General features: G+C 41.1%; 1 protein-coding gene across 1 annotated transcript; it reads left to right on the top strand.

The window, feature by feature from the left end:
• The first annotated feature begins 19,508 nt into the window (after positions 1-19,508).
• COG2 (component of oligomeric golgi complex 2) lies at positions 19,509-71,410 on the top strand. Its single transcript, XM_002808263.4, has 18 exons — positions 19,509-19,706; positions 36,663-36,824; positions 37,951-38,016; positions 40,287-40,367; positions 41,611-41,714; positions 45,760-45,868; positions 46,439-46,618; positions 48,633-48,757; positions 52,089-52,215; positions 56,049-56,188; positions 61,047-61,108; positions 62,569-62,720; positions 64,416-64,613; positions 65,547-65,619; positions 65,906-66,048; positions 67,525-67,664; positions 68,817-68,997; positions 70,715-71,410. The coding sequence occupies exons 1-18, from the start codon at positions 19,635-19,637 to the stop codon at positions 70,814-70,816; spliced, it is 2,217 nt and encodes a 738-aa protein (XP_002808309.1). The 5' UTR covers positions 19,509-19,634; the 3' UTR covers positions 70,817-71,410.
• Positions 71,411-72,089: the final 679 nt, after the last annotated feature.

Here is a 72,089-nt window from a genome sequence, read left to right as displayed (position 1 = left end):
GGACGGCTTACTGACCCGTAAGGAATTTGTCCCTTTCTTTGGCTGTCATTCTATCATTTACTTGACTAAGATACCAGGTATCTCCAAACTCTCGGGCTGTAGCCAAAGCAGCATTTTTTTCATTAAAGGCTAGGGTTTGATCTAACAATAGCATGACATCTCTCCAAGTGAGATTGAAGGTTTGCCTTAGACCTTGTAGGACATCTATGTACCTATCAGGATCATCTGAAAACTTCTCCAGGTCTGTCTTGATCGACTTTAAATCAGAGAGGGAGAAGGGGACATGTACCTGGATTGCGCCAAATTCCCCTCCCCCTACAGCTTGAAGGGGACACAACTGATAGCTCGGGGGTCTTTGTGGTCCTTTGCAGATTTCTTTGCTTATTTCCTTCTGGGCAAGGGAGATTAGAGGAGGCTTATCATTAATAGGAAGGGGAGCTATAGGGAGGCTAGGATATGGAGGTAAGCTGAAGGTCCTCCTGTGGGATGTAAACTACAAGCTTTGCATAGTTGTGTATGCAAAATCGAAAAATTGTTTTCAATGAAAATAAAGCTTGGACATAAGGTATTTCATTCCATTTGCCTTCTTGCTTACAGAAAAGGTCAAGCTGCAGGATAGTATTGTAATTTGTACTTCCCTCAGATGGTGATTTTTCCCCATCAGAGAGGGAATATTGGGGCCAGGCTGTAGTGCAGAAAAAAATGAGCCACCTCTTTTTCAAGGTTTGTGGGTCAAATTGGTCCTAATGGCTTAGGATGCATTTCAAGGGTGAGCCTGTTGATGCCTGAGTGTTTCCCATCTGAAAGACAAAACCACCCACGGTTTTGATTTGTTTATCCCCTGCCCAAGAACCAGCAAAGGTCCCTGGACCCTGCTGATCAGAATAGTTGCGCTCACCACGCAGCAGCAGAAACACCTCTTGCCCAAGAACCCACAACAGTCCCTGGACCCTGCTGATTGGAATAGTTGCGCTCACCACGCAGCAGCAGAAACACTAGTTTTCCTCCTAGACCACAAGGAGGACTGAGAAAAATTGGATTTAGTGGCCCTTACCGACGTATTCTTGAAAAACTGTTAGAGTCCTAACCATTCTCCTGTTAGTATTGGGACCTTACCTGTGTCCTATAAAGATGTTATGCCCCAAAAATGAAGTGGAAGGCCATACCCTGAGGGAGGGAAGGGATCTCCAGGGTTGGAAGAGTGACACGTTTTGTCCTCACTTATATGAACAGGAAGGATACAATTTCTGAGGCTCTCCATATCCTAGCTTCAGGAATAGCTGTTGTTAGGCCTGCTTGGCTGAGGAGGGAATCCTAAAATTCCAGGTACTCCCCGCTATGACGGGGCTTTGGGCAAAAATTATGTCTTTCAGATTGGTGAGCCTGGGTGCCTAAAGAAGGGAATAAAGTCCTGGAGTTTATAGTAGAAATCATTCTTATAGGAGAAACTAGAAAAGTACCAGAGACAAGGAGTAGTTTTTAGAAGCGGGACTAGCCTCGGAGAAGAGAGGTGGGAGGAAGTTTGTCTGACAGGCATTAGGATCCAGGGGCAATGGTCAGGATAGATGGGCAAGTCTCACTTGGGTGACGTGCCTTTGAGAGTTCTGCTCATGGCCACAGGGTAAACCAATTTGTTGTCGCGACCCCGGAGCTGAATGGCTTTCCTCTCTGTTGACCCTCAGCTTAGCCTAGAAGTACAGGAAAAGTGGAAGCTGGTTCCAGGCAAACCAAAGCTCCCAACTTTGAAGAGTCTGGGGTTGTTAGAGAGCCCCTTCCCAGAAAGCCTGACACCCATGTCTTTAGTCCTGCGGCCTTGCTAGTTGCTTTTAACTAGCCGACAGGTGCTCGGTATTTAGCCCCCAAATTCTAAGGAAAAATAGGACAGAATAGCAAGCGAAAGGGGTCTGATTGTACTCACCACTTGGCAATAGGCGATGGTCCCTTTGTAGTTGCCAAAATATGTCCCAAATTGGTGGGTTCTTGGTCTTGCTGACTTCAAGAACGAAGCTGCGGATGCTTGTGGTGAGTGTTACAGTTCTTAAAGACGATGTGTCTGGAGTTTGTTCCTTCTGATGTTCAGATGTGTCCAGCGTTTCTTCTTTCCAGTGGGTTCGTGGTCTCGCTGACTTCAAGAGTGAAGCTGCAGACCTTCACAGTGAGTGTTACATCTCATAAAGGTGGCATGAACCCAAAGAGTGAGGAACAGCAAGATTTATTGTGAAGGGCAAAAGAACAAAGCTTCCACAGCATGGAAGGGGACCCAAGCAGGTTGCCACTGCTGACTCCGGTGGTCTGCTTTTATTCCTTTATTTGGCCCCACCCACATCCTGCTGATTGGTCCATTTTACAGAGAGCTGATTGGTCCATTTTACAGAGTGCTGATTAGTCCGTTTTACAGAGTGCTGATTGGTCCGTTTTGACAGAGTGCTGATTGGTGCGTTTACAAACCTTTAGCTAGACACAGAGCACTGATTGGTGCATTTATAATCCTTTAACTAGACAGAAAAGTTCTCCAAGTCCCCACCCGACCCAGAAGCCCAGCCAGTTTCACCTCTCATTATGGTTTGAATATCCTTTCCAAAACTTATGTTGAAACTTATCCTCAAAGTGGAGTATTGAGGTGAGCCCTTTAAGAAATGATTGGATCATGAGGCCTCTGCCCTGGATTAATCCATTCACAGATTAATGGATTAACATGTTATCGTACAATGCCCAGTGCCACCTGAGGATACCACAGAGAGTTCTCACCTGCAATAAGGCTGCCCTGACCCCTGACAACCATCATTCTACTTTCTGTCGCTATGCATTTGACTACTCTGGGTACTTTATATAAGTGGAATCACACAGTCTTTGTCTTTGTGTGACTGGCTTACTTCACTTAATATAACTTCCTTAAAGTTAATCTATGTTGTAGCATATGTCGGAATTTCCCTCCATTTTAAGGCTGGATAATCAATATGCCATTGCATGGATAGACTACATTTTGTTTTATCCATTTGTCCATCTGATACGGGAGTTAAGGGGAAATCACTTAGGCAGATAGTAAGGGTATAGAAGTCCTCGGTAAGGCTTTTCTTTTTAATGAAAAGCAGCCCAAATCATTTTCTAACAAAGAGCAGCCTTTAAAGTTGAGCTGCAGACATAGACAAGCAAGCTGGGGGCTTGCACAGGTGAAAGCCAGCAGGAATTAGGGACTAGACATGCTCAAGATGGCGGTTCCACCATCCCTTCTCTGCCAGCCACATGTATAGTAAGGAGCAAACAAGATGATAATTTATTTGCATAATAAGATTAGGGTGGGGCGACCAGCCTTCCTCAAGCTGTGACGTGCAATATGACGCACGGTATGATGCCACACCTGATTGAACCAGTCTGTGAGCCCTAGGTAAATAAGATACTGCCTCCTCAAGCTGGACTATAAAATCCCCTGCATTTGCCACCAGCTGTCTTTTCCGCTGGGAGATCCCTTTCTCTCTAGAGAGAGCTGTTTCTCTTTCTCTTCTATTAAACCTCTGTTCCTAAACTCCTCCCATGTGTCCGTGTCCCACATTTTCCTGGCGCGAGACGAGGAACCCCAGGGTATATGCCCCAGACATCGTAGCCGCGTCACATCAATGGACATTTGGGTTGCTTCCACCTGGCAATTGTGAATAGTGCTGCTTCGAACACTGGTGTACCCTCTCTTCTTTTGAAGGGAGTTTAGTGGCCCCCAGGTGTCACTTAAGCAAGTCCCTGACAAGCCCCAAAGCTGCTCGTCAGAGTAGCCCTTCCAGCTGCACAGGCTGATCTCATCTCATGACATTTCCAGGGTTGTTTTAGTGCCTCCCTGTCGACCACCTGGGTAGCCCACCCCTGAGTCTGGCTTTGGGGCCAAAGTTTCTGCTCTTTCTGACAAGAACCTTTCAATTCATGCACACACACCCCTTCCCTGGGACATGAGCCCGCGTTATTATAGAATGGCCGACAGAGCTCTTCTATGTCAGCTGCCACCAGCCCAGAATGAAACTCGCCTTGTGCAAGTCTCCTTGGGCCCCCGTGGGGATTCTCTCTCAGAGCCTCAATGCTCTTCTGTGGTTGAGGCCTTAATAATCACAGTCACTCTTTCACATTCTTATATTTTTTGCTAATTTTATGGGGGGAGAAAATACACTGCCATCATATGGGAAAAGGAAATGTGGCTTCTCCATTTCTCTTGTCTGTTCTTCCTCATAGACCCCCACCTTGTAGGGAAAGCAAAGGGTGGGGGAGTTTAAAGATCTTCGTCTCTTCTAGTTTAAAGATCTCAGTCTCTTCTAGTTTAAAGAGAGGCCTGCAAACAACTGAAATGCAGCTCCTTCTCAAGGCCGAGTTAAGCCCTCTCATTTGTGTAAACCAGTCCTTCCAGGTAAAGGCACCCTTTTCCCATTTGCCCTCCCCATCTCTACCCCACAGTGGTGTGGGCTGGGTGGAGACCCCAGGGCAGGGGGGCAGAAGGGCCCTAGATCTGTGCTGCATCCTCTGGCACTGTAGGTCTTTGTTGGCTTGTGAGTTGTCATGGACATGTCTAGTGGGCTCCGCTGCTGAAGTCTGGATCCCGTTGTGAAGTCCCATTGTCCTGTGGCTTTATCACACTCCCATTCCTCTTACTCTTACTTTCAGTCTCCACCAGGAGTGGGGGCCTCCTATGTCCTCTGCACACCACAGGCAGCCGTGGGGAGCCAGGAGCTCTGCTGCAAGCTCAGCCAGCCAACTCTTCACCTCCACCTCCCAAAGCTTCCTGTACTCAAAGACACGAAGCTTCTTGGCTCAACTTGAGAGGTAGAAAGAAGATTCTCTGTATGTCAAAGAAACTCTATCCTAGAGTCTATCAGGCCTGACTCTTAAAAGTTTAAAAGAAAGAAACTTTGTCTAGCTGTAGATTTTAAAAAACCCAACTGTGAGACTCAAAGATGATCGATGACTATTTTGCTTTTGGTGGTACCTGCTGTCTTTCCTGAGACTGATGGTTTGACAGTAGGAATGGAAGCCCACATGGGAATGTAATTTCATGCCAAATTGAAAATGTATTGACTTCATTTTTATAAAAGATAATCTTCATTACCCACAGTCAATCTTAAAGAGAACAAGAGGGGTTTCTGCTCTCTTCCCTTTGGGGGACCCAATTCTGGTTCTGCAGATTTTCTCACTCACTCCCAGCAAACCTCACCTGACCACAGAGTGGACCCAGGCCCATTCATGGAAAAAGGAGGAGGGGGAGCTCAAGTTAAATGGAAATGTGTTATAGTCTCACTACCAAATAATGGGTGGACTCTTGCTTAACTTTTTAGTTTCTTTTTAAGAAATTAAAATGTAAATTGATGTTTCCGTCTTCAGAAACCAAAACTTGCCAGTATCCCACAAATGGCCGATTCCAAATATGGGAAACTTACTAACTCCCTCTTTCGACTCTCTGCTACGTGAACAATGTTTACAACTTTGACTCTGCATCCTGTGTCACAGATGAAGCGTGAGCCATGTCATGTGCTCCTGCTATTGACCTTTTTATTTTTATTTATTTATTTATTTTTGAGACAAGGTCTTGCTCTGTTGCCCAGGCTGGAGTGCGGTCCTGCAATCACAGCTCACTGCTACCTCTACCTCCTGGGCTCAAGTGATCCTCTCACCTCAACCCTTGAGTAGCTGGGACTACAGCCACTCAAAAAAAAAGAAAAAAGAAAAGAAATAGCCCTGCTAATTTTTGTATTCTTCTTATTAATTGTTTTTGGTAGAGATGGGGTTTCACCATGTTGCCCAGGCTGGTCTCGAACTCCCGGGCTTGAGCAATCCACCCGCCTCAGCCTCCCAAAGTGCTGAGATGTGAGCCACCATGCGCAGCCTGACCTTTTTAAAACCTGGGAGGCACAGCAAGAACTCTGGAAACCAGAGTCCTTGAGTGAATGAATTCCTTCTAGAATACCTGAAACTATCCCCAGAGTCTTTTTTTTTTTTTTTCTAAGATGGAGTCTCATTCTGTCACCCAGCTTGAAGTGCAGTGGCGCAATTTTGGCTCACTGCAACCTCCGCCTCCTGGGTTCAAGCAATTCTGCTGCCTCAGCCTCCCAAGTAGCTGGAACTACAGGCACACGCCACCACGCCCGGCTGCTTTTTTGTATTTTAGTAGAGACAGGGTTTCACCGTGTTGCCCAGGCTGGTTGCGAACTCCTGACCCCAGGTCACCTGCCTGCCTTGGCCTCCCAAAGTGCTGGGATTACAGGTGTGAGCCACCGGGCCCGGCCAAAGTCTTATTTATACCTGCTTTCCCTCAAGTGCCAATGTAGGTTCATGAATTGTAACAAATGTACCCTCAGGTTGGAGATGTTGACCGTGGGGGAGGTTGTGCATGGTGGGGAAGTGGGGAAGGGTATATGGGAAGTGTCTGTTTCTTCCACTCAATTTCGCTGTGAACCTAAAACTGCTCTAAAAAATAAATTCTAATTTTTAAAATGGGGAAAAAAATCCAAGATCCATCACATGTAAAATTGATAAAAGTATATTTCATTACCATAAATTTGTAACTGAAAATGTATAATATTTACTTAATTTTTAGTCAATGAATAGGAATCATAAGGTGATACAAAGAAACATGGAATGAGGAGTTATATTTGACAATTAGAGAGTCAGCATCCAAATTATATCTATGTTTTATGTTGTATTCATTTGTATTTTGTTCCTTGAGAAAATTTTGTTTGCAAAGGTAAATAATTACAAATAAAAACTGACTCATAATATTTTGCCTTGAAATCTCAGGGTATTCTTTAATTTAAATTGAAGAAAAGGTGACAGAAAATCTTTGCTTCAAAGTTGAATCACTAAGAACGTCTAATACATGCTTACATTCCTAAATGCAAACATAAACATTTTATAAGGAGGACACAAATTTACACCATGATGTATAATTTTACACCATAGTGTGCTGTTACATGGCTGGCTATCCTGTCCTGTGGATAGCATGAGGATCTCAGGGAGGAAGATGAGTTGAGACTTGCCCATTTGAGCAAAGCTAGTGTGCATTTAACACCTTTGTCTAAGGTCTTGCAGGTGAGTACAGATCAAGGCATTATTGACCCCGCAGCAAGGAGAGCCAAAAGCCATCCCATGCTCTGCCCCCAAGTCATGAACCCAACACAGAGCTGCATCTGCCCAGAAGAAGGAGTTTCGTTTCCTAATTCACATGCAGGTGACTTATAAAGACAATAAGGCACTACATAGTCAGCAGTGAGAGGAATAGTGGTGTATTCATGCATTTCAGTTGTATATGCATGAATATGCACAGGCATGAATATCTTAAAAGAGCAGTTAAGAGTTTCAATTTTTCTAACTAATTACTTATTTGGAAGATCAACCATGTGCACAATAAAGATGAGAAACATTTTATTCAATAGTCTGCGCAGAGATAAATTAATCATGGCTACATACGTTAATGTGGTGGCATTCTTTAAAGTGTCAAAATTCAGTATATATAATACACCTAAGAGTATTGTATTGCATCATTTTAGTAGAAAGAAAATGAATATTTTAAAGGCATTTAAATGAAAACTAAATTGTAGTCTCAAAAACTATGAGAATAAAAATTAGGTCACATATCCATTAAATTGAAATTAAATGGCTTAAAAATTTTGTTCATTGTTGTTGTTTTTACTAGAGACAGGGTCTGTCTCACAGGCTGGAGTACAGGGTGCAGGATTGTGATTATGGCTCACTGTAATCTCGACCTCCTGGGCTCAAACAATCCTCCCATCTCAGCCTCTCAAGTATCTGGGTCTACAGGCACATGCCGCCATGCCTGGCTAAGTTTTTAAAAATTTTTGTAGAGACAAGTCTCAGTCTGTTGCCCAAGCTGGTCTCAAACTCATGAGCTGAAGCAATCCTCCTGCCTCAGCCTCCCAAAGTGTTCAGGTTACATGGGTGAGTGAACCCCCACTCCAAGCAAAATTATTTCAAAATTCTTACCCACTTCCCTAGATGTAGTTTGAAGGTCAAAGATCGCTGGGCTGTTGGTTAAGATATCCTTGCTGGTACTGCTGCCATTGCAACCACAGAAGTGTGCAAGGGGTATTATGGAATCATAAAAAAGAGATGCCTAAACCTGATTTAGGAGAAGATGCTGAAAAAAACACTAGGAAAGATTGTATTAACCCTGCCACTTACTTTCTGTATTCTGATGCTTTTATATATGAGGCCTTGCTGACGCTGGAGGGACTGCCCCTCCAGGAGTGTTTAATTCCTAGAGATATTAAATGACTTGCCACAGAGTGTGCCTTTCATATGAAAACCAACCAATCCAGAGCCCACACCCCACAACCTCCTTTCTTATTGGGCTCTCATACGTAGGGCCACTATTCTCCTATCCTAATTGCCTCATGGCCAGGTGCGAGACAACTACAGATGACCTCTGTGCCCCAGAGCCTGTTGAAATTATTCAAACTAGACCATCCTAGAGTTGCTTCCCTGTCTCACCCATTCCTTCCCACAAAACCACCACAAAAGCTCTCTCCCTGGGTCTCCTGACCAACCTGGTGCTTCCCATGTGGCCCTTTGTGATGTGGTATGCTCCCTCCTCTTGGGAACTGTGAGTAATAAATGATCTTTTCAAGGATAATTATCTCCTGATTTGCTGGCCTCATTACACTTGAATAATAATAAAATCCACATGTTAAAACAAAGACTTCCTGAAGGAGGTAATGTATGAGATAAGGTCTGAAGAATGTGGAAGTATCATCTTTGTATAATGAGGCAGCAAATGGTGTTTTAGGTACAGAGAGCGGTGTGTGCTGGAGATAAAAGAAGGCAAAAGCCACCCAAGAATTCCAGCAGCTGACTGTGGCTGGATCACAGAACATGAGGAAGATGTGGGTTAAGGTGGAGTTGAAGAGGTTGGCAGGCACCAGATCTGGAAGGTCTTTATGTACCATGTTTAATAAACTGCAGAAACCATCGGCTACTGAGTTGTGCCTGACCACTATGTTTTCTCATCTTCCTTCTTCTGCAGACAGCCTGCTAATGTCTGTGGGAAATTTCTCCCACACTTTATGCTGTCTGGTTGGGGACATTTGATTGGTCCACCTGACCAAATTTGACCAATCAGAATCTTCCCTGGGACTGATATAGAAATGGTGGGAAAGATGCTGTCTTTCCTCAGAAGCCAGTGGCTTTGGTGGATGTGATTACAGAGTTGGCAGTGGCAGTCTTCCCTGACACTTGAAAAGATGCTGACTAAAGAAGAAAGCAGTCCAACGGAGACAAGTAGACATGAGACACAGACAGTGAGAAAAAAAAAAAAAATTCCACTGATTTTATCTCCCGATTTCTTGATCCTGAAATTATATTTTTTCTGCTCTTCTTTGAATACTATGAACTACCACAGAATCTTTTTCTATGTGAACATGAAAATTCCTTTTTTAAAGTTTTGCTTTGTATTTTTTTCCCTTTTGTTCAATCCGGTTTGCTTTGGATTGCTGCCACTTGCAACTAATGGGTCTTAAAAAAATCCTTCACTAAGGAAATTTAGAGATCTTGAGTAATTTTAAGTAGAAGAAGGATGTAAGGGGATATATATTTTAGAATGATCATTTTGGAGTTAATGTGGAGAATGAATTGGTGTGGAGAGAGAAGGGAAGGAGACATCTGGCCGGAGGTGGGAAGACAAATTGGAAAGTTTTTGTAGTAATTTTGGCAGAGTATGGTGAAGGCCCGAAACAGAAGGGAAAACCGGGCAGTTGGAAAAGATTAGATAGATACAGAGGCGGGATGATTAATGAGATTTTGGTAAAAACTGAAATTGTTAGGCTTCTAATACACTTATTTTAGGATTTAACATTATCATGTTTAGAAAATTGTCTCTAGTGGTGATGATACTATCATCTTTTCAGTGATTAAAGACTAAAATCTTAATCTGGCCTGGTTTGTAAATAATCAAATGGAGTTTAAGAGCAATAAGCAGGGCACAGTGGCTCACACCTGTAATCTCAGCATTTTGGGAGGCTGAAGCGGGAGGATCACTTGAGGTCAGGAGTTCGAACCCAGCCTGGCCAATGTGGTGAAATCCTGTCTCTACTAAAAATACAAAAGTTAGCCAGGTCTGGTGGTGTGCACCTGTAATCCCAGCTACTCAGAGGGGCTGAGGCAAGGGAATTGCCTGAACTCAGGAGGAGGAGGTTGCAGTGAGCCGAAATTGCACCACTGCACTTCAGCCCGGGTGACAGAGCAAGACTTCATCTCAAAAAAAAAAAAAAAAAAAAAAAAACAGGAACAATAAAAAGCAATTCAAGGGTTTGGAAGGGTAGGTGAAGGGGAGTGATAGCATTCCTCTCACATTTTAAGAATATCCTTTGACTGCTGTGTGGAGAATGGCTAGAATGAAGGTGAAAGTACAAATGAGGAAACTAGTCATTCTTCAACATTTATGGAACACCTACTATGTGCCAGGTACCATACTAGACCCTAGAGACAGAATAGTTAATAAGAAGGATACAGGTTTTGGCTCCATGGAGCTTCCATTTTAGTGGGGCAGACAATAAGCAGACAAATAATCTATCTATCTATCTATCTATCTATCTATCTATCTATCTATCTATCTGTCTGTCTGTCTGTCTGTCTGTCTGTCTGTCTGTCTGTCTATCTACCTACCTACCTACCTATCATCTCTATCATCTATCTATCCAACCATCTACCAATATCTATCCATCTCTTTCATCTATCCATTTATATCTATCTATCTAACATGTCATCTATCTGCCTACTTACCTATCTCTATCATCTATTTATCTATCTCTACCATCTACCCATCTATGCATCTATTCATCTACCTATTTCTATCATCTGTGTATCCATCCATCTACCCATCTATCATCTATCTAGCTATTCATCTATCTATCTGTTCATCTCTCTGTCCATCAATCTATCTATCTTAGGAGTTGATAAATGTTAGGAAAAAAGGTAAAGCAGGGTATGGGGCATAGCAGGTGGAGGTTTATGGGAGCAGGTTGCTATTTTATTAGGGCTGTGTCAGGGAAGTTTCTCTTATTTGAGCAAAGACCTGAAGGAAATAAAAGTGTGAGCAGCAGTAATATCTGCAGAAGAGCATTCCAAACAAAGTGAACAGCAAACTGAACATGGGAGCGTGCCTGTTGTGTTTGAAGAAAGGCACAGGGATCAATAGGGATGGAGCAAGAGGGGAAGTGGTAGGAGGCAGGGAAGAGAGGTAGTGGGGACCTGATCACGTAAGTCCTCAAAGGCCTTCGTTAGGATTGATCCTTACCTCTGTGACCAGTGAGAATCCATTGTATGGTTTTGAATAGAGAAGAAGCCTGCCTTGGCTTAGATTTGAAAAGAATCCCTCAGACTGCTTTGTGGAGTATAGACTCACAGGAGGATGAGCAAGGGTAAAGGCAAGGAGACAGTTCAGAGGCTATTTGCGTTCATGTAGATTAGGTTTCACAGCCTCTGCACCATTGACATTTGGGGCCAGATAATTCCTTGTTGTGGAGGCTGCCCTGTGTGTCGTATGATGTTTGGCAGCACTCCTGCCCTCTAACCACTAGATGCCAGTAGTGACCCTTCCCCCAGTGGTGCCACCAAAGATGCCTCCAGATATTGCCAAAACCCATGGGGAGAAGAGTGGACAAAACCTTCCCCAGGTGAGAACCACTGATCTAGATGACCAATGACACTGGCATGGACCAAGGCAGTAGATGGGCAGGTGGGGAGAAGTGGTGAGATTCTGTATGTGCTTTGAAGGCAAAACACACAGAATTTTATGCGTGGATTCTGTGAACAAGATAAGGATTGGCAAGATTTTAAGATTTTTGGCCTGAAGCACTGGAACAATAAAGCTACTCTTTACCAGGATGGGAAAGACTATAGGAGGAGCAAGTCTGAGAGGAAATCAGGAGTCTGGTTTGGGATGTGTTGAATCGGAGATGCCTGTTAAATCCATATGGAGATGACAAGTAGGCAGTTGGATATACAAGACAGGAGTTCAGGAATGAGGTCCAGGCTAGAGACAGAAATGTGACGGTCATTAAAATAGGGGTGTTACTTAAAGTCCTGAGGCTGGGAGAGCTTGTCGGTGCAGGGAGTAGAGATAGGGAAGGTGTGCTAGCCAGCATTTTAAGGTGGCCCTCTGATATCTGACCTATGTTATGTCCTTTGAAAGTAGACAAGACCTAGACTTGCTTCTAACTAGCAGAATACGGTGAGATAAGGGGTTGTCCCTACTACAAGTACACCATGTTACATAAGTCTGTTTTTTTGCTGACTGGAGTCAGAGGCTCTCCTGCTGACTTTGAAGAAGTAAAGGGCTTCTTGTCAACCACTGTGGAGAGGTCTTGTGGCAGGGAACTGCAGGAGGCCTCTAGAAGCAGAAGAAAGACTCCAACAGATAGCCAAAAAGAGGCTAGGGCCCTCAGACATATGGGTGCAAGAAAATGAATTCTGCCAAAAACCTAAATGAGTTTGGAAACAGATTCTTCCCCAGTCAAACCTGCAGATGAGAACATAGCCCAGTCAATGCCTTCATCTTTGCCTTGAGGGAGACTCTGAGTTAAGCAAAAACAGGTCTGAGTTCAGGAGCACATTGGTGCTAAAAATTTGAGGTCAGGATAAGCCAGCAAACACTGGCAGAAAACAAAGGAGTCACTAGCCAATCAGAAGCAACCACACCTGGCTAATTTTTGTATTTTTTAGTAGAGACGGGGTGTCACCATGTTGGCCAGGCTGGTCATGAACCCCCAACCTCAGGTGATCCGCCCACCTCAGCCTTCCAAAGTGCTGGGATTACAGGCATGCGCTGCCGTGTCCAGTCCTCTTGTTCTGTTTTGTAGGACGGTGGCTGCCCTGATCCATGAATCCCAAATAAAAGGAAATTAGATCTATCACTAATGATATCCGATGCATTGTTAGGCATATCAGTTTTACTAAAGAGTGTGTATGGAAGGAGAGGATCTGGAAAGGGACTCTCTTAAGATGATCTGTGCACACGATTGTATACAGAGTTTTCAGGTATCCCCAGGGGAATGGTAACCAAGTTGGGCAACCAGGTTATAAAGAAGTATTTTACAAGCTATACTGTGAATGATGGCAGTGCAGGAAACTCAGAAGTTGCTGACAGGAGTGATCCATTAGAAAGAAGGCATTGAGGCCACGTGCAGTGGCTCATGCCTGTAATCCCAGCACTTTGGGAGGCCGAGAAGGGTGGATCACTTGAGGCCAGGAGTTCAAGACCAGCCTGGTCAACATGGTGAAACCCCATCTCTACTAAAAATACAAAAATTAGTTGGGCATGGTGGCATATGCCTGTAATTTCAGCTACTCGGGAAGCTGAGGCAGGAGAATTGCTTGAAAGGGGACCTGGGAGGTGAAGGTTGCATGAGCAGAGATTGCGCCACCGCACTCCAGCCTGGGCTACAGAGTGAGACTCCATCTCAAAAAAAAAAAAAAAAAAGGAAAAGGAAAAAAAAAGAAAGGAGGCATTGAGTTACCTCCCAGCGTGGAATCCTGGAAAGGGCTGGAGAGAATGAGTCCCAAGCCCCCGTGGAGGGACCTGGCTGAATGACAGCGGGGACACTTGCTCCCCTATGACAGTCTCTCACGGCTCTTCCCACTAACTCGGCTTTATCTTTAGTGAACTTTTAGTTTTTATTAGTTTATTGTGCGTCTGTTCAATTACAATGGAAATTCCATGATGAGAGGGACTTTTCTGTGCTGTTCATTACTGAATTACCAATGCTCAGCGTATTGCCTACCATAGAGCAGGTGTTTAATAAATGTGTGTGGAATAAATGATAAAAAATGAAAATACCTGGACACAGATGTACTATAGATTTGATCTGATGCTAAGAACATGTGAGAATTCCTGTGCAATTTGCTTCTGTTTCCCCAACAAAAGGTGACATAAGGGCACGAGCTAAGAGGAAGGGGGCATTGTGGGGAAGAAGTAGGGGAGAAAGTTGAGGCAAGTCTTGAAGGCACGAGCTAGTCATTTTCATTAAAGGGAAAGCAAGCCCGCTGGAGAGACAAAGGAGTTCACGGTCACTGCTAAGTATCCTGCCGGGGCTCAGAAACTGGTGCCCTGACATATGGCACTTTGACACAATGAACTGGAGAAGCAGCCTCAAGATCTCTACCACCCCATCCTCTTCTCTGGCTCCAGTTCTTTGTCTTTCCCAAAGCACAGGATGAGGTTCTTCTCTGAAGTTCCTTATTTACCTGGAAACCAGACTTCCAAAGAGGAACACAATTGCCCTCCACTCATTCCCTGAAATCTCATTTTCTATCACACGAAAGAAGACTGAGGAGTGCAACCACACCGGGATGGACTTTTCCACAAGACACTGTCTGCCTCTAGGGCTCATCTAAATTCCAAAGAGAATCATTTTCAGGTTAATTTCTGTCTTCTGGGTCCATTCATTTCCCCTGTAAATTATTTCACTCCTACACCCCCATCTCCCCTCTTCCCAATGAAGAGCATACTTAAGCATCAACCAGCTGGCTGTCTTTGGGGTTTTCATGTTTTGTATGATTCCAGTGCACATGTGTGCACATAATAAATTTCTGATGCTTTTCTCTGTTAACCTGTCTTTTGTCATAGGAGTGTCAGCTTTGACCCTTTATGATGGGGAGGAAAGGGATCACCCCTTTTCTGCCTCTACACCCATTTGAGGTTTGTGGCTGAATATTTTAAAGTGCAACCAGTTGGCTCAGTTCTGTGATTGATTTCTGGGGTGTTTGGCTTATGCAGCTGGCATTTGGTGGAGCCATTTATCAAGAAACAAAATGAAGGAGGATAAGTGGGCCTTTCAGGAAAGATAATGAATCAATTTCAAACATGCTGAGTTTGAGGCATCAGTGGGACACCAAAGTGAAGTAGTATTATACATGGGTCTAGTGGAGGGGGGAAAGCAGCACATGGTGAAAATGTGATGGGAGAATTGTGAGTATGTGGATCAGGGCTGAAACTCTAAGGGCACAGCTGAGATGACTGTGGGAGAGGGTAGCATGGAAGAGAAAGGTTAGCAGAACCCCGAGGAGCGCTAATGTGGAAGAGTCACATACATTTATCATGCTTGAAGGTCGTGTCTCTCTAAGCAGATTCTGAGCTCTTCAGGGTCAAAGGCTGAGTCTTGAGCTTCATTCATTCTTAGCCGCTGTCATAGTGCTGGCCACACAGAAGACAATTCTAAAATTCACTGATTTTATTTCTCTGCACTTTCATTTATGAGGATCCTATCACAGTTTATGATTTGAAATGCTGCTAAGGGATACTTTTTTAAAATCATAACTTTCATACAAATATAAAAAGGATACTTGTAAAGATTTGAACTCAGTACTTAACAAGAGAACTAGTAAAATGTTACCACCGCTTCAAGAGACAATCTAAAGACCAAATATACAGCCAAGGATGTGCAAATGAAATTCCTTAAGATATGCAAAACTGACTTTTTCCAAAGGAAATTGAGGCAAAAAGGGTCAACTGTACTTTCACAGGATAAAATTCATTTGCATGTTTATAGGCAAATGTTACTATTTTTCCATTGCTATCAGTTATCCACCACAACTTACAGAGTTGTAAAATAGCTTAAAGTCAAGAAAGGCACAGGATACACCATAGAGTCACATCTGGGATGGCATGCTAGGCTGACTCTTTTTCCTTTGAAGACAACTGTAACCCTCTTGGTTCATTTCAAAATCACAATTTCCCCTAGAATGCTAAAAAGAAAAAGATATTATCCCTACCATTTCTATGAGCGGGGTCTATTACAAAACATAGATGAAAGTATATTTGGTTATTCCTATAACATTTACTAGTTGATTAGGGAGATGAGGCCGAATTGGGGACCCCCCCCAACATAATCTCTTCTAATTGGCATGGGAAATGTTCAGGAATCAAACCAAACCACCTCAAACTCACTCTTGAATGAGGCAGAGTTATAAACAAAATATAGGAGATGTTGAAATAGCCCAGTTGGGTTCATTGAGCTTTCCAAGTCAGAGTGCAGGTCCTGAAGGTGGTGACTGTCTCCCTTGTCCCCTCCTGCTCCACCCCTACCCCCATGTCTGCCCTCCTCTAGCAATGCAGGACCGTCCGACTGTATCCTCAGCCTTCAGGTCAAGCACATGATCCATTTAAAAATGGAAACCCTCCTATCCTTCAGTAGTGAACAAGGGCGACTCTGGTTGCTGTTGGGAAATTCAGCTGCTTTAGTCCAACAGTTCAGGAGAGGATCAGCATAAGAACTTGGTGATGATTACTAGAGAAAATGCTCCTATGATTTCCTGAGCATAATATTTCCCTTGCAATTTTTGAGCGTTCTATAGCAAACCTGCCAAAAATGTGGAGCCTATAAATAGGGGAGAGTGGGAAGAAAAAAATGGGACCTGTCACAATGCCACTGAAAATAGGGAACTAAAAATTTTCCAGAGATGCAAAGTCAAAGGGGGATTAATATTTACGTAGAAATGAAGTAGCAGGTGCATGCGTCATAAAGAAATGCCAAGAAAGGATGAAATTAGGGGATATAAAAGAGAGACTTAAAAAGATGGAAAAATGTGTCAGCTAAAGTCTCATTTTGAAGAAAGTTACAGATCAACAAAGGGGGAAAAAAACTCAGGTACAAAGACTCCATATTATGTCTTGCACTGATTAGGTAGGTGCTTTATATGCACTTCTAAATTTACTCTTCCTGCAAATACTATGAAATAAGTATCACTACCAGAGATAACATTCAAATATTTAATAGCAGACAAATATTTAACAGCACAGACATTAGCCAATCAGAAGCTGGCTAGAGGAGCCCTGCTAAGCCAGGCACTAACCCTCTAGTGATTCCTTGGCTGGATCATGAGGCCAAGGTAGGGGTCAGGGCAGCAGCAGATTCTGTACAAAGGCCGTTCACCAACCTTGGAGGTGTTGCAATATTTACCAAGTAGCACAGCTAAATAGTGTGTGCCAGTTGAACATCAGCTCTGAGTGGAAACCCAGGGCCATGTCCTCTGGGTAGTTGTAGGCTTTCTCTCTTGCCTTTGACCTGTGTAGAGTACGATGCCAGCATTGAAGTCTTTCTTGTTGCTCCTGGCTGTGGTGGTCTGCACTACTCTCTGTGTCTCCAAGCGGAATCCCGCTCCATGGGGTCCCGATGGCTCCCTTCTGAATCTTCGGAGGAGAGCAGGCAGCAGGGACCCTCAATCGCCTTTGCCACTTAATCCCTTTAGCATCCTCAAGATAAGTCCACCGGTCTGTACAAATTTAGGTTCATTTTATTTCTGAACAATGTCAGAAGGGAATTACAGTGAAGAAAGAAAGAGTTCGAGTTCCAGCTTACCTAGACTTCCTGCAGAGCCTCAAAAGAGAAGGCAGGGTTGCAGACATCTTTGTTTCATCTATCCAGCATCCTCTCCTGTGTCTTGGTACTGGGCTGTGAAGGCAGGCTGCCTGGGTTTGCAACTTGCCACTTATTAATGGTGTGACCTTGGGATAAAGGCCCACCTTTCAGAGCCAGTATAGATTGGTTATTAGAATTGTTGGTTTTGTTAGGTGTTACAAAATGTCAGGGTTTTTTCTTTTTTCTTCTTCTTTTAATGTGTAAACTGAGGTATTAGGAGATAGGAAATGATGTGGTGCTTGGAATTTGCTTTAAAACATATTCCAACAAAAGGGCCAGACACATTGGCTCATGCCTGTAACCCCAGCAGTTTGGGAGACTGAGATGGGTGGATCACCTGAGGTCAGGAGTTCGAGACCAGCCTGGCCAACATGGTGAAACCCCATCTCTACTAAAACAATACAAAAATTAGCCAGGAGTGGTGGTGCATGCCTGTAATCCCAGCTACTCGGGAGGCTGAGGCAGGAGAATCGCTTGAACCTGGGAGGTGGAGGTTGCAGTGAGCAGAGATCATGCCATTGCACTCCAGCCTGGGCAACAAGAGTAAAACTCCCATCTAAAAAAAAAATTATATATATATATCTCAACAAAAAAAAGAAGGTCTTGATGCAGTGGGTGGGGAGGGGCAGAGGAGACAGGTTGATGACGGTTGAAGAGAGGTGCTAAGTACCTAGGGTGAGGTTCTTGCACTCTCTAAACTTCCGTGTGTTTGAAAATTTTCATAACAAGAGAAAACAAAAAATTAAACAGAAAATGAGGTTGTCATTTCCTCCAGTCAAACAAACATAACAGGACTTAGGATGCACTTTTCCTAATCGCTCCTCTGGCAGAATAGTTTGATCCTCCAGCTAGCTTCCAGCTCTCATCATGTTCATCTGTTCTCTAGACACTGGCAGGAAATAGGCTCTTCAACAGGGCCTGCCAGGTCCAGTGCTAGGGAGTAGAGCGTTTTGGATTCTATGCCCACATTTTTTTTTTTTTTTAATTTGACCAGTTTTCCAGTTGAGATACTTGAAATACAAAGTCTCATGGTGAGGTCTTGTCCTCTGCTGTCCCATTCCTTTTTATGAGCCATCATGGCGTCAATCTTATCTCTAAGGAGAAAAATTGGGAGGAGAGGCCTAGATTCCCCAATAGAAGCAGGAAGGAAAAGTTTGCAGAATGAAGTGTGAAGCGAGGTTTGTGGTTTGAGTCATCAGAATGTCAAGGAGAAAAGAAGAAAAATGAATCATCATCATTTGACCACGGTATTTACAGCTAGCGGAAGGGACAAGAGGAGAAAAAAAGCAAGGGAGGAGAAAAAGGAAGAACATCTCAGAATAAAATTGGGGTGGGTGGGGGGAGGAGGAGGAAGACAGTCTGAGAAATTGGTTTGGTTGCACCGCTACTGGCCACAACACAAAAATGTGTCCATTCCTGGTTAAAATTAAAAATAAATATGCATGCACGTGTATTTGTCTGCTGTGTTTAATCAGATAGCGAGGCACTCCTTTAAGCCCCTTGAAGACCCAAAGTTGCGCTCAGAGACTGCCCACCTGGAACGGAGCCAGAGCTTGAACAGGGAGCGGCTCAGAGGACCCAAAGCTGCCTAGCTGACCACATTCTTCTCTATGAGTTCCCAGTAACGGAGCCCAGTGGAGGAGACGCTACACTTCTCTGTGGGTGCAGAGGCTAAGGGCGGGGGTCTCCATAGAGGCGTCAGCGCCCACCAGCAGCAGTAACCGCGCACAGGGAGGTGAAGAATGAGACCAGTGATACGTCCAACCTGGAAAACGGGCCTGAGAACCAAAGGGCCAACTTCTGGCCATGCATAACGAAGCGGAGCAATCTCAGAGAAAAGCGTTGCAGGTCAATTTTTCCCAGCAGAAACGGTAGGCTGGGAGGGAGACCCGCTCACCCCTTTTGACCCACCCCTGCAGCTCAGCCACGCCTCCTAGGGAGGTGGGCAGCCTCGCAGTAGCCCGCGCGAGGATGCAGTGCCGCCCTCCGCCGCATGAGGGCAGCACGGCCTAGCCGGCGCAGCAGTGGCGGCCCCCGTGGCCCTCTTGGCCAGAGCCAGGCGCAGGCCGGCTTGCGGTGCCGTCGTTCATTGGCCGCGGCGCGGGCGCTGCCATGTTGGCGGAAGCGGACCCCCCTGTGCCGTGGAAACTGGCGGTGGCCGCGGCCGCCGAGTCCGTCTGCGCATCCTCCTGCGTTTTCTCCCTTGGATCTTGGCACTGAGAGGCGGTGGCCGGCGGGATGGAGAAAAGTAGGATGAACCTGCCCAAGGGGCCGGACACGCTCTGCTTCGACAAGGACGAGTTCATGAAGGTGCGCGCGGCCTCCGCTCCCCGAAGCCCGGCCATGGGGGTGCCTCTGCCCTGTGCCCTCTGGGGCCCTCTCTTCGGGCTGCTGCTTCTACCCGCGCACGCTCCGTATCTGGTCCTCCTCCGAGACCTCGCTGCACTTCGCAATGAGTCTTTTGGCCTCAGGTTTGGCAGGTGCAGCCTGGAGAAAGCACTTCTGTAAAATCGTGCATGTTACATGAAAAGGCCTGAAAGTTCTGGGCAAGTGGTTTTGAGCTGAATGTCAAAGCCTCTGTTACCCGTTCCTGTTACCGTGCAGTGCAGTCAGATTGCCAGTCCCCTTGTCGGAAAGAAGCTTGTTGACCGGGGTCTTGGAGCTCATGAAGTGTGTGTTGAATAAATCCCTGAGCCCACGTACTTTCCTAGGGACTCGGGTTGGAAAGAAAAAGAACTTAACCTGAAGTTTTGCTTAACATTCAGCTAAAGCTTCCGGAATGGGATCTTTAGAAGCTTAGAACATTCTTACTGACTTGCAGTACGACAAAGCAAACCATTACTCTTTAAAGAAGTTGCTCTACTTCTTTTTACATGATGCATTTGAAGAAGTTGGTAGTTGTAGGTCGTAAACTTAGAGAAAAGAAATATAAACTGAAAACACTTCACTGATGATAAAGTTCATCAGGCACAACCTTGAAAATGGCCAGGCTTTGAGTGAGAGCTAGGAGGAGCTTTGCCTATCTATTTGGTGTAACCCTCTGGGTCTGCACTTAAACCATTCAAAAAATGTTTATATTTAATTTCCTGAGGACTAGGAGTTTTGACACCACTTAGTAGCTGCTTTCAGTGTTAAAAAGCGAAAAGTTTTAGCTTGTTAGTAGACACCTACAATTTTGAGCAAGTGAGTTGAAATCTCTTACTCTGCCTTTCTTGGTGACTTAAAATGTTTTCTATTTTTCTAGAATAGCCTATCTCTTTTTGATAATATTTGCATTCAGATTACATCTCCAAAGCTCTGTTGTTGTTTTTTTAAGTATATCTGTATCTTCTCCAGTGTGACCATACCATTTTTAATATGTAGGACTTATCTATACCCAGGAATAATGTACCTAATTCTTGTAAGTGATATTCCTATTAGACCACTGTACTAAAAGGTGTAACTTCATTAGGATGTCTGAAAGAATGTACAGAATCAACTCATTGATCTAGAAACCCTTTGTTTCGCCCACTGGGTAAGAGCTACCCTGAAATGAGGGTGGAAAGAAACAGCTAAGGGTACATGCTGGGGAGAGGTGCCCTGGAAGAGGAAAGGCCACACACAGAGATCGGGGGCGTTATTGACGTCAAGAATCTCGGAGTACAGAATAATCTCAGCTTGTCCATCTCTTGATTTCTTAAGGCTCAACACCAGCATCTTCTCTGACTCACTAACCCCACCACCTTTCCCACTCTGAGTTGACAGAATGCCTTTGGTATATGCAGCTTCAGTAAGTGAAATCACAGAAATGTAAGTTCTAAAATAGAACTTAGAGTGCAAACGGGGTGGGGGAGGGTGGCTGGAATGCCAGCAATTGCATATTTCGTGGCTCTATGAATATGCCGTACATTTTATAGTGCTTATAAAAGTGACAACATACATAGAAGAAAATACATAGAACAGCCGTTCTGTGTAAAATGTTGTTGATTTTTTAGGTGGAGCTTGAAGATAAAGGTTATTTGCAATTTGTGTTTCCTTAAACATATGTAACTATATATAAGTTACACTTCCATGGCAGAAAGGATGGTTGGAACATTTATCCAGGATATATTTCTGTGTTTGTGTCTCATTCAACACATTTTGTAATTGGATAGGTTTTGTGCGTGTGAGAAGGTTGGGATATGACATTTGCGTTGGGAGATTTGAGACTGCTTGAAAATCCAGTCAGTTGATGGGAAACTGCGTTTAGGTTGCCATAGATCGTAGCAGTTGTTTAATCAGTGGGCATTCCATGACCACCTGCTATGTGCCAGGCAACAGTCTAGACATGAAGGTATAGGGATAAGTGAGATATGTTTTTTAGCTCTCTAGCATGGTAGATAGGAAGGACATGTGTGCCAAGAAACAGCACTTAGTCCACAGTGGCTAGCATGTGGAAGGATGGCCAGGAAAGAGACTGGGAAAGTAGAAAGTTAGATGAGATGGGATTGATTGCAAGTTGCATTGGGCCTTGTATACTACACTGATGAATTTGCACTTGGTGCAATATTCGTTGTGGAGTTATAGTCAGGTTAAAAGCAGGAAATGGCATGATCATATATGTTGCAATTGGAACTGACTGGTAGCAGGAGGCTACTTAAAAAGTTATTTCAGTGGTTTTTATGAGATCTGAGAAATACAGGAGGGGATAGTTTGTGAAAAATATTACATAAATGATCAAAAAGCAGGAGTGGCAGATGAACAAATCACTTGAGGGGTCAAAGGTGGTGGTGGCATGATGCTGTTGACTTTGTCAGCTTAATAAAAGTATATACGCTGAGCAATATAGAGTGCATTTCTATAAAAAAAAAATTAGCCAGGTGTGGTGGCACATACCTGTAGTCCCAGCTACTTGGGAGGCTGAGGTGGGAGGATTACCTGAGCCTGTGGAGGTCAAGGCTGCAGTGAGCCAGGATTGCAGCATTGCACTTCAGCCTGGGCAACAGAGCGAGACCCCATCAAAAAAGAAAAGAAAAGAAAAAGTACTAACACTCTTAGAGAGGGTTGACAATGGGTAGATGAATTAGGATGTAAGTTACTGGTAGTAGGAGAGAGGTTGTAGGCTAACAGGGATAACTTAAACCCACTTACCTAGGTGTGCTGTGGAAATCACATCCTGTCTCACATATGACTTCATCTGTTTTACAGAAAAAATAGAGGCCATCAAGCGGCAGCTCCTTCATCTTGCTGACAACAACCTCATTCTTGCGTTTGTACCTGTTCTCACTCCCATCGTTAACCTGTTGTGTAGGGCAGCGGTCCCCAACCTTTTTGACACTTTTGGAAGACAATTTTTCCATGAACCAGGGGTGCAGGGGATGGTTTTGGGATGATTCAAGCACATTACATTTATTGTGCACTTTATTTCTATAATTATTACATTGTAATACATAATGAAATAATTATACAACTCACCGTAGTGTAGAATCAGTGGGAGCCCTGAGCTTGTTTTCTTGCAACTAGACAGTCCCATCTGGGGGTGGTGGGAGACAGTGACAGATCATTCAGCATTAGGTTCTCATAAGGAGTGCCTAACCTAGACCCATTGCGTGTGCAGTTCACAGTGGGGTCCACGCTCCTATGAGAATCTAGTGCCGCCACTGATCTGACAGGAGGCGGAGCTCTGATACAGAGTGGCTGTAAATACACGCTGCGCTCCTCCTGCTGTGCCGTCCGGTTCCTGACAGGTAGTTGGGGACCCCAGTAGGGGTCTTTCCTTCCTCCGGAGGTCTGCCTCCCATGCTTGGATCCGGTGCCCTCTCCCTTCTCAGGACCCTGTTATTCCCACCCTCTCCACACCCCTTTCCATTGGCTTTCATACACACTCCTGTTTTGGTTTCTTCTACTGGACCCTCCAACCTCCAGTTAAAGCCCCTCACTCTGTTCCATCTCACAGCCAAATGCTTAAGGGTTGTCTTTACTTTCTCTCCCTTCACTCTTAAATTCACTTCATTCTGGCTTCTGGTCCCATCATTCCACTAAAGACTTCTCACCAAAGTTAACTAGATGGAAGTTGATACGCCAGCCCTTTTCTGCCTCCTTCCCTGACCTCAGTAGACCAAATGCTTCCTTCATTTGCTTTCTGAAACTTGGTGCTTTCTGGTTTTCTTTTGGCTTCTCTGGTCTCCTTGTCTCTTTTGCATAATCATTCTCCTCCTCCTAACCATTAACTGGTGGGTTATGGACTCAGCCACATGTCTGTTCCTTTTCACATGCTGTGCACTTTTCCCCAGGTGACCCACTTCATGCAGCTTCAGTGACCACGTGTAGACAGGTGAAAGGTTCATACTTCTGGCCCAGATATCTTCGATCTGCAGCCTCATGTGCACAGCACCTTGACATCTCTTCTTGGCCATCTCTGTGGCACCTCAAACTCGGCGTATTTAAAACTGAATTTGTGGGGGGAAGATGAAAAAACACAACCTCCTCTCAAACCTAGCTCTCTTCTGGTATTACCTATCTCAGGTAATACTAGACCTGAGGTAATCCATCCATCTGGTTGTGAGTCAGAAAACCAGGAGTTGTCCTTGATAACACCTCTCTCCTTCACATTCTTCAAATCCAATCTGTTACTAAGCCTTAGGATTTCACTTCCCAAATATCTCTGAAATTTGTCTACTTCTCTCCATCTCCTCTTTTCCCACTTTCTGACTCATCGTTATCTTTGGCCATTATAATCTAGTGGCTTCTTACTATAGTCCCCTGGCATCCATTCTTGCCTTTTTCTAGTCCATGTTCTACATCACAGGCAGGGTGCCCTTTTCAAAACGCATCTCGGTGCTTTTATGTAACAGGTGCTTGTATGTAATCAGACTGCCACCTATGTACACCATGAAGACATGAGAAAGCATTTTCCAGAACATTTGGAAGTATTCCAGGGCAGCTTGTTGCATTGATGGACAGTTTCTATTGATTAGTAGCTATCTTGTTTATCAGATTGAAAAAACATAGTGTATGTAGACTTGAGTACTATCTGGTTTCAGGCATTGACCAGGGGTCTTGGAATGTATCTCCCTCAGATAAGGGGACCCCTTACTGTAGTTCTGAGGCTGCTCTGTATTCTAAGTGTGTGAATAGGGAATATTGAAACAGGAGGTGTGTCCAAGAGAATAATGCCTGGCTGATTGAATAGCAGTGACCTGGAGATGTGGGCCCCAGTTTCAGCTCTGCTGACCACTCACGTGTTATTTTGTGCAAATCACTGGCCTCTGTGGGCTTGTGTCCTCATTTGTGTCATGGGGTGATGCTTATCTCAGTACTCTTTGCAGTGTTTCTGGCTCTTGTCATTTTATGTTTCTGCGAATAAAGAAACTTACAGTTGCCCCTCAGTAGCCGCAGAGGATTGATTCCAGGACATCTCCCACCCCTTCACAGATAGCAAAATCCGCAAATGCTCAACACCCTCTTGTAAATGGTGTAGTATTTGCATATAACCTACTTACATGCTCTGGAATACTTTAAATCACCTCTAGATCACGTACACTACCTAATACAGTGTAAATCGTTGTTATACTGTATTTTTATTTGCGTTACTTTTTATTTTTTACTTTTTTTTTTAAAGAGTCTCTTCAGTTCATGGCTGGTTGAATTACACGGTGTGGAATGCCTGGATACAGAGGTATAGTTGTAGTAGATTCTTCCCATTTGCAGATAAAGAAACTGAGGTCCAGAGTTGTTGTGACTTCCCCCAAAGTCACACAACTAACTGGGGCAACTCAGGGCCCTTACCTCCTGACTCCCAGGCTTCAGTACTGGAAAAATAATCGTGTCATGCTTTCCTTTCTAGATGGTAGGAACTTTGGAATGTGTGATTTTGAATACTAAGAACAGCCCCAAAATATTGCATAGTCCCTATGCTAAAGCACACGCATTTTATCAGTAGGGACAAGATTGAGGGTCATCACTTATTTAAAACAAATTGTAACCCATCTAGTGATCTGGACTCTTGGCCTGCAGATGAGATACAGGAGAGCGGATGTGGGTGTGAAAGCCGCACAGTCCAGTGTTGCTGAGTGCCCGGCACAGCGTGTGCCATCATTTCACAGCAACTAAAATGCTGACCTTACAGGTTCATGGTTTCATTTTCAGTCTTCATGAAAAGCTTGAATTATCTTTGGCTTCAGTTTGCAACAGAAATAAAGAATATATTTGAGACTGATTGTTACAAAATTTTCTAATTACCCACATGTGGAGCAATTTCCTAATGTGAAATACTTTTCTTGATGGTATGAGATCAGTACCATTGGACATACACAGTTTATTCAGTTGGCCATTGGTAAAAAGAAGTTCTTTGGTATGCAAAAAAAAAAAAAAGAAAAAAGAAAAAGAAAAAGCTTTCTGAGCAGTTGTGGCTTTCGATTTTGTAAGTCACTTTTTGCAATATTATACAATGTATTTCTTGAATAAAATGTTGAACTCATGGTCCCTTGAGTTTTTATTACTTGGGATAGTTGTACAAAGTTAGATAAGCATGATGTAAATAGATCTTTGTTGTTTAACTAGTCATATAGCATTTAACATCAAATTTCTGTGAAGATTTTACTAAACAAATTAATCACAAACGGAGGCTTGGGCTTCCTCAGGTGTCCCTAAAACACCCACAGCAATGAGCACTTCAGAATGAGATCATTCTGCTTAAGCGCTCAAGAAATTAAGTTGAGAAAGTAAGCTGAAAGGCCACATAGATTATCATTAGTGTTACATTGGGGTAAAAAGGAGAAAGAAAGAGAAGAAATCAGCTGGGACAGAGCACAAATATTTGTTAAAGGGAAGGGACAGGTTATAGGTTTTCTTTGCCTTCTCATAAATACGTCAAACCCAGGTACAGTATTGAACAGAGGATTTAGACATAAAATTGATGAATCCATTGAAACAAAATAAGTTATTTAGCACTTAAGTGCTACTATTTCATACACCTTCTAAGATCATCTGTCCATAGATGCTGGAAAGCACTTTAGCATCCATTTTGAATTTCTCAAGCTTCAGTAATTTGGTAACCAAATAAAGGTTTAGAATGAGCCTTGGGAGACACGAGTTCCAGACTAACTGGGTCGTGTGTCCGTGGGGCCACCCTGCACCGGGGACAGCCCTAGGTTGAGGGCAGGGGCTGGAGGGAAGAGCTCCAGGGACGTTTTTGCCCAGAGCTTGCTGTTGTGAGGAAGGGTTCCCTTCCCACAGTCTCCCGTGGCTGGTGCCTTCATGGCATTCAGATCTCGGCTCAGATACTGCTCTGTAAGGGTCTTCTATCCCCTTTTCACCACTCACTTTCATAGGGTTCCATTTTATTTTCTTTGTAGCAGTTACCACTATTCATAATGTTTGTTTGTTTACATGTTGATTTTCTCGTTTCTCCATTAGAATATATGCTCCTTGAGAACAGGAATGTTGTCTTTGCTTTTCATTGCTGTGCCCCCTGTAATTACAGTAGTGCCTGAGTCACCCTGTGAATCTTTATTTATTTATTGGATTTATTGGGCTTATTTCATTGTGGTTTTATTTTTGTTACTTATTTCTTTTATTTTATTTTAGATTCAGGAAGTGCATGTGCAGGTTTGTTACGTGGTTATGGTGTGTAATGGTGAGGTTTGTGCTTCTAGTGTAGTCATCACCCAGATAGTGAATGTTGTACCCAATAGGTAATTTTTCAGCCCTCATCTTCCTCCAACCCTTCCCCTTTTGAATCCCCAGTGTCTATTAATTCCGTCTTTATGTCCACATGTACCCGTCATTTATGTCCCACTTAGAAGGGAGATGATGTGGTATTTGACTTTCTGAGTTAGTTCATTTAGGATAGTGACCTCCAGCTCTTTCCATGTTGCTGCAAAAGACACGATTTCATCTTTTTATGGCTGCATAGTATTCTATGGTATATATGTACCACATTTTCTTTTTACATTCTCACCAACAGTGTATAAGCATTCCTCTTTCTCACGTCCAGTGTTGTTTTTTGACTTTTTAATAAAAGCTGTTCTGATTGGTGTTAGATGGTATCTCATTGTGATTTTAATTTGCATTTCTCTGATGATTAGTTACATTGGACATTTTTTCATATGTTTGTTGGCTGCTTGTATGTCTTCTTTTGAGAAATGTCTGTTCATGTCCTTTGCCCACTTTTTAGTGGAGTTACTTGTGTTTTTCTTGTTGATTTGTTAAAGTCCCATGTAGACTCTGGATATTAGTCTTTTGTTGCATGTATAATTTCCATATGTTTTCTTCCATTCTGTAGATTGCTTGTTTACTCTGCTGTTTCTTTTGCTCTGCAGAGCTTTTTAGTTTAATGAAGTCTCATGTGTCTATTTTTGTTTTTGTTGCATCTGCTTTGAGGTCTTAGTCATAAATCCTTTGCCTAGGCCAATGTCTAGAAGAATTTTTCTAGGTTTTCTTCTAGAATTTTTATAGTTTCAGGTCTTACATTTAAGTTTTTAATCCATCTTGATTTAATTTTTATATATGGTGAGAAATATGGGTCCAGTTTCATTTTTCTGCACGTAGTGAATATTTAATGTTTATCAAATATGCAGGGGCATTTATTCTTATCTGTTGATCCTTTGTCTTAAAGAATGGTTTGAAACACACAGACATATAGGAGCTCATACTAATCTTTTATGACTTTCCACCTATAGTTTATTTAATCCACAGTTTAGCACATAATATTTTGTGTTGGTATTTATCTCAATGAGACTGAACATGTTTTGAGGGCAGAGATCATGTCTTCAGCTTGGTGTTCCCTCTTAGTGTAGTACCTCCCATCATTATGAATACAGAATGATGTCTGGGGGATTTGGGTTCTGTCACAGCTGCAGTAGCTGATGAGTTGATAGTTTTCTATATTTGGGGAACATTTTACTTTTTGGCATTCAGCATGAGGCAGCTTGGAGAATTTTGGTCTTTCTGTTAAAAGTTCTATGAAATTTTCTCAGTGTTAAGGATATTGATATTTGGGTCTCAGGCAAGCTTTAAATGATTACTTCCCCAGTTCTCTTGTGTTAGTCGTTGTTTGCCATCCTTGTGTGCAAGTAGTTATTAAAACAGCTAAACTTTTAAACTTTATTTGGTTTTAAATTTGATTGTCACTACTATTCTAGTTAATGGTTCTTAAGTTTTCCACAGCTGGTTTGTTTTGCTGTCTTATTATCCTGTATATGATTTGTTAGTCAACTTCTAGCTGTTTGGGGCATTGTACTTTACCTGGGTTTAAGTCAGAAATATCTCTGAGTATAAAGAGAAATGATTTTTCTTTTAATTTCTGGGCTTACAGACCATAATTCTTGACTTCTTCCAGCTTTTTCAGACATAGGCATATATATTTTAACAAGAAAAAAGTCTACTTTTAAAAATATTGCTTTTTAACTAAAATAGCTTATTTTCAAAAAGTGGATACTATTCTATTCAGGTAAAAAAAGTTTATCTACCTTAGTATTTTTTAATTAATAGACTATTTTTTGGAGCAGTTTTAGTTTTATAGAAAAATTGAGCAGAAAGCACAGAGGTCCCATCTATCCCGTCTCGCCTCCCCCTTCACAGTTTCTCCTAGTAACATCTTGCTTTAGTATCTTACCTTTGTTACAATTGATGAACCAATATTGAGGCATTATTTTTAACTGAAGTGCCATAGTTTTTATTAAGAGTTCATTCTTTGTGTTCTACATTGGATGGATTTTAATAAGTGCATAGTGTCATGTATCCACTATTACAGTATCATGCAGAACAGTTTCACTGCTTTACAAATCCCTTGTGCTCTGCCTGTCCATTCTTCCCCTTCTCTCGGCACCCTCCGCACCCCCAGCACCCTCCCATCCCTAACCCCAGGCAACTACTGATCTCTTTAGTCTCCATAGTTTTGCTATTTCCTGAATATCATGTATGTAGTTGGAGTCATACAGTATATATAGCCTTTTCAGATTGGCTTCTTTCACTTAGAAATATACATTTAAGATTCCTCCGTGTCTTTGTGGCTTGATATAGCTCATCTCTTTTTATTGCTGAGTAACGTTCCGTGTATGGATATGCCACAGTTTGTTCATCTGTTTACCTATTAAAAGAAATCATATTTGCTTCCAAGTTTTGGCAGTTAGAATAAGGCTGCTATAAACATTCACATTCAGGTTTTTGTATGGACATACATTTTCAACTCATTTGGCTAAATAAGGAGCACAATTGGTAAGACTCTGTTTAGTTTTGTAAGAAGCTGCCAAGCTGTCTTCCAAAGTGACTTCCATTTTGCATTCTTCCCAGAGTTCCTACTGCTCCATAACCTCAGAAGCATTTGGTACTGTCAATGTTTTGGATTTTAGTCATTCTGTTCATTAGTGTCTTGTTTTAATTTGCAGTTCCCTAATAATAACTCACGTTGAGCATTTTTTCAGATCTTTTGCTCATTTTAAAATTAGGTTTGATTTCATACTGCTTGCCCACCCCAGCTTTATTTAGGTATGATTGTCAAATAAAAATTGTATGACAAATAAAAATTATATACAGTGTGATGATTTGATAATGTGTATACATTGTGAAATAATTACCATAATCAAGGTAGTGTATTCATCATCTCACATAGTTAACCCCCTCTTTTTATAGTGAGAACACTTAAGATCTACTCTCAGCACGTTTCAAGAATACAGTATATTATTAACTATAGTCATCATGCTATACATTAGAACTCCAGAATTTATTTATCTTATAACTGGAAGTTTATATCATTTGACATTACTCCCAACCCCAGTCCCCATTCTCCAGCACCTAGTAACCACAATCCTACTTTTTGTTTCAATGAGTTTGACTTCTTTATTTTTTGTTTTTTGTTTTTGTTTTTGTTTTTTTGGAGACAGAGTCTCGCTCTGTTACCCAGGGAAGAGTGCAGTGGCATCATCTTGGCTCACTGCAACCTCCGCCTCCCAGGCTCAAGTGATTCTCATGCCTCAGCCTCCCAAGTAGCTGGGATTACAGGTGCATGCCACCACGCCGGGCTAATTTTTGTATTTTTAGTGGAGATGGAGTTTCGCCATGTTGGCCAGGCTGGTCTTGAACTCCCAACCTCAGGTGAACCACCCACTTCAGCCTCTCAAAGCGCTGGCATTACAGGCGTGAGCCACTGTGCCCAGCCAGAGTTTGACTTTAGATTCTATGAAGACACTTCATATTAGTGAGTGTCTAATTTTGTGTTGCTAAAACAGAATACTTGGGACTGGATAATTTATAAACTATAGAAGTTTATGTGGCTCATATTTTTGGAGGTTGGGAAGTTCAAGTCAAGAGGCCGAATCTGGTGAAGGCTTTCTTGCTGTGTCGAAATGGGGTGTAGAGCATCATGTGGCAGAGATTGGATAGGAGGAGCATGCAAGAACAAGAGAGGGCTGAACTCACTTTTATAACCCTCTCTCAAAAATGAATCCACTTGCATGGTAACAGCTTGAATACATTCATGAGGACAAAGCCCTCACGACCACTTCTTAAAGGTCTCCTCTCATGAACTCTTGTATTGGAGATTCAATTTTCTTGTATGTTTAAGTTCTTTGTAGACTCTGGATATTAGCCCTTTGTCAGATGGATAGATAGCAAAAATTTTCTCCCATTCTGTAGGTTGCCTGTTCACTCTGATGATAGTTTCTTTTGCTGTGCAGAAGCTCTTTAGTTTAATTAGGTTCCATTTGTCAGTTTTGGCTTTTGCTGCCATTGCTTTTGGTGTTTTGAACATGAAGTCTGCCCATGACTATGTCCTGAATGGTATTGCCTAGGTTTTCTTCTAGGATTTTTATGGTTTTAGGTCTTATGTTTAAGTCTTTAATCCATCTTAAGTTGATTTTTGTATAAGGTGTAAGGAAGGGGTCCAGTTTCAGTTTTCTGCATATGGCTAGCCAGTTTTCCCAACAGCATTTATTAAATAGGGAATCTTTTCTCCATTGCTTGTGTCAGGTTTGTCAAAGATCAGATGATTGTAGATGTGTGGTGTTATTTCTGAGGCCTCTGTTCTGTTCCAGTGGTATATATATATATCTGTTTTGGTACCAATACCGTACTATTTTGGTTACTGTAGCCTTGTAGTATAGTTTGAAGTCAGGTAGTGTGATGCCTCCAGCTTTCTTCTTTTTGCTTAGGGTTGTCTTGGCTATGCGGGCTCTTCTTTGAGATGAGTTTTTTCCAATTCTGTGAAAAAAGTCAATGGTAGCTTGATGGGGATAGCATTGAATCTGTAAATTACTTTGGGCAGTATGGCCATTTTCACGATACTGATTCTTCCTATCCATGAACATGGAATGTTTTTCCATTTGTTTGTGTCCTCTCTTATTTCTTTCAGCAGCAGTTTGTAGTTCTTGAAGAGGTCTTTCACATCCCTTGTAGGTTGTATTCCTAGGTATTTTATTATCTTAGTAGCAGTTGTGAATGGGAGTTCACTCAGGATTTGGCTCTCTGTCTGTTATTGGTGTATTGGAATGTTTGTGATTTTTGCACATTGATTTTGTATCCTGAGACTTTGCTGAAGTTGCTTATCAGCTTAAGGAGATTTTAGGCTGAGACAATGGGGTTTTCTTTTTTTTTTTTCTTTTTTTTTTTTTTTCCATTTTTTTTTTTTTAATTTATTTATTATTATTATACTTTAAGTTGTAGGGTACATGTGCATAACGTGCAGGTTTGTTACATATGTATACTTGTGCCTTGTTGGTGTGCTGCACCCATCAACTCGTCATTTACATCAGGTATAACTCCCAATGCAATCCCTCCCCCCTCCCCCCTCCCCCCTCCCCATGATAGGCCCCGGTGTGAGATGTTCCCCTTCCTGAGTCCAAGTGATCTCAGACAATGGGGTTTTCTAAATATGCAATCATGTCATCTGCAAACAGAGACAATTTGACTTCCTCTCTTCCTATTTGAATACCCTTTATTTCTTTCTCTTGCCTGATTACCCTGGCCAGAACATCCAATACTATGTTGAATAGAAGTGGTGAGAGAGGACTCCTTGTCTTGTGCCAGTTTTCAAAGGGAGTGCTTCCAGTTTTTGCCCATTCAGTATGATATTGGTGGTGGGTTTGTCGTAAATAGCTCTCATTATTTTGAGATACGTTCCATCAATACCTAGTTTATTGAGAGTTTTTAGCACGACGGGGTGTTGAATTTTGACAAAGGCCTTTTCTGCATCTATTGAGATAATGTTTTGGTTTTTGTCATTAGTTCTGTTTATGTGATGGTTTACGTTTATTGATTTGCGTATGTTGAACCAGCCTTGCATCCCAGGGATGAAGCCAACTTGATTGTGGTGGATAAGCTTTTTGATGTGCTGCTGGATTTGGTTTGCCAGCATTTTATTGAGGATTTTTGCATTGATGTTCATCAAAAATATTGGCCTGAAATTTTCTTTTTTGTTGTGTTTCTGCCAGGTTTTGGTATCAGGATGATGCTGGCCTCATAAAATGAGTTAGGGAGGATTCCCTCTTTTTCTGTTGTTTGGAATAGTTTCAGAAGGAATAGTACCAGCTCCTCTTTGTACCTCTGGTGGAATTCAGCTATTAATCCATCTGGTCCTGGACTTTTTTTGGTTGGTATGCTATTAATTGCTGCCTCAATTTCAGAACTTGTTATTGGTCTATTCAGGGATTCGACTTCTTCCTGGTTTAGCCTTGGGAGGTTGTATGTGTCCGGGAATTTATCCATTTCTTCTAGATTTTCTAGTTTATTCGCCTAGAGGTGTTTATAGTGTTCTCTGATGGTAGTCTGTATTTCTGTGGGATTGGGGGTAATATCCCCTTTATCATTTTTTATTGCATCTATTTGAATCTTCTCTCGTTTCTTATTTATTGGTCTGGCTAGAGGTCTATCTATTTTGTTGATCTTTTCAAAAAACCAACTCCTGGTTTCATTGGTTCATTGATTTTTTTTGAAGAATTTTTCGTGTCTCTATCTCCTTCAGTTCTGCTCTGATCTTAGTTATTTCTTGTCTTCTGCTAGCTTTTGAATTTGTTTGCTGTTGCTTCTCCAGTTCTTTTAATTTTGATGTTAGGGTGTCAATTTTAGATCTTTCCTGCTTTCTCTTGTGGGCATTTAGTGCTACAAAGCTCCCTCTACACACTGCTTTAAATGTGTCCCAGAGATTCTGGTATGTTGTGTCTTCATTCTCGTTGGTTTCAAAGAACATCTTTATTTCTGCCTTCATTTCATTATTTACCCAGTAGTCATTCTGGAGCAGGTTGTTCAGTTTCCATGTAGTTGTGCGGTTTTGAGTGAGTTTCTTAATCCTGAGTTCTAATTTGATTGCTCTGTGATCTGAGAGACTGTTATGATTTTTATTCTTTTGCATTTGCTGAGGAGTGTTTCACTTCCAGTTACGTGGCCAATTTTATAATAAGTGCAGTGCACTGCTGAGAAGAATGTATATTCTGTTGATTTGGGGTGGAGAGTTCTGTAGATATCTATTAGGTCCTCTTGATCCAGAACTGAGTTCAAGTCCTGAATATCCTTGTTAATTTTCTGTTTTGTTGATCTGTCTAATGTTGACAGTGGCGTGTTAAAATCTCCCACTATTATTGTGTGGGAGTCTAAGTCTCTTTGTAGGTCTCTGAGAACTTGCTTTATGAGTTCGGGTGCTCCTGTATTGGGTGCCATCTATATTTAGGATAATTAGCTCTTGTTGCATTGATTCCTTTACCATTATGTAACACCCTTCTTTGTCTCTTTTGATCTTTGTTAGTTTAAAGTGTGTTTTGGATTAGGATTGCAACTCCTGCTGCTTTTTGCTTTCCATTTGCTTGGTAAATATTCCTCCATCCCTGTATTTTGAGCCTATGTGTGTCTTTGCACGTGAGATGGGTCTCCTAAATACAGCACACCGATGGGTCTTGACTCTTTATCCAATTTGCCAGTCTGTGTCTTTTAATTGGGGCATTTAGTACGTTTACATTTAAGGTTAATATTGTTATGTGTGAATTTGACCCTGTCATTATTTTGACCATTAGTTAATGCAGTTTCTTCATAGTGTCGATGGTCTTTACAATTTGGTATGTTTTTGCAGTGGCTGGTACCAGTTTTTCCTTTCTATGTTTAGTGCTTCCTTCTAGAGCTCTTGTAAGGCAGGACCTGGTGGTGACAAAATTTCTCAGCATTTGCTTGTCTGTAAAGGACTTTATTTCTCCTTTGCTTATGAAGCTTAGTTTGGTTGGATGTGAAATTCTGGGTTGAAAATTGTTTTCTTTAAGAATGTTGAATATTGACCCCTAGTCTCTTCTGGCTTATAGGGTTTCTGCAGAGAGATCTGCTGTTATTCTGATGGGCTTCCCTTTGTGGGTAACTCAACTTTTCTCTCTGGCTGCCTTTAACATTTTTTCCTTCATTTCGGCGTTGGTGAATCTGATGATAATGTGTCTTGGGGTTACTCTTCTCGAAGAGTATCTTTGTGGTGTTTTCTATATTTCCTGAATTTGAATGTTGGCCTGTCTTGCTAGGTTGGGGAAGTTCTCCTGGGTAATATCCTGCAGAATGTTTTCCAACTTGGTTCCATTTTCCCTATCACTTTCAGGTACACCAGTCGAATGCAGATTTGGTCTTTTCATCTACTCCGTATTTCTTGGAGGCTTTATTCTTTCCTTTTTTTTCTTTTTTCTCTAATCTTGTCTTCTTACTTCATTTCATTAAGTTGGTCTTCAGTCTTTGATATCCTTTCTTCTGCTTGATTGATTCGGCTGTTGATACTTGTGTGTGCTTCACAAAGTTCTCATGGTGTGTTTTTCAGCTCGTCAGGTCATTTATAGTCTTCTCCAAACTGGTTATTCTAATTAGGAATTCGTCTAACCTTTTTTCAAAGTTCTTAGCTTCCTTGCATTGGGGTAGAACATGCTCCTTTAGCTTGGAGGAGTTAGTTATTACCCACCTTCCAAAGCCTGCTTCTGTCCGTTCATCAAACTCATTCTCCATCCAATTTTGTTCCCTTGCTGGCGAGGAGTTGTGATCCTTTGGAGGAGAAGTGGTGTTCTGGTTTTTGGAATTTTCAGGGTTTTTGTACTGGTTTCTCCCCATCTTTGTGGATTCATCTACCTTTGGACTTTGATGTTGGTGACCTTTGGATGGAGTCTTTGAGTGGACGTGCTATTCCTTTGTGTTTGTTAGTTTTCCTTCTGACAGTCAGGCCCCTCTGCTGTAGGTCTGCTGGAATTTGTTGGAGGTCCACTCCAGACCCTGTTTGCCTGGATTTCATCAGTGGAGGCTGCAGAACAGCAAAGATTGCTGCCTGTTCTTTCCTCTGGAAGTTTCATCCCAGAGGGGCACCTGCCAGATGCCAGCCAGAGCTCTCCTGTATGAAGTGTCTGTCGGCCCATACTGGGAGGTGTCTCCCAATCAGGATGCACGGAGGTCAGGGACCCACTTGAGGAGGCAGTCTGACCCTTACCAGAGCTCATACGCTGTGCTGGGAGGTCCACTGCTCTCTTCAGAGCCATCAGGCAGGGACGTTTAAGTCTGCTGAAGCTGTGCCCACAGCCACCCCTTCCCCCAGATGCTCTGTCCCAGGGAGATGTGGGTTTTATCTGTAAGTCCCTGACTGGGGCTGCTGCCTTTCTTTCAGAGATGGCCTGCCCAGAGAGGAGAAATCTGGCAGTCTGGCCACCGCGGCCTTACTGAGCTGCAGTGTGCTTCTCAAGCTCGTGAACATCTTGTTTGGTGGAATACTCAACATCCATATAAAACATGAATGCAAATTTATATGGATTATGAAAAGATATCCAAGTTGTATTGTTATATGGGGAAAAGCAGTTTACATACAGCATGAATATTAAGATTCTGTGTGTGCATGTGACACATAGAGAAACATCTGGAAGGATGTGAATCATAGTGTTAGGTAGAGAAAAAAATAGTGCTTATCTCTACAGCGTGAGAATTTGGGTGATTTTTTTTTTACTCTGATGGAGATTTTTAATGTAATTCTTTGTTGTTTGAAAGTTTTACATTGAACATTTGTTACTTTAAAATTAAGGGGAAACGTTTCTATTTTGAGAAGAACCTGATTGAATTGTGTTGTTTTGAAAAAGAAGTTCACTTTTAGAATTTTAGGCAACAGGAGAGGATGTTGTCTGTCAGGGGCCACCCTGCTTGGCACCTTTATAAAGCGGACAAACACCTTCATACTGTCATGTATGAAGACACTTTCTTCCTGCAGCAGCATGGCCTTGTAAATGAAGGGAATGGGCTTTCTTACTCCTTCTTCCATTTCCTTTGTATATGGCACTGTGATGTCATTGCCATAATTTTTTCTTCTCTGGTTTTATTTTTCAGGAAGATTTCGATGTCGATCATTTTGTGTCTGACTGTAGGAAGCGGGTCCAGCTGGAAGAACTGAGAGATGACCTGGAGCTCTACTATAAACTTCTTAAAACAGCCATGGTCGAACTCATCAACAAGGATTATGCAGATTTTGTCAATCTTTCAACAAACCTGGTAAACTTTAAATCCACAGTCCCATTTACACACATACAATTTCTTTCTCACTCATACTTATTCTTAGAAGTGTCGTGTGTTTTTAGAAACCTTTTAGTTGATGTCCTCACAGAAATTTGAAGAGATCACTAATCTCATCAATAAAATAACCAAAATTTCTTGATATACAATTTTGCTTTTTTACTTATTTAAGACTATTCTAAATTGAATATTTTTTGAATTTGATATTATTAAAAAGCAAAGGCTAGTAATAGCAGAGTGGTTGTTTTTGTTAGCTGCTGATTACTGTGAAATCTCTCTGGTTTAGACCAATTTGCAAGAGCAAATATCAGCTGTTCTTAAGGAAATGTTTAATTTACTTTCAGATACATATGCTAGCCAGAGCTAGATTCAGAGAACATTGGCTAATATTGATCTTCAGGAGGCTTGGTTTTATAAAATGTAAGAATAGTTTGCCATGAGCTATCAGCTGTTTATAAAAGTAGGTTAGAAGTGCTTATGTTTTAATACTCCCAAAGTTTGCCTTTTGGTCATCCTATTCCTATTTTATTTTACTTTTAAAACTCTCTCCAAAGAAGTACAGAAAGTAACCATCTCCATGGAAACTTTAAGAAGCTTTAAAATTAATGAGCCATATTTGCATTTGGGAAATGTACATCTAAGATAAATGTTGTAGTGGGATTAGAAACCTAGAAATTTTTATTTCCATTCTATTTCATTTGGATTTTTCTCAAGGGTTATAATGGTTAGGACAGATGGAGTCCTTGAGACTTTCATATCAGCTGGTTGAATATTGTAAATTACAGACGGATAGCTCTTTATCTCCAGTTAAATTTTCTCAAATTCATTAAAATATTTTATTCAGAGGCAAATTGTGCCTAAGAAAGCTTTTATTTATTATGACTTCTTTTATTTTTATAGTTTTCATGTACATCAAAGGTTTTTTCACATTCTATCAACAATATTTATTGTAAAATAACATGTTAGTTACTTAGCAATATATGGTTGTTCGTTTTGTTGTACAGAAATAATAACATAAGTCTAGCACTGCATTGATCATTAAATAGATACTTAGCTATTACTCTTGATTGTGAAGTGTGTGTGCCAACATGATCTCTGCCTTTAGGTTGGCATGGACAAAGCCCTCAACCAGCTTTCTGTGCCTTTGGGACAATTACGAGAAGAGGTTCTGGTAAGTTTCCCAAATAACATTAAACAGTTTACCATAAAGCATGATATGCTTGTTTGCCCCTCCAAAAAAGAATTCCTTTAATCTGTTAGATTGTTGTTTTTTGTTTTTTGAATGTTTAGTAATTATAATACCCTCGGAAAAGTTGTAAATCATTCTGTATTTTTTGCGTGTGATACTGTAACCAAAAAAATTTATGTTTGATTTGAAGATGACAGATTCTTGGAGTAGATAGCTTTAAAATGTTGGGGGAGGAGAAGGCTGTTTGAAAACTCAACTTGTTACCGTCAGCTCACTCATATGTAGGTAGTCACTAATTTAAGAATAGCTTCTATTTTAAAAATTTATAGTTTTACAAATATTTTCTCAAATAATATTTTATATATTGTTAGGTTCCTAGACTATCTACAGAATCTCTTTAAACCCTAATGTAACTGAAGGATAATATGCAATTAATGTAATAACTAATTGTATTTATTTTAATGTTCCTATGAGATAATGTCTGCTGTGAGTTGGGACTCCCATGTCTAAGCCATTGGAGACAGGGACTCCATCCGGATGAACAGTAGAGAAGGGAATTTTAGCATCATTTTCAACAGAAAAGTGTGCTACCCTGTCCTGTCCCTGCTGGTCCACCCCACAGTCTGTGTCAGGCACCGTGACTTCCATGCTGTCTTAGCCTTGAGGAGCTGTCATAAACTTGGTTCATTGCACCATTATTACCTGTGTATGTCACCACTAGATCACGCGCAGCTTGTGTAGCCTTATGCACTTAGCCTCTAAGACAGTCCCTGGCACATAGTAGGCTCACAGTAGGTGACATATGTAAACATTCAGTGCATGTGTAGTGCTGAAAAAAAAAAGGCAGAATAATAGCAATGTCAGTGTTTAGAAGTCCATAGGAATGGCAGGCAAGAAACAATTCTTAAAAGAGAGGTCTCGAGTTGTGCCTTGAACTAGCAAATATTTTCAGATGTTTGTGTCTTGTTTGATTTTTTCAAAAAGCTTTTAAAGTACTTCTTGTTGGCATGGAAGGAAAATTGTTTTTGTGATCCACTGTTGGATTCCACACTCTGGGTGGCTTTTACATGGCTCTTGGGTGGCTCTCCTGCCTTCTTTTCAGTGTACCTCTTCCTACCCCCAGCCGTGGAGTTAGGGTGTTTTCCGAGCCTCAGTCCTCAGCCTGTCCTGTCCTCTCCAAATTGCCTCCCATGGAGGTGGATTCACTTTCCTGAATTCTGCTCTGTCATTGTTGACTGCTCTCTCACCTGCAGGCTCTAGTCTTTACCTTGCCTCCTGCCAGCACCATATGCTCTCCCTCTTTCCACAGCTGTCTCTATAGCCATCTTTTTCCTGATTGGTTTAGCAATAGACCTGTTCTTCCTTTTTGACCTCCAACTCATGAAGCTACTCTGTGAGATTCTGCAGTCATTGAGAAATGAGACTATTTCTTTTTCACCATTGCATCCTCATTGGCTTGCACAATAGCTGACATTTAATAGGTATTTCATAACATTTGTGGGATGAATGAATTCACTTTTCTATAGAATTTTTGTGATTTCTCTAGTTTATTCTAGTTTTTCCATTACTTTCATTTTGGCCCTAATTTCTGATTAATTCATTAACTTCTGGACATGCTTCTCCACCTATTACCTCTCCCTTTTCCTTGCCTCCTGTTCTTGACTTCTTGATTCTGAATTTTCCCAAAACAACTTTTTCGTGATATATTAGTACTTAAAATATGTAGAATCTAGTCTAAAGGTATTATCTGGTCATAGCCCTCTTGAATTAACCCTTCCTGTTTTATTCCTACTTTTGCCCAAATTGAAGCCTGCAGTTACCCTTGGATGTATTCCTCACTGGTTCTGAAATATGTCATAACTGTTCTATCTTCCTGCCTTGTCTTCTGATAATCTTCTCTCTATGCTTGTCAGCATCCACAAATTTTTAGAATCTACTCAAGTCTCATCTCCTCCACCAGACACCCTTATACTTTGACTCAGGTTATCCTTTCTTTACCCTGACCACCTGTGATGCTCGTTGTATATATATTAATTTTCTTTCGGCAGCCGATCCTGCATGACCTTGGCTTTATATGTCATTTCCCCCCTAAATCTTGAGACACAAACAGCAATTGTGTCTAATATTTTGTAATTTGTCAATATCTGTGTAATACTGGCCTGTAGGTGTTAAGTCCTGTGGAATTGAATTAAATGTGTAAATTTCATAATGTTATGAAACAATCTCTGCAGTATTTTTTTTTTCTTTTAAAGAGCCTTAGATCATCTGTCAGTGAAGGAATTCGGGCAGTTGATGAACGAGTGTCTAAACAAGAGGACATTAGAAAAAAAAAGGTATACTCAAATATTATAATATTAAAGCATTGATTCACTGTAGCACCTTGTAGTAACAAGCACTTTCAGGCATACGGTGTGATTTACTCTTCTTGATACCTTTGCAGAGAGCAGCGTGATGTCTCTCTGTTTATATTAAAGTGTTTTCTAAATGTATTTATTAGATGTATTTGTGTATTTATTTTTCTTTTGATAACTTTAGTACCCAAGCACACTTTTTAAAATCTCAAGGGAGAGAAGCCTATTTTAGAGATCTTCTGTGTAACTCTTCTTTAGATCCCTTCTCAGCTTTTGTCCAAAGATTCAAGAATATAGTGCATTGCTGGAAAAGATTGTCCACTTCATGAGAGAGGGGATTTTTGCTGTTTTATCCACTTACATTCCCAATGTATAGAAGAATGTCTTGGTTCATGATAGATGCTTTGTAACTATGTATTTAATGAATGGCTTTATTTTTGTTATTTTAACAATGAGTTTTTATAATGTTCCCTGATAATAATATCTGCCTTGTGTAATAAATGTCTTTAATAAATTGGCACTTAGGTTTATCGGTATATCATGCACATGTAAAGGAAGAGGACAAATATGATTGGAAACTAAAAACATGAAAAAAGGATCTTAAGAACATAAATGTAGTACCAAAATAAAGGTTTATTTAAGATGGGGAAAAGAGGCCAGGTGTAATGGCTCACACCTGTAATCTCAGCAGTTTGAGAGACTGAGGCAGGCAGATCGCTTGAGCTCAGGACTTTGAGAACAGCCTGGACAACATAGCAAAACCCTGTCTTTACAAATAATACAAAACAGCCAGATGTGGTGGTGTGTGCCTGTAGTCCCAGCTACTTGGGAGGCTGAGGTGGGAGGATCACTTGAGCCTGGGAAGTTGAGGCTGCAGTGAGTCAAGATCACAGCACTGCACTCCAGCCTGGGTGATAGAGCGAGACCCTGTCCTTAAAAAGATGGAGAAAAGAAAGAGGGAATAAGGATATACTATAAGAAACAAAAAAAATAAGTTTTTTTAAATTCTAAAATTGTGATACAATGTTGAAATATGTTTGTTCTAGAAAGCCAAAATATTTGCATTCTTGGGAATTTAGTGTTATGTATAAATGCTAAAAATGTAGAATGCTATAGGTAATTTTACACTGACTTTTGACTTTGTATTTTCTTGCACTTAGGATGACAAAATAAGATAATTAAGATTAAACATGACCATAGCTTTATTCTTAATTTTTATTTATAGATGTGTGTATTGAGGCTTATACAAGTTATTCGATCAGTTGAGAAAATTGAAAAAATCTTAAACTCTCAAAGTTCTAAAGAAACATCTGCACTAGAAGCAAGCAGGTAAGTATTTTTTTACTAAATAACTCATAAATTAATACTTTACATCCAGGGTAAAAATTTTTTTAGTTAGAACTCATTTTTGATAAAGAAAATCCCAGTCTGTGGCTTAGTGTTTTTAAATGTAGCTCAAGCAAAGCAGAGTGCATGAAATGGTAAAGCTTATACATGTTATTATATAGCCTTGATGGTCGTATATAGCCTTGATGGTCGTATATAGCCTTGATGGTCGTATTATATAGCCTTGAAAGGTTCCAACACGGCACCTTTCAGGGAGTCAGAGAACGTGTACTTTCTGTGGAAGGTTTTTATTATTGAAATTGCCTTACCCATGGACTAGTAAAATCCCTAATGACTTGTAAGGTGTGGAATAGCAGTCATCTTAGATTATTTAGACAGGCCCAGAGTATTCCAGTTGATGTATCTTGAGGTTCAAAATGCACGAATGTTATATCATTAAGAAATAGTACAGGACACATTTCACTGAAATTTATAAACAGCAAAGAAAAAGCTGATGAAATAAACAAAAGATGATGGTTTCCTTTGTTATACTGTAGTGTCTTATTATCTTCCCACACTGAATTTAAAATCAGTCAGGTCGCTGAGTGACTCAGAAAATGAATTGAATGGATCATTATGAACACAAATGGGAAGCCCCATGGTGCAGTGGAAAGAGCATGGGCTTATGTTGCTTGTACCAGCTGGGTAGCTTGAGTCAGGTTACTTCACTCTGTGTCTTGGTATTGTCATCTCTCATATAAGGCTAATAGGAACTTCACTTGGAGGATTGGTAGCCATAGAGTAGACCCTCATACATGTCTAGTTCGGGCCTAACGCAAGCATCTCTGAAAGCCATGTTGATAGCCATCGTATTTTTCCTTGACTAATATGGGATAAGCTACAGGAAAACCAACCAGGACCAAATGGAATATACCTGCAGTTCAAAGTCCTGATCATACTATCAAGACAAGTTGGATTTCTTAATTTTAGGATTTAGGATCCTTAAATTCTTAAATTTAGGATTTCAGAATTTTAGATTTGGAGAGACTGTAGAAACAGTATGCTCTGTATCTCTCATTTTATAGATAGGGAGATGAGGCATCTGAAAAGGAAATTATTCTCATGTCCTAGGTCTCTACTTTCTTTCCTGATGGAGATGTGTAAATAAGTGGTCAATCGCTGCCGTCTTTTTTCTTCAGCCTGTAGTACTTGTGCTTCTGTCCCTTCTGTTCCCCTTCATCTGTACTCATCAGAGTCCCTGTCAGTGTCAGTTCTGAGAGAACCAGTGGAGCCCTGTTCGACTAACTGCTCTGCTTCTGTCTTCCACTCAACAGCGTTGACAGCCACTCCCAACTGTGTCCTCACCCGGCATCTGTGATACCTGCTTCCCCGTTTTCTTTTCCTCCTTCCTTATTCCTATTCTGTTCCTTTGATGGACTCCACTGCCCTTTTTCATGCCAGCTTTCTCCAGGGCACTGTTCTTGGCCCTGTGCTCTTGATCAGCACTTTCTGGGTAACCTCGTCCAACCCCATAGTTTTAGTGGCCTCCTGGATGCTGATCTCTTTATCTGCAGACGAACTTCTGTAGTCCTCAGACTCATCAGTCTAATGACTGCAGGGAGTCTAGTGGACGTTCTACAGGCACTTCACATTCATCATGTTGAAAACTGAGCTCTCATCTTCTTTCCCTGCCTCCGCCAGCAAAAACATTTTACTCCTCCCTTTGATTCCTTGTCTTAGGAAACAGTGCCTTTATTTCCTTCACTAACCAGGCTAGACATCTTGGGGGAGTCAATGTCTCCTTTTTTTCCCTTCATCTCCTTCTTTCGTTCACTAGGCAAGCCCTGGAGAGTCTGCTGCTCTAGCATCTCTGAGATTGAGAGATGTCTGCCTCTCCTTCTCGGTTCTCCCATTGCCTCGTTTCAGGCAGTGGCCTCCTGACTGACCTCTCATTTTCTCTAGGACAACTAACTCTGTAGCTGTCAAATGGATCTTTCAGATTTGTCTAATCACATCTTACTATGTGATTGGGAAACAATGGTTGCCTAGTGTTTTTAGGGTAAATCTTAAACTCCTAAGCTGCTCCTTGCCACTTCTGTATTCTTCACTAAAGCTATTCGGAACTACTTGTGGTTCCCTGACTGCCCTGAACATTGCTGACTTATGCTTCCTTAATTTTACTATGTATGGCCATTTATTGTACTAAAAGCCCTTCCTTTAACTTCCACCTCCCTTTCACGTGCCTGATTTCTCTTTATTCCATCCAAATCTAGCCCAAAACATGCTTAAAGTATGGAAAGGTTCAAAATACTATGCTAAGTGGAAAAAAAGCAGGTTATAAAACGATACAGATTTGTTATGTAAAAATTTATTCTTGTCTCTTGTATGGGATACTGTTGATCCCTTCTGCTTTCTTTAAACCTGTCTCACTCAGTTCTGTGAGAGAAAGTATAAACAAGACACTGCAAGAGTTCCCTTCCATAAAGCTCACTTACAAGACCACCTCTTTTAGGAAGTCGTCCCTGACCTTTCAGATTTAGATGCTCCATCTCCATGCATTCATCAGGCCTCCGGGTCATCCACCAGACAACTTACGGTTGAGACTGGAACTGTTGATTGACTTGCATGCCTTCTCCATCAGTCTGTAAGGTCCCTGACATCTTTATACCCACAGTGTCTGGAACTAGTAGGTACCTAAGAAAAGATACCAAATGTCCCCCACTAGTGGAGAGTAGGCTTCTAATTACCTCAGTGATGTCTGTTTCTGGGCATACTCTTATATTATTGTATTATATTCGGTATGTTATATTCAGTATAATAGACACTGCACTCTTCCTTGCTCTGAATCATCTTTGAGGAGCTTTTCTTAAATTCAGATCTGCAAATCCGAGCTGTAGAGAAGGTAAAACCAGGGCAATATTACTGAATAGTAGATATACCATGCTTGTTAAGCCAAGAAACATTCAGATAATTTATAAATAATCAATTCACATGAGATTATTCAGGAAAGAGTTAGGGATATTCAAGAAAGAGTTAACCTTTTTGGTTGGTCACGCTGGGTAGCTCCTGTTCCTCTAAACTAGTTTGGATGCTACAAATACAGAACTGGGTAGACCACTGACACTCTCAGTGCAGCATTTTCTGTGTCCTTATGATGTGGGCATTTTTCCTCACTCACTGATGAGCCATCAGTGTACACAGGATGCCTCAGTATACACAGCGGGTGATTAAACCTTTATACTTCTCCTCTGCTATTTTACTTCTTTTTGAGTGATATTGACACTTGATAATATGTTTGGGGGGGAAAAGTACATTTATTATATTTTGTGCCAGATATGTAAAGAATGCCCTGTCACTAGGACCCAGAACATACAGGTTGACAGCTGTTGCTGTTTGGTAAATGTAATTTTAAAGTAAGTCATTACTATTTAAATTTAAAATAAGATATTTTGAGATATTTATTCCTGCTGGAGGGTCAGTGTCATTTATTGAGGAGACAAATGTATTTGGTATTTTAAAATATTTAGAGGTATTTTAGCAAGGGGAGTGAGGCAAGCGGAGAAGTAGAAAGGATCCAGCTATAAGAAATGGGATGGAAAGAGAAAGAAACGATAAGGAGGGAGAGGGGAAAGGTGGGGGGGTTGGGGGGGAAGAGGGAAGAAGAAGGGAGGTTGAAGCTGAAGAAGAAGGTTATGAATGGGAGGGCTTGGAGTCAGTGGCAGAAACATGTAATTGCATGCACACAGGCCTGGCCAGCCCTGCTGCTGTCTGGTCCCTGTGGGTCAAGGCCAGGCAGCAGCAGCAGCTTGTACTCAACAGATTCCCCAGTGCACTTAGAACATGCTGTGCATATGGCTCCTGGGGAACATTGACTGATGGCACAAAAGACGCTTTAGCTTTCACCTCATAACAAGGTGGCCATGTAAAACACTTTGACAAAAGTCAAAATATAGTGGGTGTGAAAGCCTCTCACTGCCAGGTGTGTGATGTATTCTCGTGGAAATAGAGACCTTAGGGATTACACTTCTATAATTGTTTTCTCTACTAGCCCCCTTTTGACCGGACAAATTTTGGAGAGAATTGCCACAGAATTTAATCAGTTACAGTTTCATGCTGTTCAAAGCAAAGGCATGCCTCTTTTGGACAAAGTAAGACCGGTAAGTGTTGTTTTGGATTTCCACAGTTTAGTGTTTAGGAACTTGCTAAATAATTCTGGTTTAAATTAGTAATATTGTTGATCTAAGGGTTTTGAACCTAGCCTTGCTTTTTTTTTTTTCAATTTTTAATTTTCAGGGCCCCAGCTTCCTAAGTGTCACACATTATAGATTTTGTGTAAAGACTCAGTCACATTTTCCAGATGATAAGAGTAAAATTAATTCTGAATTTCATGGAATTGGACATATTATATGATGTAGACAATTAATTTATCCAAAGCTCTTAATTGGATTTTAAATCCATGATGTTTCCTAAAGATTGACTCTGTAGCTTAAGAGGAAGATAATTTTTTTCTCATTCTGTAATTCTGTCTAAATTCTTCTTTGATGAAGCAGAAATTTACTTATAAAGAGATTGGGGTGGGGGATTCATTGTTATCTCCAGGAAAAGTTATTATTTTGATTTTATATATGTCATCATCTATTGGTGTAAGAGGCTCGTTATGTGTCTATTCGCAGTTTCAGAAATTGCTCCAACTAGAGCTTTTTTTACTTACCCACCTTTTCTTGCAGCGTATAGCTGGCATTACAGCCATGTTACAGCAGTCACTGGAAGGCCTCCTATTAGAAGGCCTTCAGACGTCTGATGTCGACATAATACGGCACTGCTTGCGGACTTACGCCACGATTGACAAGACACGGGACGCGGAGGCCTTAGTTGGCCAAGTACTAGTGAAACCATACATAGACGAGGTCTGTGCACCTCCTTCAACAAACATTCATGAGCTTCTGCTCTGTCTTTGACTCTTTACTGGGTGTGAGGAAGATAAGAAGAGAGAACAGAGATCTTTCTGGAAAGATTCTCAGTTCCTACAGTACCAGCTGTAAGGAAGGCTTGGTCCCCATGGGTTACAGTTGGGAAGTAATGTTACAATGCCAGGAATTGGGCATGCCCTCTCAGGTGTCCTAGCAGTGCTGTGGCTCAGACTTCAAGGGCGACATTCTCACCTAGGGAGAAGGTGTGCATCCACGTGTTTTTAGGTCAATTTCATGGCAGGCAATTGTTCCTCAGTAGTTGTTAAAAGAATGTTTTCAAACCACTGGTCTTATGGGTGGACTAAGCAGGGTGGACAATTAAGCAGTGACAACACTGCAGTGTACGAGGAAGGCGCAGAGAGTGCTGTGAGCGTGGAAAGGTGTGTGAGTGGGGTAGACAGTGGCACCCTCAAGTCTTCAGGGAATAAATGACATTTGGCCCAAGTCTTGAAAAATACGGAGGAGTTTGCTGGACGGGGAAGGCGACAGGAGGAATATTCAAAGATCAAGGGCTTTTATAACAAATTAGCTGGGTAATACCTTAAATCTAGAACTCGGCTATGCAATATTCTTCACCTATTAGGATATAGCTAAAATACAGGAAGTAAGTGTATCCCGCTTCTGAGCAGCCGGAGTATAGATTGTGCTATATAAAGTTGCTGATACTCAGCAGTTTCTGACATGCAAAAACAGCAGCTTCGTCTGCTTCAGACTGAGAGAAGTCACTGAGCCCATCCTCAGTGTTTGGGGACTTGCCTCCAGTGACCTGTCAGTGTGAATGTTCTGACTGTTGTTAGTAAATACAAAGATTATACTCACATGATTTCAGGGTGAAAGTCTTTTATTTTTTAAAATGGAAAGTTGAGACTCCCAATGATAAAAGTTAAATTTAGGGACTAATTTTAATAATTATTTTGGCCTTGTTAAGATTACTAAAAATAAATAATCTTTCAGTTCTGTTTATATCCTGTCATATTCCATAGCTGTCTCTATGGGAGTGAAAAAATTACGTACATTATTTCTTTGTCAATAAGTGAAAAATTTGTGTGTGTGTGGTTTGGGGGGCAGGGTCTCACTCTGTCGCCCAGGCTGGAGTGCAGTGGCATGATCATGGCTCACTGTAGCCTCAACCTCCTGGGCTCAAGCAGTCCTCCCACCTCAGCCTCCCAAGTAGCTGGAACTACAGGTACACACCACCATGCCTGGCTAATGGTTTTTTTTGTATTTTTTGTAGAGACGAGGTTTTGCCATGTTGTCCAAACTGATCTTGAACTCCTAAGCTCAAGTGATCTGCCTGCCTTGGTCACCCAAAGTGCTGGAATTACAGGCATGAGCCACTGTGCCCAACCAATGAAAATATTTTAGTCACTCATCTATTCCTTTTTCACTGAACTGAATATAGTATGCTAAATTCAAGAAATATTTGAACTTTCAGTGGCATATTAAATTCAGTAGCCACATTATGTTTTATTTAAACTCAGCTTATCTTGTCATATCATTCTTGACTCCCAATTTTATCACAAAAAATAAAATAATAAACTAATATATTTTCTATCTTTCTCTGCCTCAAACCCTTCCCTAATCTGCATGATGGTAGAAGAAAAGGCCAGGATAAAGACAGTGAGGAGTTGCAGTGGAGAATCGTGTGCTCTGCTTTAAATTGTTTTTTTAAAAGGTGTTACTTTATTTTCAAACTCACAGGGAAGCAGATGAGAGTGCATGGTTTATCAGCCCATGTCTCCCCAACAGTCGTAATTGTGCAGCCAAATCCGAGGAACTAGTTTTGAATGTGGCCTGTTATTTACTTTATTGTTTAGAAAATATGTCACAGGGAGGAGGGTGAGCATGAGGAAGCAGATTTGTAAAGTTTTCTTTATTGTTTTCTCTGAAATATATAGTTTGTACTTCCCTTTAAAATGCTTTTTTTAAAAAATGATATTCCTTTTAATAGGTGATTATAGAGCAGTTTGTTGAATCTCATCCCAATGGCCTTCAGGTCATGTATAATAAACTCCTGGAGTTTGTTCCTCACCATTGCCGCCTTCTTCGAGAAGTCACGGGAGGTGCTATCTCCAGGTAATTTAAACGACCCTGTGTGGACCCCCACCTCCCTTTCAGTGACCGCACCTGCTAAGCGCAGGTGCACGACAGACGATGACTGTCTTGTATGAAGTGAATCCATTATGAATCTTGTTATTTCATTGTTTCTACCCATGATATTGTGAGGCAGGTTGCATTAGCCTCATTTCAAAGATGTGGACACTGAGATGAAGCTGAGACTAACGACCACATTTCCAAATCCAAAGTCTAGCCTTTCTTCTTCTCTGCACTTTTTCCTAAATTTAGTTTGAAGTCAGAATTGCTTTCCTTCCATGATTCTAATATGTCATAATCTGTCTATAGATATCAGTTCAGTTTAATTCAACAAGTTTTATACTAAGTATGAACTCATCTTCAATTTTTCCTCCCTTGGTTCAGTTTCCAAGACTTCCTGATTCTCTTTCATAAATATCCCATTACTTTCACCATTGCCATTGTGCCAGTCCAGGCCTTGTCATCTGCTGTCCACAATAATAGAATCTCCCCACCCTGTCTCCCTACTTCCAGTCTCTCGTTCTCTAAGCTTCTGACTGTCACATTTACCCAGAAATCTGCGATTCATAGATTTCTTCATAAATCTTTAGTGGCTTCTCAGTGCACATGGAGGAAGATCCAGGCTTCTTGAAGCAGGGCGTGAGGCCCTTTTTGTTCTTGCCTGGTAGCTCTCCACTGGAGAACTCTCGGCCATGGAACTTTCCCTCCATATCCCTGGACGCTCTAGCCACACAGTGCTAGCTGCCTTTCCCCAGCTCCCTTGTACTCACGTGCTTCTGCGTTTTTCCTCTGCTTGCCTTGCCCTTCCTGTGCCCTTCGTTTTCCTGTCAAACTGCCTCTCCACGTGAATCTCCAGCTCAGATACCACCTCCTTCAAGAGACCATCCTTGGCTGGGCGTAGTGGCTCGCACCTGTGATCCCAGCACTTTGGGAGGCCAAGGCAGGTGATTCGCTTGAGGCCAGGAGTTCAAGACCAGCCTGGGCAACATGACAAAACCCTGTCTTTAAAAAAAAAAAAAACAGTCTTTGTCCTAACGTTCAGCATTCATCATGTCCTGTGGATTGCAGGACGTGTTGCTTTTGTGTCTTCTGAGTACTGATTTCCATGTTGCGTTGTGCATTCACCTCTCCGCTGCTCACACCTTCCCTTGCCTCTTGACACAGTGTCTTAGAGCTAGCAGCTGCCCAGTTAGTGTTTGCAAAATGAAAGAATTAACTAAGTTTAATGCTCAAAAGGCAAATAAGGTCTCTGTTTTCATGGAGCAAGCAATATATTTGGCCTTGAGTTTTTGTTCTTTGCAGAAATGTGGGGTAATTAATATGCTGCTTGGCATTTGCAGTACCCTCTCTCTTTCCTCTGTACCACCTAAGATGAAGCCTAGTTTTGCTACTTTTGTTTAGTAATCATAAGGATTTGGGGATAAGAATATAGTAGAAATCATGATGTAAAATGAAGCCATAGATATGAAACAATCAGTCATTAGATTTGACAGAGCCAGTCTGGGTCCAGAGATGTCAAGCTTCAAAGCTTTAGGGGATCTTTTCCATAGTTTTTAGTGTGGGGGAATTCACGTAGAAGGCTTAGAGATTTGAGGAATCTGAACTGTACCTTGCGAGATCATCTTCATCTGCTGCTAGCCCGTCACTGTGTTGCAGGTTCTGTGTATCCCTTTCCTTCCCGTGCTCGGCTCCTGGCTTCAGATTTCCAGCTTGGTGCTTTCCCTGTCACTCTTTTCTTTTATCATGTGCCACCCTTCATGGGCTTTATAACTGGCAACACCAAAACATTCATGATTTCTCCTCCAGAGAATACAGATGAGCTTTTCTAATCCGTCTACTGTTAATTTTGCAGGTTTTACATTCTGTCTTTGGGGCTTTCATTAGACATTAACTTTGGGAACGAGGAAATGTTGTCATTTAGTAGTGATTATATTATGTATATCTGTAGTTTGGAGTCCTCAATTTTGTGCTTTCTTTCTCCAGATACCTTAACAGAGCCTGCTCTTACTATTATTTGACAGTGTATAATATGTTGTGTGGAATTGGATAGATGGGAGGCAGCCATCTTCTTTCCCCTTCCTGGCCCTCCACCCCCACCAGTAATTTCTTAACAATACTTAGGTGAAACTATACTAACAGTATTTGCTAGCTCTTCCTCGACAGTGAAACAAAGCTTCCTTGATAACTTATCTGTCTTGATAATTTTCGTTAAGCAGGAAAATTACAAAAACTTTAAAAAATTTTATTTTAATACTTACCAGAATGTTAAGTCCCATTTTGATATGGCAACTTAGCTACAAAACGCCCAGTTTTGCTAAAATAAGAACATTTATTAAATTGTTTGCCATTTTAAAAAATTACCTTAAAATAGAGCAGAATACACAGTATGAAACAAAGTGGGCAGATTAGTGAAATGGTGTTTGCCTAGAATGGATGTTTACAGGTCTTTGAGTTCGTGAAAGACTTAAGGAATCTCTCTTATTTAACCGTTACTAACATAGGGCTTTTACTATGTGTTAGGCACTATCCTAAGTACTTTACAAATATTAATTCTTATTATGACTTTGTGAAGTTGGTACTATTATCATCACCATTTGAAAGATGAAGAAACCAAAGCACAGAGAAGTTAAATGATTTGCCCACGCTCCAGTATTTGAATCAGGCACACTGGCTCCGAAGCGCATGCTTTTGTCTCAGTGCTGCCTGTCATCTACATTTGGGAATTTGGAATTTAAAGTCTGGTGCTAAACAAAGACAAAATAAGACAAGCGCACACACACACAAAAAATTAATCTATTATCAGATTTTTGTGTCAAGATTTGTGATAAGATTTCCCATTTGATAGTCATAGAATTTTAGAACTGAAAGTAATCTTAGAGATAGCTTAGTAAGTAAAAGCTGTTATTAATTTATAAATTAGCATAATTTACAATGCTGTATGGTTTATTGGTGTTCAGTAACGCGAAGGTTATTTTTCCTGTAGTATTAGACTACTCTACTTGTTTTCCCCAAGATAGGAGTATAAAGGTGGTGGGAAGTATTTTAGAGGGAAAAGTGTACCGAGGTGATTAGCCTTGACACCAGCTGGAGGAGTCAGGATCTGGGAGATTTGCCGGGTGTGAGGTGAGACTGAGATGAAGGAGTGGAATAGAAATTTGAGTCTAGAAACAAACTAAATTACAAATATGTTTTTTTTTTTTAAGTTGAAATAAGTTTTAGACTGCAGATCTTTTGGCAGAAGCAACACAGTGGAAATTTGCTCTTTGTAAATAGATTATGGTGTATTTTACTGAAATGTGCTCTTATTTTACAGTGAAAAAGGCAATACTGTTCCTGGATATGACTTTTTGGTGAATTCTGTCTGGCCACAAATAGTACAAGGATTAGAAGAAAAGTTACCCTCGCTTTTTAATCCTGGGAATCCCGATGCATTTCATGAGGTATCTCTGCCCATCGTCTTGATTCTTGAAGATGTTAACCGGAGACTGGAGAAATATCATGTTCTCTTCTGCTTAGTCTTGGTTCTGTGGTTTATTAAAAATAAAAATTTGAGTTGCTAAGTGAACATTTACCTTAAAACACACACATCACTTTATCTAAGATATGAGCTATGATACTTTTAGGAATAAGAACATTTTCATTTTATAATATAAAGCATAATTAAGTCTAGATACAAGTGTGAGTAGAAATGTACATTATTTTCTTAAAAACATCCTGAGGACCGTTAAAAGCCAGTGTTTTTGCAGTTTTCTGTGAAAAATTAAGTTTGTACATCTCTGCCATATAATTTTGAATGAAAACAAAGAGTACTCATTGGATTTTTTCAAGCAGCAAGTACAAAGGAATTGATTGGATTTTAAAATAGACTATATAAATGTCCTCTATAATTTAAAAGTTAGAAAGCCCCAATATTTATTTCCTTTTTTAATTTATATTTTATTTTATTATTACTATTACTATTTTTGAAACAGGGTCTTAGTCTGTCGCCCAGGGTGAAGTGCAGTGGCACAATTATAGCTCACTGCAGTCTTTGACTCCTGAACTCAAGCAGTCCTCTCTGCTGCTTCCTGAGTAGCTGGGATTTCAGTGCACACCACCATGCCTGGTCAATTTTTCTTTTCATTTCTTTTTCTTTTTCTTTTTCTTTTTCTTTTTCTTTTCTTTTCTTTTCCTTTTCCTTTTCCTTTTCTTTTTCTTTTTCCTTTTCTGTGGAGATGGGTCTCACTGTTGCCCAGGCTGGTTTTGAACTGCTGGCCTCATGCAGTCCTTCCCCCTCAACCTCCCAAAGTGCTAGGATTTCAGGTGAGCCCCCATGTCCAGCCCTGTTCCACCCCCAGCTTTTTTCCCCCTTAAAAAAGAAAAAAGATTTCATGGTTAGGATTTAAAAAGTTAATGTATAAGTTTGTTTTCCTTTGTATCATTTTAAAGGCTCAGCCTCTTGGTACTTTTCTTCCTTCTCCTTCCCTGGATTTTGGTTTTTGGTTTCTTATGCAATGAGATAATCTTTGTCATTTAATTAGGTACTTTATTAAATTTGCAGTGATTCTAATTGTCAATACATTTGACTCATTTTGTACTTTCTCTTTGTTCCAGTTTTCTTCCCTTATTTCCTTCCTCCCATCTTTTTTTCCTCCCTTCTTTTTTCACCTTCTTTGTATTTTAGACTTCTGGGGATCTGTTTTCTGTCTTTATTCCATTTTGTCCCCTCTACTAATTTGGAAGTTGTACCCTTTATTTCTGTATATATTCAGTAACCTTAGTGGTTACTTAACAGAATCTAAAGTTGATTGATGTTCTTGAGCCTTCTCCTGGACAATACGCGAACTTAGAGCACATTAACGCCAGCCATCCCTTCTCATAGTATATATTTTTGTTTCCTTGCTCGTACTTCTATTTTTTTTTTTTAATCTTAAAAACTGGGCATTTTTATTGTTTTAAATAGTCATCATCCTCTGGGAATTACCCTACATGTTTGTCATTGCTTACTGTTCCTTTTTGAATGTCAGCTCATCCTTCTTGAATCGTTCTTCTGAAATTCATGTTAGAAGACTTTTTAGTAAGGCTCTGTTGATAATAATTTATTTTTTTAAATAATTTCTCAGTTTGCGTTTGTCTGAAAATAACTGTATTGCTTCTGTTTGTAAGGTCAGTTTGCTGGATATATTAATAGAATTCTCAGCACTTTGAGTATTGTCTTTTGAGTTGCATTATTAAGTTCACTGTTAATTTAATTGTTATTCCTTTGTAGTTAATGCCTTTTTTCTCTGGCTGCTTTTAAGATCTTCTGTGTGACTTTGGTGTGCTAAATAAGTTCTGCTGTGATATGTCCAGTAGAACTTCTTTTTTTAATTATTATCCTTAGGATTTGATAGGTTTTTCTGAATCTGAGAATTGGTGTCTTTCATCCATTCTGGAAGATTTTTATTTATTATTTCTTCAATTGTGCTTTTCTTTCCTTCCTCCATCATCTCCATCTAGATCTCTTGTTTAGACCGGCTCACCCTATCCTCTGTATTTGCTGCATTCTCGATAATTTCACAGTCTGTCTTATAGGTCACTAATTCCATTCTTAGTTGTATCTAAACTCTTTTCCACCTGCATATTGAGTTTCCAGTTAATTGTCATTTTTTTTATTTCTGGAAGTTGTATTTGTTCTTTGTCTAGCCTCCCTGGTGAATTTGTTTATTGATTTTTTAAGTGTAGAGAGGCACAAGATAAGCGTAAACAGCCTGGGGCCCAGCAGATTTCCCACAGATAAGACAACACATTGGGAGGTTTACCATCCCAGAAATGCAGCTTACCTTATCTCTTGGCAGATTGTCCCATATTACAGTGCATTGAATAACAGGATTGTGCTGTTTTCAATAAATTTTGTAGCAACAACATTTGTGATTTTAAAAAGTAGGCTTTTAAGGTAGCATAAGGAGAGTGAAATAATGGCTTTAAGCAGTAGCAATTGTAAGCTTTAAGCACTGGCAAATGTAAAGACGCTTTACAATTTGCTCTATGCTTTAGAGACTCATATTGACCATGTTTGGCTCAGGAAATGTTTCAGCTCAGAAATGAACCTTTCCGATAGAACTTGACTTTAGAATTTTAGGCTAATACTTAACGTTTGTGAGTATAGTTTCCAGCAGATAGTATCCATTTATTTCCAGAAATACTTTCAGCTTTAAGCCTTAATGTAACATGTTTCTTGTAAGAGGGAAGTATCTTTATATATATATATTTAGCATCCATTATATGCAGAGGTATAGTTTTGTCCCAAAAGGGAAGAATAATCCCGATTTTTGTCTCAACTCTGCACACCTAGACCACCCTCTGGGATAACAGAAGTTTGCCCAAAATCTTTTGAAAGAAATTTAAAGCCTGTAGTTTTTACTACTACAAAATCCTGTCTAAGCACAGACTTTAGCATATTTAGATGAATGGTTTGGTGACCCTGGATTGAGCCCCTTTTAATTGAGAAGAACATAAAAAAGCCAACAGTGTTCTTAGAGCCTGGGGGCTTCGGGAATAAAGTACCCACAAAAGCAACGTGCAGTGCAGTCGCAGTTTTGCTCAACTGACTGACTAGCATTCTGCTTCCTCTACCTCCTAGCTTGTCTTTTGAGCAGGTTCTCTGCGAGCCTCAACAGAAGAAGAAGCATCATTTGTAAAATGGGGGATGATGATGAGGATGATAGCAGTTGCCTTGTGGGGTAGTTTTGTGGGTTAAATTAAATAATACAATTCTAAGCACAGTGTGTTGATGATAAATGCTACGAGTTAGCTGCCACTCTTAATGGTTTTGGTACATCTCCCTGTCAGTTTTCATGCTATCTTATTTATAAAAATGATACGAATACTCACATGGTTCGATTATTTCTCTTCTCTCCCTTTCTTCTTCAGAATTTTCTCCTTCTGTTCTTTCTCCTATGTGAGGCAATGATGAATTATGTCATTTAATCTGCTGTCAATTCAAATTCCAGTGGGCTGGGGTAGGGGGCCCTAGAACATGAGCACTACCATTTAAAGAGCACCAGACTTGGAGTGCCTGGGTCTCAGATGGGCTTTGCCATGGAAGACACGGAAGACATATCACAGAACCACTTTGGGCATTTACGCATCTTTAAATGGGACATTGGAAGGAAGATCTCGCAAGGTCCCTGTTAACTCTAGAAACTGTGATTCTTATGTGTTGACCTTCTTTATCTTGATTAGTTTTCAGTACATGCTCCCTGTTCTGGTTAGTTTTCTGATAATGAAAATTTTCCATTTGTTTTTATTTTAGAAATATACCATAAGTATGGATTTTGTCAGAAGATTTGAACGGCAATGTGGATCACAGGCTAGTGTAAAAAGATTAAGAGCACATCCTGCCTATCATAGCTTCAATAATAAGTGGAACTTGCCTGTTTATTTTCAAATAAGGTTGGTCATTTATTCACCGCCACCCCCACCCCACACCCTTCTAAAACAGAATTTGAATGCCAATTAAGGTTGTTGTGCCAATTAGTGGCTCCTTTTCTCTGATCATTATAATAGGCTTTGGGAGACAAAATTGAAAGTGGAGAAAGATACATAAGAAGTATTATGGTTGCCAAAGTCTGACTTGCATGACAAAAACGTAAGTTTTATTTTTTGGTAATTGGAGAGCTCAGAACACAAGAGTTGGAAGGAGCTGACTCCAAGCCCCGCCTCATTCCCACCCACCATGTCCTCATTCATTGTGAAAAGAGAAAGTAGGAGTTATACAGCAGCTCTTTTTTTCCATTTTCCCTGTGTCATCATCTGCCTCAAATAATGAACCTGTCTCACATCTGTTTTTGCTCATCTGAGATACTTGTCCTCTAGAGGGAATGGGGAAAAGCAGAGCCTTAAGTGTTCTTTGCAGCTGGTTCCATCTATTAGTGTATGAGAAGCCTCATCATTATTTCGGCTTCGCTTATCATCTTTGTGACATTTGTGCCCTCTATTCTGGAAAATGGTGACATTTTTCTTCCAGGTTTCATGATGATATCACCTTTGTCAATAAGCCATTCTATAAAATACTTGGGGAAATGTAGGATGAACCCTTAACATCATACAGTGCATTGGAGAAACAGATGATAATAGCCATTTTTGCAGATTCTCTTGAATGAGGTCATGATATGTTCTTCCATAGAATGGCATTTTACCTGAAATGCTCTTTGAAGAATCATAGGCTTTTTTATTTACATTGCTGGATGCTTTCATTAATTATGATGCAGTCCTTTCCCCTAGAGTTCTGAGGAATAATTACAGAGAAGGAGATCAAGAATTAGGTCCCCTGATGATAATTGCTTGGGATGATTGAGAATGTATGTAATCATCTTTTTATAATGAAATCATAGTTCTCAGAATGAAGTAGTAAGGTGCCCTTTCACTTACAATACTGTGTTTTATGCTAAATTTTCCAAGGTTGCGTCATCATGTAGTTTGTCTCTCAGCAGGAAATTATGGATTTGTTCATCTAAGATGTTAATGGGATGCACTGGAAATAGTTGTTGTATGATAATCAACATCAAGCCAGGGCAAGAAGCCTTTTTGATTTGTGAGCAGGATTTAAAATAGCAAAGCATCGTTTTATAAAATGATACTGCTATGGAGAAATAAGGTTTACATTTCCCCATCTCTCTGTCATCCAGGTTTGGAGTTAGATTACTTTGGTTATCTAATGCTATCACCTCACAAACATACTCCTCTGCTTCCTGCCTCCAAACTCTTTCCTGGTCCTTTTCCTCAGACCCTGGGACCCATGCACCGTTACCTCACTCTTCCATCCCACCACTGCACCTCCTGCAGCCCCCATGGGCTATTTCAGCCTGTGCTCTTGGCTCTGCCAGGCTGGGCCCCTTGGTGATGGCACAGCTTGGCTTCAGCTGCATCTCCCTTCGTTTCAGTTTCTCTCAAAGCTGGTAATTGGGGCTTAAACTCCATTGAAACTCAGCCAATTCCCTGAAAGTCTTTTTTACCTTCACCAGATTTCAGCCTTAAGCCTTCAAAGGAGTTGATTAGCCTTTTTGAAAAAACCTCTTTTATTTAAAATTTGTGAAATTTAAAAAAATACATTTGAGTTATGAAGTGTAGAACTTGTTTTTAGTACATTTGTTTTTCCATCTAAAAAGTAAATTCCATTAAGACTTTGTAGAACTTTTCTATTGATTTTTATCAGGTGTTGGGTTGTTTGCTCTGAAGGATGACAAAAAGTTCCGCAAACATGGTTAGGGTCAGAGTTGCATTGTCATCAGATTCATTTCAAGGTCATTTGAAGTAAACCTAAAGACAGTGGGGTGGTGATGGTTGGACATTTCCTAAGAAGAAATATTAATATTGCACTCTCAGTAGAAGTTTTCTGCTCCTGGATCTGACTACCCATATCCCAATCATCTTCGGGAAAAAAGCCACCTCCCCAGCCCAGCCATCACCACAATTCTTGTGAACACATTTTGTATCCTCTCACTGTCCCTGAGACCCCGCTGTGTCTACATTTCATTTGCTCCTATGGGCATATTGGAAAGTAGATGAGGACTTAGTTTCTCATGGGAAGAAATTAAATGCAGATGTGATCAAAACAGCCTCAAATTATAATGAGTCAGTGACTGCCTGGAAACTGCAGGTGTTAGCCCTTTAAATGCCAAAGGCTAAATTTCAGTTTGCTATTCTTTTTAAAATTGAAATATTTCTAGTACATTCACATGTATATACTGTATTACATAGTATATGCTGAACACAGTCTTATGATGTGGAATCTACATAGTAATATTAAGGTGCGGGTAGCCCTTTCTTTCCTGTCCCTGCACTCCTCTCAGACATGTGTATCCACGAGAGACGGGTGCACTTATGATGTTCCTGATACTTCAGAGAAAAAAAACCGTAGGCATCACTATTGTTATCGCCATTGTAATTTTTATTTAAGTATTATTGTAGCCCTGTGATGTTCGTGGAGGAATATGTCTAGAGACCTTCCCCGGGCCTATATTTAAGAATTTAGAAATGTTTGTATTTGGGGTTGCCCTTCTTACATGGATCCTGTTGAGAGTAGAATGACATTTGATGTGCACATGAAAACCACAGCATAGCTTTTCAGATTTCAACAGAGGTTCCCTCTCTCTTTTGGCCATTTTCCAAGAAGAAATATGTTCTGTTGCTTCATTCCTGGCAGTTACCACACAGCAGAGCTGTGTGAGGGGCTGGTCCCCTGGCTGGGGAGCACACCTAGGCCAAGTGACTCGGGCAGTTGTAATCATACATCACTGTCCCTGCTCAAAGATAGGCAGAACCTCTCTGTGAAGTGCAGGGATCAAGGCTCTGCTGCATTTTTTTGGTCCTTTTTCATTTGTATGCTTTTCAGAATTATCGTAAATATACATAAAACTCTGTAGCCCATGTCTTTGCATAGTACTAAATTATACCTATTTTTTCTTATTGGTTTATAGCATCAAGCTTCCACATTAATACTGCATACTGGTCCATTGAATATACTGCAGATTCTGTAACCATATTCTTTCTTTTGGCCATTTAGGTTGCTTCAGTTTTTCCCTGATATAAACAGTGTTGTGTCAGCTATCAGGCCTTTTCTGTATCATGGCTAACTTCCTGTATTTTGTTTAGATTTTGAAGAAAGGCAGGACTGGGGGTCTGAGGTTGAGCTCTAGGAGCTGGTTTGCTCTCCCAGGTGCAGAGCAGTCCCATCTCCCTTGTTCCCGTGTTCAGTGTCACTGCCTCCTCTTACTGCTGTTCCTGGGCTAGTTTCCAGTGCTCTATTATTATTATTATTTTTTTTTTTTTGAGACGGAGTCTCGCTCTGTCGCCCAGGCTGGAGTGTAGTGGCGCGATCTAGGCTCACTGCAAGCTCCGCCTCCTAGGTTCACGCCATTCTCCTGCCTCAGCCTCCCAAGTAGCTGGGACTGCAGGCGCCCGCCACCACGGCCGGCTAATTCTTTCTTGTAGTTTTTTTTAGTAGAGACGGGGTTTCACCGTGTTAGCCAGGATGGTCTCGATCTCCTGACCTCGTGATCCGCCCGTCTTGGCCTCCCAAAGTGCTGGGATTACAGGCATGAGCCACCGCGCCCGGCCTCCAGTGCTCTCTTATCCCACTTTTCCATCTGTCACTTGTTCCTTCTGTACCTCTCAACTGCAGCAGGAAAAGACTAGCCTTATTGTGAGCTTCACTGGGCAATTAGAGAGTTCCTTTCTTTCCATGGGGCAGACAGGACGGCTACTGGAAACCAGCCAGCTATAATGGTCCAGGATAGCCTTGGTGTCTTCAGTGCTCAGCTGTGTTGGGTAGGGCTGCAGCTTTTTGTGTCAAGCTGTTCTTTTTATTCTTTAGACAGTTGCCTTTAGCTCAGTCTCTGAACCGCTTTTTAAAAGCACACTATGTACTATAAAAAATAATTTCATATCAGTTGGATAAATTGATATTGAGCATGCATCAAAATTCATTACTAGTAAGGCAATTAGCAGGTGACAAAAGAGCATGCTAGTAAAGACAGGTATGAAATTGGAAGAGTTATACAGTTAGAAAACAATGCCTGCCGAAGCAGCTAGCTTAAAAAAACTATATAACACGCAGCCTTTCACAAAGTCATAAAAACATGTCCATATCCATTATTAGAACAGAGGTCTGTGACAGGATGAGCTGAGGTGCCAGGTGAGCCAGCTGTCATCAGGAAAAAAAGAACGCACATCTAGGAAGCACTGGTACAGACACTGAGCATTAGTACCCAAAGGGCAAGTACCATGGACGTGGGAGAGGGTCAGCAGATTAGAAGAGCACCAAGCAGCGAGTTCTAGTTTTAACTGGCTGCTTCCCGTGATTTTTCTCAAGCTGCCAACACAGGTACAGAACGCAGCTTTCTTACCCTGGGGACGTTTACCTACCTGTGATGGTGTTAAGATAGATGGGTTGGAGGAACCAAAGTTTTATGGCCTTGAAGTGAATGGAGGATCATAAGCAGGTGCTACTCACCTGACAACTTCTTGATGGAGACTTAACTGGCAGTTTGTTTAATTTGAGAAACATGGGGAAGGTTATGATTCAGACCAGCTGCAAATAACAGAGAACCCTTATATAACAGTGGCTTAGTCACGATTTCTTGTTCAGTTAAAAAAAAAAAAAAAAGGCTGGGAGAATAGGCATTTCGAGGCTGGACTTACCAGCGAGTGACAGAGAAAGTTCCTGTTACTTAGGAAAAACAGAGGATGGATAGGGAAAGGCATCTGTCAGAGTCATAAACACTAATTCGTGTTCTTGTTTTTATCTCAGATTTAGAGAAATAGCAGGATCCTTAGAAGCAACACTTACAGATGTCCTGGAAGATGCCCCAGGTAACACCCCCAAAGTGATAAGTGGCATGGTATCCTAAATGAGTTCATTCAGTTCACCATGTCAGCTAGATCATAATACTCTGAGCATACTTTCACTGGTTTTTTTTGTTTTTTGTTTTTTGTTTGTTTGTTTGTTTTATCATGCCTTAAGTTGGACCTTAAAATCACTTAGTTTGACTTTTTTTTTTTTTTTTTTTTTTTTGAGATGGAGTCTCTCTTTGTTTTCCAGGCTGGAGTGCAATGGCATGATCTTGGCTCACTGCAGCCCCCGCCTCCCAGGTTCAAGCGATTCTCCTGGCTTAGCCTCCCAAGTAGCTGGGATTACAGGCATACACCACCACGCCTGGCTAACTTTTGTATTTTCAGTAGTGACAGGGTTTCACCATGTTGGCCAGGCTGGTCTTGAACTCTGACCTCAAGTGATTCATCCACCATGGCCTCCCAAAGTGCTGGGATTACAGGCATGAGCCACCATGCCCAGCCCTTCTTTTTTTTAATAAGGTAAAAATAAACCAAATAGTTTTGGTACATAGAGTTCTTGCTTTATAAAGATGAAAAAGGAATAAGAATATAGGAAACAGACCTCATTTTCATTCCTGAATATAACTTGGCCCCTTGGTGTGCTTATGTGATCAGCTGGTTTTTTTAGCAAATGGGCTGTGATCTGCCTTCCTCCCAGGCTGAGGACTGGTCTGCATGGTAGAGGGTCAGGGTGCTCCTGCCTCTCACTGACAATGACTCACAGCTGAAGCATGCATCCTGGGCCTCCTGGGCCCTGGCTGCCTATGCTGGGCTGCTGGGCAGGTAACAGCTGTAGATATGTGGACTTAGCAGTACATGTTTGCATACTCTGACAGCCTCATTAATTTTTGTATCATATATTTATTCCTAGTGACCACTGAAATACTGTGTGCTTATATCTAGGTTCCTCGACTTAAATTTCCACTCTCTTTTATGCAGCTAAGTCTCCTATCATTTTGAATCAGTTTTAGCTTCAGAATTTGTTTTCATCTGTCTTTGCCAAAAATGGTCATATGTAGTTAACTTCTTCTAAAAGAATAAGAAGTATGTTGAGATAGAGGAAGACTCTTGTGAAACAGGACAAATTTGAAACTGAAGTTTAAACCTCTGCAAGTGATTGCCACTCCAGCCCATGTTTGTTGATTGGGTATAAAGTACCTATTAAACATTATTTCTGAATGCTATATATGTTTGATGTTTATCCAGACACCTGGGAGATAGTGTCATGTAAAACTGTGCGTGGCATGAAGGATGTGGTAGGGAACATGGATTGTGGCCACTCCTCATCCCTGTGCCTCCAACAGCTTTACTGACCACATGGTTTTCTTCAGAAGGCCACTTTCTTTACCTTTGAATCATACATCAAAAGTCTCACATTAGATTATAGCCTAAAATTGTCTGAAATTCCTTAAATGTGTGTTGTTGTTGTTTTTCTCTAGCTGAAAGTCCATATTGCCTTTTGGCTTCTCATAGAACTTGGAACAGCCTCAGGAGGTGTTGGTCAGATGAGATGTTCTTGCCATTGCTGGTGCATCGCCTGTGGAGATTCACTCTGCAGATTTTGGCACGATACTCTGTGTTTGTCAGTGAGGTAAGGGCTGGCCATGGAGCTCATCCATAATCAATACTGATAAAAATTAAAGATGTTAGGCTAACTCCTTAAGCTTTTTGTAAATGCCATGAGAGGTTAATTCAGAGGACCCCAGTAGTCTGACTTCCCAGGATTATCTGCAGCTCTGTTTCTGTGTTTCACTTTTACTCCTGCAAGCATTGCATTTAGGGGTGTCTATTATCATGAACTTGTTTTGTTGAAAAGCACCACTCTGGCAAGTCCGTGTTTTCCCTTCTCAAAACCAGATTCTTTGAACTGCCTCCAAATTAAAAAAAAAGATGTTCATTTTAATTTCAAGGTGATTATGAAAATCATTAGAAATAAAAATAGGTGCATTTTAATACTTAATATTTGGAAGGTTACAAAGCGATATTGTCATCAACATAAAAAGGTATTAAAATTGTCTTTTCTTTTTTGAATATCCTTTTCCCTTTTCAAATAATCAAATGTATTAAATATCCACATGCCCTTGGTGACTTATTAATACTCTACAAAAAGCCAGAAATTCTTGATCCACAAGAGCGTTAGTACAGTCCAATGCTCAGCACCAGCCCTGTGGGTTCTTACTAGGACCTCGGATAGCTGTGCTGCCCTTTCTCTGGGGGAAGCGTGAGTAACAGACTCTCAGGTAAACCAGTCATGGCATTGTGAGGAGTATGCAAAGGAGATGTGTTCTAAAAAATAAAAAAGACAACATGGAGAAAACAGCACACTTTGAATAAAATCTTTGTTATTTGGAGTAGGAAAGGATCCCAGTCCTCCTCTTGCAGTGTATTTTAATGGAAAGAGTGTCAGCTTTGGAGCCAGTGTCAAACTTTGGCTCTTGAACTTTTTAATTCTGTGGACCTAGAGAAATTAAGCTGAGTCTTCATCTGGAGAATGGGAAAACAGCTTCTATACGTGGCTGTTGTGAGGATTTATTTGGACTAAAGCTCCTGTCAGGTAATGGGAGTCTAGTGAAATCTAGTTTGTCTTTCCCTTTTGCCTTCCCTCTGCTCAGAAGCGTCTTAGTGGACCACCCTGGGCCGTCAGCTGTTTCTGAAGACCGCTGTATGATTCACCTGACAGAGTTGGGTTAGGACGATTATTCAGTTAGGCTAAGCATGCGTTCTTGCTAGCCAGGAATTCTCTGTTTATCTGTAATAGATTACTTTGCCCTGAATGTTCATTATCCCATTCTATCCCATTCTTTTCTTGATGCTAGCTTACTTCTTTTTAATTTTTTTCCCTTATAAACAATGTTACGCAAAGAACACTTTGTTTTTTGTATTTGAAGGTTTGGATTTTGATATTTTACCCTTATTAATTATAATTACAAATATGATATGTTATTTGCCTAACATAATTGATTTTTTTTTTAAAACTTGTGATGTCCCCAAAATTAATTTTATTGTGGTTTGGGTACTTTATTTTTCACATGGTTTTTTTTATCACCAGAAAGTAGACAAGTTCCAGAAGGTAAATGTACATGGGGGCGTAGTTTGTCCTTGTTTCTCTTAGTACTTCACTCCTTCCTGTAGATACAATAAGGTGTACTTTTATTAGTAAGTTTTTACTAAGTGCTATGTAGACAGCTAGCATTTAATGGTGAGTTATTGACACACATATGTAATATATAAATGCTCATGTATCTTGCTAGTGTAAAAGTAGTTAATCAGTGAAATCCTTTTTCAGCTTTCACTCAGGCCCATTTCTAATGAAAGTCCCAAGGAGATCAAGAAACCTTTGGTAACTGGTAGCAAAGAACCTTCCATCACCCAAGGAAACACTGAAGACCAAGGAAGTGGTCCTTCAGAAACAAAGCCTGTGGTTTCCATTTCCCGCACTCAGCTCCTGTATGTGGTTGCAGACCTGGACAAGCTTCAGGAGCAGGTAAGCCTGTGTCCCAGAAGAATTCCAGGTGCTTGGTTTAATGTTTTCACAGGAGGTAGCATGTGTAAAAGGCAAACACCATTGGGCCTTACGGGGCTTAAATTGTGGGGCCCATGGGTACCCCAAGAGAGAACCGCTCACCTCCCTTTCTAGGTGTCCCTCCAGCTTCCGCTGACAGATCATGTCCATATAGGGTTTCTAAGGGTGTGCACTTCTTCTGCGTGAAGTGCATTCTGTATTGTATTCACCTCCACCCTGCTTCCTTTTCGGTAGTGATGGGACAAGCTGGAGCAGCCATGCTTCCCCCGCTTTTTTTTTTTTTTCCATTAGCTCACCTTATTCTGCTCAGGCATGATCTTTAGTGGGCTGGATTTCAGTTCCTTTACATTAATTTACCCCAGTATTTTCTGTTGATGTTTAATCTTCAGCTATACCTTGAAAGTGCTAAAATACTAAAACTTCTTCCTCTGTTTTCTCTGTATAGATCCGTATGTTTTTGCTTGTAACGTTCTCTGTGGGGTGAATGTAGTGGTGAAGTCCTCTGATACACAGTTCTGCTTTCCTCAACGTTAGATATTTTGTGGTGCTTGAATAAATACCGTTTTGAATTTTAAAATTTGTATGTTTTCAGTAAGAATATGGTCTTTACTGTGTCTATTTTCGTATTATGGAGAGCCATAGAGTAGAAAATGTTTTTGCTTATTTTCTGTGCCTGTTAGTAGCCATTAAACCATGTGATTTCTCATGTTGTTGAAATCTTTTTATAGTAAAAGCATTAAAACTGTTTCTTTCCTTTGATGAAAATTACTGAAATTCCTGATTTTAGATTCACCATTCATTAGCAAATTCTAGCGTTTGTAGATGCAAATAGAATCGCCTCTTCCTTTGATTTATAAAAAGTAACTGAATATATAAAGTGCATATTTATTTCAGCTTCCAGAACTCTTGGAAATAATCAAGCCAAAACTTGAAATGATTGGCTTTAAGAATTTTTCTTCTATCACAGGTAAAAATGAATCTTGACTAAGCAAATCTTTGAATAAGAAATGATTTAAAATAAAATTTCAGAGACTGTAGGGTATATTTAATTTAACATTTTCTTCTGTAGTTGTAAATCCTTGGTTGTTTCTCTATTCTATTCTGTATTATAACTTCCCTAAATAAGATGTTTTGTTTAATTCATTTGATCTGATTTATTATAGTACATACTGTAAATGCTGTGACAGTATTTCAAATGAAGTTCACATCTGGGCCTGAGCATGATGATTAAATCCAGTCTTTAATCTCAACAGCAGCCCTGGAGGACTCCCAGAGCTCTTTGTCAGCCTGTGTGCCCTCCTTGAGTAGCAAGATCATCCAGGATTTAAGTGACTCTTGCTTCAGTTTCCTAAAAAGCGCGCTGGAGGTTCCCAGGCTTTACCGAAGAACCAATAAGGTCAGCGCCATTCATGGGAGAGAATTCTGAGGTGGGGAAGTGTGTATTAGGAAAGCCAAAGAGGAAGGAAGGAAGCGGCGGATTCCCAGGGTAGCCTGAGACAGACTGAGCTCATCCCATTCTGAGAATAGTATTGATGAAGAGAGGGAGGTTCGGCAGGGGTGAACAGGGGCTCTGGACAACAAACTGAAATAGTTAGACCTTTCCCATCCTATCCTAAAAGTATTTAAGGATGTACTCAGTTTCCTTTTGGTCTTGCGGAAAAGTATGTTTTTCAGAAAAAGCGTTTTAATAACATTTTAAAGTCCTATACATTTTTGTCTCCATATCTGGTATTCCACACTTTATATCTTGTTCCCTCTTTGTTGTTACTGGAAATATAGTTGGCCCCTGTGTCCCCAGGTTCTGCATCCACAGAGCCAACTGTGGATCGAAAATATTCAGGGAAAAGAAAAACTACAACAATAAAAAATAATACAGGCCAGATGTAGTGGCTCACACCAAAATCCCAGCACTTTGGGAAGCCGAGGCAGGAGGATTGCTTAAACCTAGGAGTGTGAGACCAGCCTGGGCAAAGTAGTGACATCCAGTCTCCACACATAAAAAAAGTTTTTATTAAAAAAAAAATACAAATGTTAGTACTCTAAAGATGATTTAAACTATACTGAAGGGTGTTCATAGGTTTTATGCAAATATGATGCCATTTTATATTTGCTCCTTATTGTCTGATTTGAAGCTGCCTCTCGGAAGTGGGAGAGAGAGAGACCTATTTTATGTTGCCAAATATGTTGTTTTTCTTCAGTAATCTACCAACTCTCCCTTTCTAGTCAATAGGTTGCTACAGTAATATATTTCCTGAGAGTCTGTGTTAGGGTCAGACCCCGTGCTAGACACTTTACATAGTCTTACTATCCTCCTAGTGGGTGCTAGTATTGTCATTTGCAGATGAAGAAACCAGAGCTAAGAAAAGTTACATTCCTGAGCCTGGATCCTTGCTTCTCAAACGGTGGTCTGATGATCAGCAGCATTCACATCACCTGGCGGGTGGGAGCTCGCTAGAAAAGCACAGTCCCAGAACTCAACCCTTCCACCAACAGAATTAGAACCTGAGTTTTCTGCCCCCAACAGAATTAGAACCTGAGTTTTACGAGATTGCCAGGTGATTGATGTGGACGTGAAGCTGTGGGAAGCAGCCCTAGTTTCGATGCCCTGAGCCGTGGGTGGCTGTGTCAGCCAGCACCTGAGCCCAGCCTGGCTCCAGACGTCACCTTCTTGTGCTGGCTCTTCTTATTCCCTCATGTTCTCCAGGCAGCTTTCTGTGGACCCCAGTGTTACCTTTGGGAGGGATGGAAGTTGTTCATGTCTCAAAACTAGAACATTAATAGTATCCTTTTGGACTTGAGGTCTGGGTAACTTACTCTGTTTCTTTTCTGTTTTTTTCCTGTGCATCTTTATCTCCTACCAACATCATTCCAGGAGGTCCCAACCACAGCTTCCTCCTATGTGGACAGTGCTCTGAAGCCCTTATTCCAGCTTCAGAACGGACACAAGGATAAGCTCAAACAAGCAATAATTCAGCAGTGGCTAGAAGGCGCTCTCAGTGAAAGCACTCATAAGTAAGTAAATTAAAAGTAGACCTTGTGGGCCTTGCTTAGAAGAGTCTGCGGCAGAAACCCCCGAGGCCATCAAGCACTGCGTATGAATAAAGCAGTGAGACTGCCTAGCGCTTCTTCACTGGATTAGTCAGAGTGTGGTCCCGCAGTTTGCTACCTCCCTCCCCACACCCCCGTGGACAGCCCGTGGGCCGGCTTCCTCTGCCTGGGCCGCAGCCTCACTGGCCATGTGCACAGTGCCCCTGCATCTCCTGGCCCTGCCTACGTTCCCTGCAGGTGCCGTTCTCCAAGGTCCAGCCACATTCTTCTTGGAGGCCCTTTCTTTGCTCAGCCCTGTCAGTCCAGAGTGGCTCTAATCATAACAGATAATCAAAGAACTTAGGTTGGTAATCAAGGAAGAGAAAACATACATTTAAAAGTAATTACAGCTGACAAGGACTCGATTCCTAAAACCTCTAAAACACAGGAATGTCTTTTTCTAATGAAATATTATTTTCCTAAATCAACAAGTATGCTATTCAATTTTGTTACTGATTTTGTTTAATTATTAAATATTAATTTTGCAGTAGTATTTTATTTACTTAAGATTTAAGTGGCCATTTATGGGTTAATTTAGAACATAACAATAATGTCTAATACAGTTTTTGTGGGCAAATGTATTTCAAATGCCAAGTAACCAGCTTGTAGACAAAGCTTTGAAATATAACTCATTTATAATTTCAAAATTATATTGAGAGTATTTTAAAGACAATGAACTTTATTGAAAATTCTGAAATACTTTTACACTCTAAAAGATGAACTGTTCCTAGAACTGATTGGAAATGAACTTGTTACTTGATCTGGGGCATGAGCTACAGATGTCCACCCTCGATTAAATTTTAAACAAAATCCATGCAAATACATACTTCTTAAATTCTGAGGGAATGCTGTGTTAGACACTTAAGACTATATATACACATATGTGTCTGTATATATGTGTGTGTATATATATAAAAAAATGATTTTAAGAAACTTAATGACTTACCATGGCTGAATTTTCGTTGGAAACGAATTTGTATCTTAAAAATCTCTTTTTTTGGTCCACAAAGCCAGTCACTGTATTTGGTGTTACACACAAATGCCTCTTTTCACCAGTAAACGTGTCTTCTGCTCAAGGTACTACGAAACCGTGTCAGATGTATTGAACTCTGTGAAGAAAATGGAAGAGAGCCTGAAAAGGCTGAAACAAGCCAGAAAAACCACTCCCACCAACCCCGTCGGTCCCAGTGGTGGCATGAGTGATGACGACAAAATCAGGCTGCAGTTGGCCCTGGATGTTGAGTACTTAGGAGAGCAGGTAACCCATCAGCCGCCGGCAGCTCCAGTGAGCCTGAAACCAAATTCTGAGAGCCGGGCAGTTACTTGGTGGCTCACGTGATCCCAGAGATGCTGTTGCAGTGGCTAGGGAATTGCTTCCCAAGTGTTAACGACTAGGAGTCGGGGCTCCCAAATTATTTTGCCTCTAGGCAATATGAGAAGGAAAAGGTAGAAGAAAATGGAGAATTCCCGTTTTGAAGTCCAGTGGCATGCTCTCTGGTGCTGTTGCCATCTGCTGGTTTCCCCAGTGCCCATGCTCACAGAGCTCACTACAGTGGGACTTTTTGGTCGAGTGCCTGATACTTAATTGGTGCTAACCCCAGGCTTTTGAAATCCTTGCTGGTTTAGCTTAAAATAACTGAAAGCATTTATCCCTCTATGGTGCGTAGGAAATCCTCTGAGCAGACCTCCTCTGCTTCCCTGGTTGGCTTTTGTAGGTTTCCTATAAAACACAAATTTTAGAATCATGGCATGTGGCTGAATGGTAATGTGGATATTATCACTTAAGATATGGATAACATGTAATGAATGTCTGAGGTGAAAATGAAATTTCATCATAAAATGAAATGTTATGATACTGTGAGGACAGTTCATAAAACCTCTAGATGTTCAGAAACTGGCCTTCTAAACTGTTGAAGTGTCATCCCACACAGTAGTAGGTCCTCAAAGGAGGCCTTTCCAGAGGGAAAAAAATTGAAATTATAAAGTTTCCATAAGAGGACACTTGGTCTTGATTTGGAGAACTGAGACAATGTTAATAGAAAAAGCAAAAAAAATAAAAGCAGTCAAAACAAGACCCTTGATTTTCTAGCTTACTAAGGAATTTCTTTTACACGTCATGATCATCACTGAAAATTCACCTGTTTTCTGCTTTGAGATGAATTTAGAGATATATCCTGGTAAAAGTCAACTGCCATGTTGCTTTATTTGGCAAAAAAACCTAAAGACTTTTTACAAGCAAGAAAGTATATTATAGAAAGGTGAAGAGCCAATGAGCAAAAGAAAGGGAAGGAAGGAAGGAGAGTGGGATAGGGAACTAAAAGGAAAGAGAAGGGAAAGAAAAGGTGCCTCCGCAGTCCCGGTCCCCAGAACAAACCACAGAATGCTGACAGACACTTGGTGTGTATCTTTCCGGATCTTTCTCTGCGTGTGTGGTGCGTGTGTGTATGTGTATGGATGTATACGTGTATGTGTGTTGTTATTGTCATTTTTAAACAAAAGTGGGAACATAGTGTGCCATGTCTCAGTGACCAAAATAATCCACGGTAGTTGCTGTGCCAAGCAAAGTGTTTTCAACTCATCTGATTCTAAAAGGTTTTTGGCAATATGTTAAGAAACTAAGAGCACAGGCCAGTACTTTTTTGAAAATTCTCTACTTAAAAAATAGTTCACTTTTTTATTTCCCTAGTGTAGATTTTCTTTTCTAGTGTTTTTTAGGCCCACAAAAGGGGCTCTTATTCTGTCTGATTTATTGGACTAAGATAAATTAACCTACTGGCTTCTTAGAATGGTAAGTGTTTGACCCCAAAAACCTCACATTTTACAAGAAGTAAACCCTTTGCTCTAGAGGAAAAAATATCCTACAAGTCTTCAGGGAACTGTCTTCTGGTTTAGTAGAGGATGAAGATTTTCTTTCTTCCCCCTCCCACATTCAGCTTGAATTGCAGTAACGTAATTCATTCTCATGGCCTTTGCAGATACAAAAGCTGGGACTGCAAGCAAGTGACATAAAAAGCTTCCCAGCTCTCGCAGAGCTTGTTGCTGCTGCCAAGGACCAGGCAACAGCAGAGCAGCCTTAAGCATCTTGGAAGATCTCGAGGTTAGATTCTTAAGCAAGAGAAGAGTTGGACTTCCAGGCTGAAGGGGAGAAAGTGACTCTGTTCTCTTAGCAACCGTCCGTAGCGAAGAAGTGCTTCCAGCATCACTCCAGCGACACGCCCATGCGTCTTCTCTCAGCGTATTTGGGTCTTCCTTTGCCCAAAAAGAACACAAAAGCCTTTTTCCATTGTATGGAAGATAGTTTTTAAGACATTTGAAACTTTCTACTATAGTTTACAGAACAAATTATTTTATTTTTATTGTAAATCTTAGTGTGGAAGAGCTGATTTCTAAAATATGATTAAAGTAAATATATACCTATGAATGTCAGGAGTTGTCTCCCTGAGCCTGCAGTTGGAAGTGACGACTGTAGTGGAGTGATGTCCTGTATAGAAACGCCCTTCTCTGAAATAAAGAGAACTCCTGGGCTTTCTAAAGAGGCTGCCGGAGGCCGTCCTCCACTCCCACTGTGTGTGGGAGCAGTGCTTCTGATCCTGCTGTCACCGCAGCCTCTGGCAGGGGCCGGCACCAGTAGGAAAGACCTCCTTCCTAAATAAAAGACGTGTCTCCCGGGAGTGTGTGCTCCTTTTCTTTGGGAATTCCGCACCAGGAAAGCACTCCTCATCACTCGTGCCTGTAATGACATGTGTTCCCTTCCAGACAGGTGCCCCTCTTAGCACCAATGGGAAGGGTCCTGGCCAGCACCAGCCCTTTCTTTCAATGTGTGGGAGTTCCTTTCCTTGGAGGGGTAACACAGCTTCCTTAGGAGTCGGCAGGCCCCGCCCTTCCTGGCAAGCTGATGTGGATAGAAGGAAGGAAGACTGCCCTGAGAAGAGCTGGAAGCACCGGGGAGAGGCACTCCAAGACTGGTTTGTTGGTTCGAACTCACATAGGCAGCATGGAGCACCGTGTAGCCCCTGCCTAGCTGTGGCTTCAGCCCTCCCAGCCTGATGAGGAGCTGGAAGCAGCTATGTTAAGTCCTTAGTCTTGCATTCCCGTGCATCTCAGTCCCTTCTTTGTTCAAAGGTTCGCCGTAGGGAGAGGAAGTAAATGGTAGGGAATGAGAGCAGGTCCTGTAGTTAGCAGGCTTGAGTTTTTTAGCACAGACCGGGATGAGGAGGGCTAGAGAAGTCAGAGGAAATCCCAGTGATGAAAGCACCAAGAGCCAGGTGTGTGTGGAGCCCCAGGGGCTACCACGCGGCCCCCAGCCCACCACAAAGAGTGGCTTCCCCTTTCTGTTTGCAGGTAACAGAC

Source organism: Macaca mulatta, chromosome 1 (assembly GCF_049350105.2).
Source record: "Macaca mulatta isolate MMU2019108-1 chromosome 1, T2T-MMU8v2.0, whole genome shotgun sequence".
In the NCBI taxonomy this organism is placed as follows: domain Eukaryota; kingdom Metazoa; phylum Chordata; class Mammalia; order Primates; family Cercopithecidae; genus Macaca; species Macaca mulatta.
This window is presented reverse-complemented; position numbering and strand designations above follow the sequence as displayed.

What these genes read in the sequence shown, in the direction of transcription:
- COG2 (XM_002808263.4), top strand. Translation starts at nt 19,635, where the DNA reads ATGGAGAAAAGTAGGATGAACCTGCCCAAGGGGCCGGACACGCTCTGC. An exon ending in TTTTGGACAAAGTAAGACCG is followed by an intron (nt 45,869 to 46,438) that starts GTAAGTGTTGTT and finishes CTTTTCTTGCAG; the next exon opens with CGTATAGCTGGCATTACAGC. An exon ending in CCTGTTTATTTTCAAATAAG is followed by an intron (nt 56,189 to 61,046) that starts GTTGGTCATTTA and finishes TTTTTATCTCAG; the next exon opens with ATTTAGAGAAATAGCAGGAT.